General features: G+C 48.5%; 1 protein-coding gene and 1 pseudogene across 1 annotated transcript; one reads left to right on the top strand and one right to left on the bottom strand.

Moving 5' to 3' along the window:
* Positions 1–26,776: 26,776 nt before the first annotated feature.
* LOC134965696 (tumor necrosis factor receptor superfamily member 8-like) lies at positions 26,777–54,948 on the top strand. The gene is made up of 9 exons (XM_063942008.1): positions 26,777–26,856; positions 29,144–29,275; positions 35,713–35,868; positions 36,479–36,572; positions 37,375–37,649; positions 39,512–39,634; positions 46,909–46,934; positions 53,542–53,725; positions 54,006–54,948. Exons 1-9 carry the CDS (start codon positions 26,826–26,828, stop codon positions 54,230–54,232), a joined length of 1,248 nt encoding a protein of 415 aa, XP_063798078.1. The 5' UTR covers positions 26,777–26,825; the 3' UTR covers positions 54,233–54,948.
* LOC134967985 (U8 small nucleolar RNA) lies at positions 44,961–45,087 on the bottom strand (annotated as a pseudogene).
* Positions 54,949–72,089: the final 17,141 nt, after the last annotated feature.

Here is a 72,089-nt window from a genome sequence, read left to right as displayed (position 1 = left end):
CAGGCCTGCCACCTCAGTGTGTTCCCTGCACTGTACAGGCCTGCCATCTCAGTGTGTTCCCTGTGCACTGTACAGGCCTGCCATCTCAGTGTGTTCCCTGTGCACTGTACAGGCCTGCCATCTCAGTGTGTTCCCTGTGCACTGTACAGGCCTGCCATCTCAGTGTGTTCCCTGTGCACTGTACAGGCCTGCCATCTCAGTGTGTTCCCTGCACTGTACAGGCCTGCCATCTCAGTGTGTTCCCTGTGCACTGTACAGGCCTGCCATCTCAGTGTGTTCCCTGCACTGTACAGGCCTGCCATCTCAGTGTGTTCCCTGCACTGTACAGGCCTGCCATCTCAGTGTGTTCCCTGCACTGTACAGGCCTGCCATCTCAGTGTGTTCCCTGCACTGTACAGGCCTCCCTGCACTGCACAGGCCTGCCATCTCAGTGTGTTCCCTGCACTGTACAGGCCTGCCATCTCAGTGTGTTCCCTGTGCACTGTACAGGCCTGCCATCTCAGTGTGTTCCCTGCACTGTACAGGCCTGCCATCTCCGTGTGTTCCCTGCACTGTACAGGCCTGCCATCTCCAGGTGTTCCCTGCACTGTACAGGCCTGCCATCTCCAGGTGTTCCCTGCACTGTACAGGCCTGCCATCTCAGTGTGTTCCCTGTGCACTGTACAGGCCTGCCATCTCAGTGTGTTCCCTGTGCACTGTACAGGCCTGCCATCTCAGTGTGTTCCCTGCACTGTACAGGCCTGCCATCTCAGTGTGTTCCCTCCACTGTACAGACCTGCCACCTCAGTGTGTTCCCTGCACTGTACAGGCCTGCCATCTCAGTGTGTTCCCTGCACTGTACAGGCCTGCCATCTCAGTGTGTTCCCTGCACTGTACAGGCCTGCCATCTCAGTGTGTTCCCTGCACTGTACAGGCCTGCCATCTCAGTGTGTTCCCTGTGCACTGTACAGGCCTGCCATCTCAGTGTGTTCCCTGTGCACTGTACAGGCCTGCCATCTCAGTGTGTTCCCTGTGCACTGTACAGGCCTGCCATCTCAGTGTGTTCCCTGTGCACTGTACAGGCCTGCCATCTCAGTGTGTTCCCTGTGCACTGTACAGGCCTGCCATCTCAGTGTGTTCCCTGCACTGTACAGGCCTGCCATCTCAGTGTGTTCCCTGTGCACTGTACAGGCCTGCCATCTCAGTGTGTTCCCTGCACTGTACAGGCCTGCCATCTCAGTGTGTTCCCTGCACTGTACAGGCCTCCCTGCACTGCACAGGCCTGCCATCTCAGTGTGTTCCCTGCACTGTACAGGCCTGCCATCTCAGTGTGTTCCCTGAGCACTGTACAGGCCTGCCATCTCAGTGTGTTCCCTGCACTGTACAGGCCTGCCATCTCAGTGTGTTCCCTGAGCACTGTACAGGCCTGCCATCTCAGTGTGTTCCCTGCACTGTACAGGCCTGCCATCTCAGTGTGTTCCCTGCACTGTACAGGCCTGCCATCTCAGTGTGTTCCCTGAGCACTGTACAGGCCTGCCATCTCAGTGTGTTCCCTGCACTGTACAGGCCTGCCATCTCAGTGTGTTCCCTGAGCACTGTACAGGCCTGCCATCTCAGTGTGTTCCCTGCACTGTACAGGCCTGCCATCTCAGTGTGTTCCCTGCACTGTACAGGCCTGCCATCTCAGTGTGTTCCCTGCACTGTACAGGCCTCCCTGCACTGCACAGGCCTGCCATCTCAGTGTGTTCCCTGCACTGTACAGGCCTGCCATCTCAGTGTGTTCCCTGTGCACTGTACAGGCCTGCCATCTCAGTGTGTTCCCTGCACTGTACAGGCCTGCCATCTCCGTGTGTTCCCTGCACTGTACAGGCCTGCCATCTCCAGGTGTTCCCTGCACTGTACAGGCCTGCCATCTCCAGGTGTTCCCTGCACTGTACAGGCCTGCCATCTCAGTGTGTTCCCTGTGCACTGTACAGGCCTGCCATCTCAGTGTGTTCCCTGTGCACTGTACAGGCCTGCCATCTCCGTGTGTTCCCTGCACTGTACAGGCCTGCCACCTCCGTGTATTCCCTGCACTGTACAGTCCTGCCATCTCAGTGTGTTCCCTGCACTGTACAGGCCTGCCATCTCAGTGTGTTCCCTGCACTGTACAGGCCTGCCATCTCCGTGTGTTCCCTGCACTGTACAGGCCTGCCATCTCCGTGTGTTCCCTGCACTGTACAGGCCTGTCATCTCAGTGTGTTCCCTGCACTGTACAGGCCTGCCATCTCAGTGTGTTCCCTGCACTGTACAGGCCTGCCATCTCAGTGTGTTCCCTGCACTGTACAGGCCTGCCATCTCCGTGTGTTCCCTGCACTGTACAGGCCTGCCATCTCGGTGTGTTCCCTGCACTGTACAGGCCTGCCATCTCCGTGTGTTCCCTGCACTGTACAGGCCTGCCATCTCCGTGTGTTCCCTGCACTGTACAGGCCTGCCATCTCAGTGTGTTCCCTGCACTGTACAGGCCTGCCATCTCCGTGTGTTCCCTGCACTGTACAGGCCTTACATCTCAGTGTGTTCCCTGCACGGTACAGGCCTGCCATCTCCGTGTGTTCCCTGCACTGTACAGGCCTGCCATCTCCGTGTGTTCCCTGCACTGTACAGACCTGTCACCTCAGTGTGTTCCCTGCACTGTACAGGCCTGCCATCTCAGTGTGTTCCCTGCACTGTACAGGCCTGCCATCTCAGTGTGTTCCCTGCACTGTACAGACCTGTCACCTCAGTGTGTTCCCTGCACTGTACAGGCCTGCCATCTCAGTGTGTTCCCTGCACTGTACAGACCTGCCATCTCCGTGTGTTCCCTGCACTGTACAGGCCTGAGTAGTGCAGACAGGTCTGCGCTGGTGAGGTTCAGCATGAAAGCCCTGTCACTGGCTGCAAGCTGGTTAATGTGGTTTCTGGGTTTAGACGAGCGCTCTGAGGGAAAAATGATGACTGAATTCAGAAGTTACACAGAAGTTGAATGAATTGTGATGAGTGTGACATTTCAGTGGCTGTGTGATATTACAGCTGCCGACTGTGTCATTTCCCCTTCACATTATCGCACAAGAATTCTGCCTTTATGAGATGACTTTTTATAATTGTTTATATCTTTCTCAATAAGAGCAAATGTCACTCACGCTCTAATTGTCTTCTAACTCAGCAGATACTTGTTAATACATAATACATACATCATACGTACGTACATAATACATACATAATAAATACACCTTACATATATAGTATACATAATACATACATAATACATACATAATAAATACACCTTACATATATAGTATACATAATACATACATACTGCATAAATACATAATACATACATATATCATAAATACATACATAGTAAGTATGTACGTACAGACATACATAAATACATAATACATACATCATACACATAATACATTGATACATCATACAGACACCATACATGCATCATACATACATAAATGCATAGTAACATACATACATACATACATACATACATACATACATCAAGTACACACATAATAAATAAATAACTACATACATAATTCATACATACATAGTATTACATACATCATACATACATAATTCATATGTAGTATCACATATATACATACATACTGTACATACATAATTCATACATATAGTATTGCATACATCATAAATACATACATAATTTATACATACATAGTATTACATACATAATTCATACATAGTATTACATACATACATAATTCATACATATAGTATTGCATACATCATAAATACATACATAATTTATACATACATAGTATTACATACATAATTCATACATAGTATTACATACATACATAATTCATACATATAGTATTGCATACATACTTCATACATACATACATACATAATTCATACATACCATACATACATAATTCATACATACCATACATACATACATACATACATAGTATTACATACATACATAATTCATACATACATACATACATACATACATAGTATTACATACATAATTCATACATAGTATTACTTACATATATAGTACATACATACACACATACATATATAATTCATACATATATAGTAATACACACACACACATATATATATATATATATATATATATATCTATCAGTAAGACAGCTGCGCATTAGACACACTTTCCTTTTTCTCATATCCAATAGATAGTTTGAAAGTCCCGTGTCCCGTTTTCTAAATGACGTATGCTGCCGCTTCCTCCGTTTAGGAATTAGAGCCACTAATTCCAATGCACATATAACGAAAGAAGAGTGGAGGGCGCAGGTATGAATAAAAGGTTTACAATTCCATTTATTAAAAACAAATGCTCACATACATCTCAGTTTAAAATGGTGCGTTCCGTCCTTCACATGGTAATCAAGCCACGGAGCCGCTCTCTCATACAGCCGATCCTCCGTCTCTTTACCGGGAATCACTGGCAGTTGATCTTTCTTTCACCGGGACCGAGAACAGGTTGTGACCGTCTATCACCAGCTCCACAGGCCACGCCCAACGCGTTTCGTCTATGGACTTCGTCTATGGACTGCGCCCTCCACTCTTCTTTCGATATATATATATATACATAATACTACATACATACATCATTCATATATACATAGTATTACATACATACATACATACATACATACATATTATTACATACATAGTAATACAAATTTATTAAAAATAAACAAAGAATTCACATGTACAGATGTGTCCACATACATTTTTGCTATATCCCGCCATGTATGGCACGGTTTTGCATGCCATAGACTCAGAGATTTAGCCGTGCCTTGTGATTTTTCTTAATTTGCTTTGAACCGTCACCCCAGTCTGAGGTCAAGAGCGCTCTGGAGCAGGTTTTCATCCAGGATGTCTCTGTACTTTGCTGCATTCATCTTTCCCTCTATCCTGACTAGTCTCCCAGTTCCAGCCACTGAAAAACATACCCACAGCATGATATTGCCACCACCATGCTTCACTGTAGGGATGGTATTGGCCTGGTGATGAGCGGTGCCTGGTTTCCTCCAAACGTGACGCCTGGCATTCACGCCAAAGAGTTAAATCTTTGTCTCATGAGACCAGAAAAGTTTGTTTCTCATGGTCTGAGAGTCCTTCAGGTGAATTTTGGCAAACTCCAGGCGGGTTGACATTTTTTTTTTTTTTACTAAGGAGTGGCTTCTGGCCTGATTGGTGGATTGCTGCAGAGATGGTTGTCCTTCTGGAAGGTTCTCCTCTCTCCACAGAGGAATGCTGTAGCTCTGACAGAGTTACCATTGGGTTCTTGGTCACCTCCCTGACTTGGGCCCTTCTCCCCCGATTGCTCAGTTTAGACGGCTGGCCAGCTCTAGGAAGAGTCCTGGTGGTTTCCGAACTTCTTCCATGTACGGATGATGGAGGCCACTGTGCTCATTGGAACCTTCAAAGCAGTAGATATTTTTCTGTACCCTTCCCCAGATATGTGCATCGAGACAATCCTGTCTCGGAGGTCTACAGCCAATTCCTTTGACTTCATGCTTGGTTTGTGCTCAGATATGCACTGTCAAGTGTGGGAGCTTATATAGACAGGTGTGTGCCTTTCCAAATTCTGTCCAATCAACTGAATTTACCACAGGTGGACTCCAATTAAGGTGTAGGAACATCTCAAGGATGATCAGTGGAAACAGGATGCACCTGAGCTCAATTTTGAGCTTCATGGCAAAGGCTGTGAATACTTATATACATGTGACTTCTTAGTTTTTTATTTTTAATAAATTTGCAAAAATTTCAAAAAAACTTTTTTCACGTTGTCATTATGGGTATTGTGTGTAGAATTTTGAGGGTGATTTTTATTTATTTATTCTATTTTGGAATAAGGCTGTAACATAACAAAATGTGGAAAAAGTGAAGCGCTGTGAATACTTTCCGGATGCACTGTACGTACGTACGTACATACATAGTAATACATACATACATATTATTACATACATACATACATACATACATAGTAATACCTACATACATAAATAGTATTACATACATAGTAATACATACATATATACATATTATTACATACATACATAGTAATACATACATGTTATTACATACATGCGTAGTACTACATACATACACAGTAATACAGTGGTTTCCAAACTTTTTTGAATCACAGCGCCCTAGAATATCAGATTTTTTTTCACAGCACCCCTAGGCCAAAAACTTCTTATTGAGAAATTTAGAAATAAATATTAAATTAAGTTGATTGTGTTTATATGTCATCCTTAGGCTCAATTGTGTGGTGAGGGACAAGATTTGCTTCTGTTTGTCCTCATATTTTATGACTGACAGCTACTAGCACTAGTTTTGCCTATTATATTGACCATAAATAATTTGAACTGGTCCTGGACCACCAATCCAAGGCACCCCTGCAAGTGTCCCGAGGCACCCCAGGGAGCCACGTCACTCAGTTTGGGAACCACTGCAGTAATATATTCATACATAGTATTACATACATACATACATACATACATACATACATAGTAAGACATACAAGTACTACATACATACATACATACATAGTAATACATACATACATACATACATACATACATACATAGTATTACATACATACATAGTACTACATACATACATACATACATACATACATACATAGTATTACACACATACATAGTAATACATACATACATACATAGTCATACATACATAGTAATACATACATACATAGTAATATATACATACATACATACATACATAGTAATACATACATAGTATTACATACATACATACATACGTAGTACTACATACATACATACATACATACATACATAGTACTACATACATACATACATAGTATTACATACATACATAATATTACATACATAGTAGTACATACATAGTAATACATACATACATACATACATAGTAATACATACATAGTATTGCATACATACATACATACATACATACATACATAGTAATACATAGTCATACATACATAGTAATATATAAATAAATACATACATACATACATAGTATTACATACATACATAGTAATACATATATACATAGTATTACATACATACGTAGCACTACATACATACATACATACATAGTAATACATACATACATACATACATACACAGTAATACATTCATACATAGTATTTCTCTGACGTCCTAAGTGGATGCTGGGACTCCGTAAGGACCATGGGGAATAGCGGCTCCGCAGGAGACTGGGCACAACTAAAAGAAAGCTTTAGACTACTGGTGTGCACTGGCTCCTCCCACTATGACCCTCCTCCAGACTTCAGTTAGAATCTTGTGCCCGGCTGAGCTGGATGCACACTAGGGGCTCTCCTGAGCTCCTAGAAAGAAAGTATATTTTAGGTTTTTTATTTTACAGTGAGATCTGCTGGCAACAGACTCACTGCAGCGAGGGACTAAGGGGAGAAGAAGCGAACCTACCTAACTGGTGGTAGCTTGGGCTTCTTAGGCTACTGGACACCATTAGCTCCAGAGGGATCGACCACAGGACCCGACCTCGCTGTTCGGTCCCGGAGCCGCGCCGCCGGCCCCCTTACAGAGCCAGAAGCAAGAAGTGTTCCTGAAAATCGGCGGCAGAAGACTTCTGTCTTCAACAAGGTAGCGCACAGCACTGCAGCTGTGCGCCATTGCTCCTCATGCACACCTCACACTCCGGTCACTGATGGGTGCAGGGCGCTGGGGGGGGGGGCGCCCTGAGGGCAATATAAGACACCTTGGCTGGCAAATCTACACCATATATAGTCAGGAAGGCTATATAGGTGTTAAAATACCCCTGCCAGAATTCCAGAAAAAGCGGGAGAAGTCCGCTGGAAAAGGGGCGGGGCCATCTCCCTCAGCACACTGGCGCCATTTTTCCCTCACAGCTCAGCTGGAAGGACACTCCCTGGCTCTCCCCTGCAGTGTCAAGCTACATAAGGGTAAAAAAGAGAGGGGGGGCACTAAATTTAGGCGCAGTATATATAATATAAGCAGCTATAAGGGAAAAACACTCATTTATAGTGGGATCCCTGTGTTATATAGCGCTCTGGTGTGCGCTGGCATACTCTCTCTCTGTCTCCCCAAAGGGCTTTGTGGGGTCCTGTCCTCTGTCAGAGCATTCCCTGTGTGTATGCGGTGTGTCGGTACGGCTGTGTCGACATGTTTGATGAGGAGGCTTATCTGGAGGCGGAACAGATGCCGATAAATGTGATGTCACCCCCTGCGGGGTCGACACCTGAGTGGATGGTTCTGTGGAAGGAATTACGCGACAGTGTCGACTCCTTGCATAAAAGGTTTGACGACATACCAAATGTGGGACAGCCGGCTTCTCAGCCTGTGCCTGCCCAGGCGTCTCAAAAGCCATCAGGGGCTCTAAAACGCCCGCTACCTTAGATGGCAGACACAGATGTCGACACGGATACTGACTCCAGTGTCGACGACGATGAGACTAATGTAACTTCCAATAGGGCCTTACGTTACATGATTGAGGCAATGAAAAATGTGTTACACATTTCTGATGTTACCCCGGGTACCACAAAAAAGGGTATTATGTTTGGAGAGAATAAACTACCAGTGGTTTTTCCTCCATCTGAGGAATTAAATGAAGTGTGTGAAGAAGCGTGGGCTTCCCCCGATTAGAAACTGGTAATTTCTAAGAGGTTACTAATGGCGTACCCTTTCCCGCCAGAGGATAGGTCACGTTGGGTAACATCCCCTAGGGTGGATAAAGCGCTCACACGCTTGTCAAAGAAGGTGGCACTACCGTCTCTGGATACGGCCGCCCTGAAGGAATCTGCTGATAGAAAGCAGGAGGCTATCCTGAAGTCTATATATACACACACAGGTGTTATACTGAGACCTGCTATTGCTTCAGCATGGATGTGCAGTGCTGCAGCTGCGTGGTCAGATTCCCTGTCGGAAAATATTGATACCCTAGACAGGGACACTATATTGCTAACCGTAGAGCATATTAAAGACGCACTCTTCTACATGAGGGATGCACAGAGGGATATTTGCCGGCTGGCATCTAAAATAAGTGCAATGTCCATTTCTGCCAGGAGAGGGTTATGGACTCGGCAGTGGACAGGAGATGCAGATTCTAAAAGGCACATGGAAGTTCTGCCTTATAAGGGTGAGGAGTTGTTCGGGGATGGTCTCTCGGACCTCCTTTCCACAGCAACGGCTGGGAAGTCTACATTTTTACCCCATGTTCCCTCACAGCCAAAGAAAGCACCGTATTATCAGGTACAGTCCTTTCGCCCCAATAAGGGCAAGCGGGTAAGGGGCGCGTCCTTTCTGCCCAGAGGCAGAGGTAGAGGGAAAAAGCTGCAGCATACAGCCAGTTCCCAGGAGCAAAAGTCCTCCCCCGCTTCCTAAGTCCACAGCATGACGCTGGGGCTCCACAGGCGGAGCCAGGTACAGTGGGGGCCCGTCTCAAAAATTTCAGCAATCAGTGGGCTCGCTCACGGGTGGATCCCTGGATCTTTCAAGTAGTATCTCAGGGGTACAAGCTGGAATTCGAGACGTCTCCCCCCCGCCGTTTCCTCAAATCTGCCTTACCAACAACTCCCTCAGACAGGGAGGCAGTGTTACAGGCAATTCACAAGCTATATTCACAACAGGTGATAATAAAGGTGCCCCTACTTCAACAAGGACGGGGTTACTATTCCACAATGTTTGTGGTACCGAAACCGGACGGTTCGGTGAGACCCATTTTACATTTGAAATCCTTGAACACGTATATAAAAAAATTCTAGTTCAAGATGGAATCGCTCAGGGCGGTTATTGCAAGCCTGGACGAGGGGTATTACATGGTATCACCGGACATCAAGGATGCTTACCTGCATGTCCCCATTTACCATCCTCACCAGGAGTACCTCAGATTTGTGGTACAGGATTGTCATTACCAATTCCAGACGTTGCCGTTCGGTCTATCCACGGCTCCGAGGGTCTTTACCAAGGTAATGGCCGAAATGATGATACTCCTTCAAAAGAAGGGAGTTTTAATTATCCCGTACTTGGACGATCTCCTGATAAAGGCGAGGTCCAGGGAGCAGTTGTTGGTCGGGGTAGCACTATCTCGGGAGGTGCTACAACAGCACGGCTGGATTCTAAATATTCCAAAGTCACAGCTGATCCCTACGACACGTCTACTGTTCCTGGGGATGGTTCTGGACACAGAACAGAAAAAAGTGTTTCTCCCGGAGGAGAAGGCCAAGGAGCTGTCATCTCTAGTCAGAGGCCTCCTAAAACCAAAACAGGTGTCGGTGCATCACTGCACGCGGATCCTGGGAAAGATGGTAGCTTCCTACGAAGCAATTCCATTCAGCAGGTTTCATGCAAGAACCTTTCAGTGGGACCTGTTGGACAAGTGGTCCGGATCGCATCTTCAGATGCATCGGCTGATAACCCTGTCTCCAAGGACCAGGGTGTCTCTGCTGTGGTGGCTGCAGAGTGCTCATCTTCAAGAGGGCCGCAGATTCGGCATACAGGACTGGGTCCTCGTGACCACGGATGCCAGCCTTCGAGGCTGGGGGGCAATCACACAGGGAAGAAACTTCCAAGGACTATGGTCAAGTCAGGAGACTTCCCTGCACATAAATATTCTGGAACTGAGGGCCATTTACAATGCCCTAAGTCAGGCAAAACCCCTGCTTCAAAACCAGCCGGTACTGATCCAGTCAGACAACATCACGGCGGTCGCCCATGTAAACCGACAGGGCGGCACAGAAGCAGGACGGCGATGGCAGAAGCCACAAGGATTCTCCGATGGGCGGAAAATCACGTGTTAGCACTGTCAGCAGTGTTCATTCCGGGAGTGGACAACTGGGAAGCAGACTTCCTCAGCAGGCACGACCTCCACCCGGGAGAGTGGGGACTTCATCCGGAAGTCTTCCAACTGATTGTAAACCGTTGGGAAAGGCCACAGGTGGACATGATGGCGTCCCGCCTAAACAAAAAGCTAGAAAAGTATTGCGTCAGGTCAAGAGACCCGCAGGCGATAGCTGTGGACGCTCTAGTGACACCGTGGGTGTACCGGTCGGTTTATGTGTTCCCTCCTCTTCCTCTCATACCAAAGGTACTGAGGATAATAAGGAGAAGAGGAGTAAGAACTATACTCATTGTTCCGGATTGGCCAAGAAGAGCTTGGTACCCGGAACTTCAAGAAATGATCTCAGAGGAACCATGGCCTCTGCCGCTCAGACAGGACCTGCTGCAGCAGGGGCCCTGTCTGTTCCAAGACTTACCGCGGCTGCGTTTGACGGCATGGCGGTTGAACACCGGATCCTGAAGGAAAAGGGCATTCCGGAGGAAGTCATTCCTACGCTGATTAAAGCTAGGAAAGAAGTAACTGCAAACCATTATCACCGCATATGGCGAAAATATGTTGCATGGTGTGAGGCCAGGAAGGCCCCAACGGAAGAATTTCAGCTGGGCCGTTTCCTGCACTTTCTACAGTCAGGGGTGACTATGGGTCTAAAATTGGGTTCCATTAAGGTCCAGATTTCGGCTCTATCGATTTTCTTCCAGAGAGAACTGGTTTCACTACATGAAGTTCAAACTTTTGTTAAGGGAGTGCTGCATATTCAGCCCCCTTTTGTGCCTCCAGTGGCACCTTGGGATCTCAACGTGGTGTTGTATTTCCTAAAGTCACATTGGTTTGAGCCACTTAAAACCGTGGAATTGAAATATCTCACGTGGAAAGTGGTCATGTTGTTGGCCTTGGCTTCGGCCAGGCGTATATCAGAATTGGCGGCTTTGTCATGTAAAAGCCCTTATCTGATTTTCCATATGGATAGGGCAGAATTGAGGACTCGTCCCCAATTTCTCCCTAAGGTGGTGTCAGCCTTTCATCTGAACCAACCTATCGTGGTGCCTGCGGCTACTAAAGACTTGGAGGCTTCCAAGTCGTTGGATGTAGTCAGGGCCCTGAAAATTTATGTTTCCAGGACAGCTGGAGTCAGAAAGACTGACTCGCTATTTATCCTGTATGCGCCCAACAAGTTGGGTGCACCTGCTTCAAAGCAGACTATTGCTCGCTGGACCTGTAGTACGATTCAGCTTGCACATTCTGCGGCTGGACTGCCGCAGCCTAAATCAGTAAAAGCCCATTCCACGAGGAAGGTGGGCTCTTCTTGGGCGGCTGCCCGAGGGGTCTCGGCTCTACAACTTTGCCGAGCAGCTACTTGGTCGGGGTCAAACACATTTGCTAAATTCTACAAGTTTGACACCCTGGCTGAGGAGGACCTAGAGTTTGCCCATTCGGTGCTGCAGAGTCATCCGCGCTCTCCCGCCCGTTTGGGAGCTTTGGTATAATCCCCATGGTCCTTACGGAGTCCCAGCATCCACTAAGACGTCAGAGAAAATAAGAATTTACTCACCGGTAATTCTATTTCTCGTAGTCCGTAGTGGATACTGGGCGCTCATCCCAAGTGCGGATTGTCTGCAATACTTGTATATAGTTATTGTTTAACTAAAGGGTTATTGTTGAGCCATCTGTTGAGAGGCTCAGTTGTTATCATACTGTTAACTGGGTATTGTATCACGAGTTATACGGTGTGATTGGTGTGGCTGGTATGAGTCTTACCCGGGATTCAAAATCCTTCCTTATTGTGTCAGCTCTTCTGGGCACAGTATCCTAACTGAAGTCTGGAGGAGGGTCATAGTGGGAGGAGCCAGTGCACACCAGTAGTCTAAAGCTTTCTTTTAGTTGTGCCCAGTCTCCTGCGGAGCCGCTATTCCCCATGGTCCTTACGGAGTCCTAGCATCCACTACGGACTACGAGAAATAGAATTACCGGTGAGTAAATTCTTATTTACATACTTACATATTAATACATACATAGTATTACATACATAGTAAGACATACATACAGACATACATACATACATACATATATACATAGTACTACATACATACATAGTCATACACACATAGTATTACACACATACATAGTTCTACATACATACATACATACATACATACATACATAGTACTACATACATATATACATAGTATTACAAACATACATAGTATTACATACATACATACATAGTATTACATACATAGTAATACATACATAGACATATATACATAAATAGTATTGCATACATACATAGTAATAAATACATACATACATACATAGTAATACATACATACATACATACATACATAGTACACACACAGTAATACATTCATACATAGTATTACATACTTACATATTAATACATACATAGTATTACATACATAGTAAGACATACATACATACATATATACATAGTCATACACACATAGTATTACACACATACATAGTTCTACATACATACATTCATAGTACTACATACATATATATAGTATTACAAACATACATAGTATTACATACATACATACATACATACATACATACATAGTATTACATACATACATACATACATAGTAATACATACATAGACATATATACATAAATAGTAGTGCATACATACATAGTAATAAATACATACATACATACATACATACATAGTATTACATACATACATAATATTGCATACATAGTAATACATACATAGTAATACATACATAGTAGTAATACATACATACATACATAGTATTGCATGCATACATACATACATACATACATACATACATAGTAATACATACATACATAGTAATACATATATACATAGTATTACATACATACATATCACTACATACATACATACATAGTACTACACACACACACACACACACACACACACACACACACACACACTAATACATTCATACATATTAATACATACATAGTATTACATACATATACGTACATACATAGTACTACATACATACAATCATACATAGTCATACATACATAGTACTACATACATACATACATAGTCATACATATATAGTACTACATACATACATATGTATGTAGTACTATGTATGTATGTATTTATTACAAACATACATAGTATTACACACATACATAGTAATACATACATACATAGATAGTATTACATACATACATACATACATACATAGTAATGCATACATAGTACATACATACATACATACATACATACATACATAGTAATACATACATTCATAGCCATACATACATAGACATATACATACATAGTATTGCATACATACATACATACATACATAGTATTACATACATACTTAGTAACACATACATACATACATACATACATACATAGTATTGCATACATACGTAATAAATACATACATACATAGTATAACATACATACATACATATTACATACATAATATTACATACATAGTATTACATACATACATAGTAATAAATACATAGTCATACATACATACATACATACATACATACATAGTATAACATACATACATACATATTACATACATAATATTACATGCATAGTATTACATACATACATAGTAATAAATACATACATACATACATACATAGTATTGCATACATACATACATACATACATAGTATTACATACATACATACATACATACATAGTATGACATGCATACATACATAGTATTACATACATACATACATAGTAATACATACATAGTAATACATACATACATAGTCATACATACATAATATTACATACATAGTATTACATACATACATACATACATAGCATTGCATGCATACGTACATACATAGTAATACATACATACATAGTATTACATACATAGTACTACATACAAACATACATACATACATACATAGTATTACACACATACGTAGTATATCACACACACACACACACACACACACACACACACACACACACACACACACATAGTAATACATACATACATAGTAATGCATACATACATAGTATTGCATACATAGTAATACATACATACATACATACATACATAGTATTACATACATACATAATATTACATACATAGTATTATATACATACATACATACATACATAGTAATACATACATACATACATAGTATTACATACATACATACATACATAATGGGGGTCATTCCGAGTTGTTCGCTCGCAAGCTGCTTTTAGCAGCTTTGCACACGCTAAGCCGCCGCCTACTGGGAGTGAATCTTAGCTTATCAAAATTGCGAACGAAAGATTAGCAGGATTGCGAATAGACACTTCTTAGCAGTTTCTGAGTAGCTCCAGACTTACTCGGCATCTGCGATCAGTTCAGTCAGTGTCGTTCCTGGTTTGACGTCACAAACACACCCAGCGTTCGCCCAGACACTCCTCCGTTTCTCCAGCCACTCCCGCGTTTTTCCCAGAAACGGTAGCGTTTTTTCGCACACACCCATAAAACGTCCAGTTTCCGCCCAGAAACACCCACTTACTGTCAATCACATTACGATCACCAGAACGAAGAAAAAACCTCGTAATGCCGTGAGTAAAATACCTAACTGCATAGCAAATTTACTTGGCGCAGTCGCACTGCGGACATTGCGCATGCGCATTAGCGACTAATCGCTCCGTTGCGATAAAAAAGTAACGAGCGACCAACTCGGAATGACCCCCAATATTACATACATAGTATTACATACATACATACATAGTAATACATACATACATACATAGTATTACATACATAGTAATACATACATACATACATAGTATTACATACATACATAATATTACATACATAGTATTACATACATACATACATACATAGTAATACATACATACATACATACATAGTAATACATACATACATAGTATTACACACATACATAGTATTACCAGGGACGTGCGGTGAGTTAAATAGCTCAGGAGGTACTGCCTAGCACCAGAGCCAGATTTACATGCAATATATGACCCAAAGCGTACATCTGGGCATTATACACAGGTGCAGCAGTATAAACTCCTGGAAATTTGGTGATTTTTGATCAGAGATGTGCGGAAAAGTTAGCCAGTTGAGGCACTGCCTCACCTGACATAGACTTTTTACTCCAGAGTTTTGGCTATAAAATTGATTAGAATAATGCAGAGAAGATATTTCAAACATATCCTTTGTATTTTAAATATACTTTATACGGTAAAAACTCTGGCACAAACGTTAGTATGACAGGAAAGGCTCTGCCTCACCTGCCTCACCCCACCGCACGTCACTGAGTATTACACACACACACACACACACACACACACACACACACACACACACACACACACACACACACACACACATAGTATTACATACATAGTATGACATACATACATACATAGTAATACATACATACATACATACATAGTATTACATACATACATACATACATACATACATAGTATGACATACATAATATTACATACATAGTATTACATACATACATACATAGTAATACATACATACATACATACATAGTATTGCATGCATACATACATACATACATACATACATAGTATTACATACATACATAATATTACATACATACATACATTGTACTACAAACATACATACATACATACATACATTGTACTACATACATACATACATACATACATACATTGTACTACATACATACATAGTATTACATACATAAATACATAGTATTAAATACATACATACATTGTACTACATACATACATACATACATACATACGTACGTACGCTCAACTCAAGGAAAGTACAGATCATACGACACCAAACTAGAAAAAAAATCTTCCGGTGGATATATGTATATGTCAACAGACATACACACAGGGATGCCATCAGAAATTTTGGGGCCCGGGACTGACAAAATAGGCAGACCTTACCCCCCCATACACTGTCCCCATTGCCATACACACACATACATATTGACTGCCCTATAGACACACACACACACACACACACACACACACACACACACACACACGCACACACACACACACACACACACTGCCCCATAGCCTCGCTGACGACATTTCAAACACAGCAGCCTCATAGTGGAACATGTGCTGCACCCTCACCTCAGCACCCTTCCTGCGCACCCCTCCAGAGCCGGTTCCAGAGCACGATCCACACAGCCTGCCCGCCAGCCTACCGACCCCACATCGCTGGTCCCCAGAACCCGATCCACACAGCCTACCCGCCAGCCTACGACCCCACATCGCCGGTCCCCAGAACCCGATCCACACAGCCTACCCGCCAGCCTACTGACCCCACATCGCCGGTCCCCAGAACCCGATCCACACAGCCTACCCGCCAGCCTACGACCCCACATTGCTGGTCCCCGGAACCCGATCCACACAGCCTACCCGCCAGCCTACGACCCCACATTGCCGGTCCCCGGAACCCGATCCACACAGCCTGCCCACCAGCCTACCCCTCACTCCAGCATTCTTCTCACCTGCCTCCTCCTGTTCCGGTCCCCCACCCCGAGATATCACGCTGCTCCTCCCCACTGCCAGAAGGATGCTGGCGAATGAGTTCCTGCTCATACCTGGGGAATCCAGGTACTGTCTGTAGAAGCCAGTACCTGGAGGCCGGGACTGGGACACCAGTACCGGTAGTCCTCCCTGATGGTGGCCCTGGAAGTACAAGTCACCATGAAATGTTCTCCTCTGAGGGCGTCTCCTAATGCTGCTTACACATTATTATTATTATGAATGATTGGGTAGAGAAGCAGACATTGGTCTGATTCAGACGTGGTTGGAGGGAGGATCGCTGCTTCCTTGGATGCACAGACATTGTAATGCAGCAGGGGGCCTTTGGTATAAGTACACGCCTCCTGCACGCAATAGTGATCTGTGCTGAGTCCTAGGACGCGTTATCGGATCACCTGCGACGCCATCAGCTGGCTGAGTAACCCAAGCTGGCCGCTGTTTAGGGAAACAGAGGCCATCGCCGCGCCCTCTCCAACCCAAAATAGCTGCAGGCTGTCAATCAATCTATCACTGGGCAACACAGTAGCACAGTGATTAGCATTGCTGAATCACAGTACTGAGTACAGCGCTGTGTGCTCCAGTTTCCTCCCCCACTTTCAGAAACATACTGGTAGTATAAGAAATCTCCCGAGTGTGTACATGCGACTGGGAATATAGAGTGTAAGCTCTGGGGCAGGGGCTGGAGTCTGAGTAATCTCTGTACAGCGCTGTGTAATATGTGTGCGCTATATAAGTAACTGGTAACAGAGCTCTGTATAACATCTGCCTATCTCATATCTATCTATTTATGTTGGTGACTGTGACATTTGTTCCCCTTGCTGTGACGGCTCATTTCCAGGCAGACAGCTCATCTCTAGATCTGCGAGTCGGGTTTATCTCAGAAGACCACTTTCAGGATGAGAGGGCGAAGCAGCCGCACCCCTCTTGAGCACGCCCCGGCTCTGTACTCAGGGTCTACAATAACACGAATACTCTGTAATATAATAACTTACTAGTGAGCTAACATCCATTCTCCTTACTACAGCCATCCGTGGCCCTCATTCCGAGTTGTTCGCTGCGCAGCGATCAGGCAAAAAAATCAGCACTTTCGCGATTGCGTATGCGGCGCAATGCGCACGCGATAAGTAATATTACAACGAACGATGTAGTTTCACACAAGGTCTAGCGAAGCTTTTTAGTCGCACTGGTGACCGCAGAGTGATTGACATGAAGTGGGCATTTCTGGGTGTCAACTGACCGTTTTCAGGGAGTGATCAGAAAAAACGCAGGCGTGCCAGAAAAAACGCAGGCGTGGATGGGCGAACGCAGGGCGTGTTCGTGACGTCAAAACAGGAACTGAATGGTCTGAAGTCATCGCAAGCGCTGAGTAGGTCTGAAGCTACTCTGAAACTGCACAAAATTATTTTGTAGCCGCTCTGCGATACATTTGTTCGCACTTCTGCTAAGCTAAAATACACACCCAGTGGGAGGCGGCATAGCGTTTGCACGGCTGCTAAAAACTGCTAGCGAGCGAACAACTCGGAATGATCACCAATATCACAAGTGTGACTGTGGTTGTTGCAGAGGACCTCACAATGATGTACAAATAAACCAGCAGAGCCATGCAGTCAGGATTCCCTACAGTAGGCATCCGTACAGTAGGGAGTTAGGTGGTGCAGGGTCCAGGTGCTGGAATTGTAGACCAGCAGGTGCGAGCAGGGGCACGGGGATTAGCAACCTCTGATGAAGTAGCTGTATTGCGCATCTAGGAGCCTGTCCACAGGGGCTACCTGAGCAGGCCTGTAATTATCGCAGCCTGAAGCGGGCAGGGGACGCGCCGCTGAACGAACTCCCGTCTATTCTGGACACCAAGCATCTGGGATGAGCAAGCCTCCGGACTCTGGTGGCCATTCTGAGTTGATCGCTAGCTGCATTTGTTCGCAGCGCAGCGATCAGGCTAAAAAACGGCAGTTCTGCGCATGCGTATGCGGTGCAATGCACGCACGACGTACGGGCACAATGAACGATGCAGTTTTGCACAGGGTCTAGCGATGCATTTCAGTCGCACTGCTGGCCGCAGAGTGATTGACATGAAGTGGGCGTTTCTGGGTGTCAACTGACCGTTTTCAGGGAGTGTTCGGAAAAACGCAGGCGTGTCAGGGAAAACGCAGGCGTGGCTGGACGAACGCTGGGCGGGTGTGTGACGTCAAATCCGGAACTGAATAATCTGGAGTGATCGCAAGCGCTGAGTAGGTTTTGAGCTACTCTGAAACTACACAAAATTTTTTCGCAGGCGCTCTGCGATAAAAACGTCTGCACTTCTGCTAAGCTAAAATACACTCCCAGTGGGAGGCGGCATAGCGTTTGCGCGGCTGCTAAAAACTGCTAGCGAGCGATCAACTCGGAATGACCCCCTCTGGACAGAGTCTTGTCATTTCCGGACTGTCCAGAGGAATCCCGGACAGGTGGTTACCCTATCCCAGTGAAATTCACCAGTCTCCTGCATGTTCCAGGAGTAGAGACTAGGCAAGTATGGAGCAATGCAGGGCAAATCCGACATACTGCTGGATACACATACTGACCTATTTCTTCTCTGCATTTCAGGGGTGGGCTAGAAAGCCCTGCAATAAAGCTCTGTCAGGTTCTACATTTTACACAGACCCCGCTGTCCTATCCATGCTACCTCCCCCCCAACACCCCACCCCAGGCAGCACAAATCTGAGGGGGCGATTCAGATCCGATCGCTGCTGTGCGTTTTCACACAGCGGGCGATCAGCAATAGACTGCACATGTGTATGCACCGCAATACGCGCGCGAGTCGGCAAGCAACAACAGGCATCGCTGGCCAGCGACAGGCTGGTGCGAAAATTTCAATCGCATGCTGATTGACAGGAAGAGGACGTTTGTGGGTGGTAACTGGACATTTTCTGGGAGGGTCAGGGAAAACGCAGGCGTTCCCAGGGCGGGTGTGTGACGTCAGCTCCAGCCCGGATCAGCCTGTTCTCATCACGCTGTAGGAGTAAGTCCTGGGCTGCGCACACACTGCACACACTGGTAAAGTCATTCACTGGTGAGTGAGGTGCGAACGGATTTGCTGCTGACCGCTGACTGAGGGATTTTTAGCAGCACGGCATACACATGCGATCGCACATTTGCACGGCGTATATACACTCCCCTCGAGCGGTGACTATCTGATCGCAGAGCAACAATTCTAGCAGCCCAGCACTCAGATCTGAATCACCCCTTACTCCCCACACATGATAGATGCTGTTTACTATGGGATCAGTTGCAGCACATTTGTGGTATTTCCTAGACATGACATAAGCCACGATATGGGAACCGTGCAGGTTTATTAATGTTTACTGTAACCAGCTGCTGTTCCTGACACCTAATTCATCTCTGACAGTAGTGAAATGATGCTTATTGTGAAATGATAACGCTGAGCATAGAAGGACGGTACTACAATGAATGTGCACAGACCTGCGTCACATCCAGTGTAAGTAGCATGTACTGTCCACGCCTCTACTGCACCTTCATTCAGTACAAAGGATTTAGGGGGTCATTCCGAGTTGATCGCACGCTGCAACTTTTTGCAGCCGTGCGATCAGATAGTCGCCGCCTACAGGGGGTGTATTTTCGCTTTGCAAGTGTGCGATGGCATGTGCAGCCGAGCGGTACAAAAACATTTTGTGCAGTTTCTGAGTAGCTCTAAACTTACTCAGCCGCTGCGATCACTTCAGCCTGTCAGGTCCCGGATTTGACGTCAGACACCCGCCCTGCAAACGCCTGGACACGCCTGCGTTTTCCTCTCCACTCCCAGAAAACGGTCAGTTGACACCCCGGCACGCCTTCCAGCTGTCAGTCACCTTGTGATCGCCGCTGCGATCGAAATCTTCATTAGAACATTCGCTGCCTGGCAATCCCCGTCACCTGGCAGGGACGCGCCTGCGCATTGCTGCCGCAGCGCATGCCGGACCCGATCGCACGGATGCGAAAAACTGCAGCGTGCGATCAGGTCGTAATGACCCCCTTAATAAAAGAATAAGGCATTTTAAATGTGATATTGATCTGCTACCCGGCAATCTGAGATGACGAATACAGGTGTAATGGCGCTGGAATGACCGCCACAATAATAAATAGGGTTCCTAATTTGAAAATCCCCCTGTAGGAATTCTGCGTTTGCCACTGTATTTACTCGTCAAATGACACATTGACTATTGCGTAAAACACAGTGCACATCTCCACTGGTATACAATGCTCATCAGTCACTCGGTGAGGTGTGATCCAAAATGACAAGCTGTTACGCAATGTTCCAGTGCGATCTGACACACTGCATTGTGTTATCTGAGATCTGACACACTAACCTAGTTCACCATGCATCGTGCTTATCTTAAGTAGGACCTGTCAAGTTTGGGCCCTGGGAATTAATCACGCTAGTGGAGCCCCATCTATGCAAAACGCAATGTGGAACAGTAAATGTAACAGTATCCAGAAAAAATATAAGGAGTCCAGTATAAGAGGCTACAAGCAGCGCTGCCTCGTGTCACTGTAGCTAGAGCTGCAGACAGCGGTGAGATGAAGTGGGGATGGGCAGGGCGACTCTGTAGCTAGAGCTGCAGGCAGCGGTGAGATGAAGTGGGGAAGGGCAGGGCAACTGTAGCTAGAGCTGCAGGCAGCGTTGGGATGAAGTGGGGAAGGGCAGGGGAACTGTAGCTAGAGCTGCAGACAGCGGTGAGATGAAGTGGGGAAGGGCAGGGCGACTCTCTGTAGCAAGAGCTGCAGACAGCGGTGAGATGAAGGGGAAGGGCAGGGCGACTCTCTGTAGCTAGAGCTGCAGACAGCGGTGAGATGAAGTGGGGAAGGGCAGGGTGACTCTGTAGCAGGAGCTGCAGGCAGCGGTGAGATGAAGTGGGGAAGGGCAGGGCGACTCTGTAGCTAGAGCTGCAGGCAGCGGTGAGATGAAGTGGGGAAGGGCAGGGCAACTGTAGCCAGAGCTGCAGACAGCGGTGAGATGAAGTGGGGAAGGGCAGGGCGACTCTGTAGCTAAAGCTGCAGGCAGCGGTGAGATGAAGTGGGGAAGGGCAGGGTGACTCTGTATCAGGAGCTGCAGGCAGCGGTGAGATGAAGTGGGGAAGGGCAGGGCAACTGTAGCTAGAGCTGCAGGCAGCGTTGGGATGAAGTGGGGAAGGGCAGGGGAACTGTAGCTAGAGCTGCAGACAGCGGTGAGATGAAGTGGGGAAGGGCAGGGCGACTCTCTGTAGCAAGAGCTGCAGACAGCGGTGAGATGAAGGGGAAGGGCAGGGCGACTCTCTGTAGCTAGAGCTGCAGACAGCGGTGAGATGAAGTGGGGAAGGGCAGGGTGACTCTGTAGCAGGAGCTGCAGGCAGCAGTGAGATGAAGGGGAAGGGCAGGGCGACTCTCTATAGCTAGAGCTGCAGACAGCGGTGAGATGAAGTGGGGAAGGGCAGGGTGACTCTGTAGCAGGAGCTGCAGGCAGCGGTGAGATGAAGTGGGGAAGGGCAGGGCGACTCTGTAGCTAGAGCTGCAGGCAGCGGTGAGATGAAGTGGGGAAGGGCAGGGGAACTGTAGCTAGAGCTGCAGACAGCGGTGAGATGAAGTGGGGAAGGGCAGGGCGACTCTCTGTAGCAAGAGCTGCAGACAGCGGTGAGATGAAGGGGAAGGGCAGGGCGACTCTCTGTAGCTAGAGCTGCAGACAGCGGTGAGATGAAGTGGGGAAGGGCAGGGTGACTCTGTAGCAGGAGCTGCAGGCAGCGGTGAGATGAAGTGGGGAAGGGCAGGGCAACTGTAGCTAGAGCTGCAGGCAGCAGTGGGATGAAGTGGGGAAGGGCAGGACAACTGTAGCCAGAGCTGCAGGCAGCGGTGAGATGAAATGGGGAAGGGCAGGGCGACTCTATGTAGCTAGAGCTGCAGACAGCAGTGAGATGAAGTGGGGAAGGGCAGGGCAACTGTAGCTAGAGCTACAGACAGTGGTGAGATGAAGGGGAAGGGCAGGGCGACTCTCTGTAGCTAGAGCTGCAGACAGCGGTGAGATGAAGTGGGGAAGGGCAGGGCAACTGTAGCCAGAGCTGCAGGCAGCGGTGGGATGAAGTGGGGAAGGGCAGGGCAACTGTAGCTAGAGCTGCAGACAGCGGTGAGATGAAGTGGGGAAGGGCAGGGCGACTCTCTGTAGCTAGAGCTGCAGACAGCGGTGAGATGAAGTGGGGAAGGGCAGGGTGACTCTGTATCAGGAGCTGCAGGCAGCGGTGAGATGAAGTGGGGAAGGGCAGGGCAACTGTAGCTAGAGCTGCAGGCAGCGGTGGGATGAAGTGGGGAAGGGCAGGGCAACTGTAGCCAGAGCTGCAGACAGCGGTGAGATGAAGTGGGGAAGGGCAGGGCGACTCTCTGTAGCAAGAGCTGCAGACAGCGGTGAGATGAAGTGGGGAAGGGCAGGGTGACTCTGTATCAGGAGCTGCAGGCAGCGGTGAGATGAAGTGGGGAAGGGCAGGGCAACTGTAGCTAGAGCTGCAGGCAGCGGTGGGATGAAGTGGGGAAGGGCAGGGCAACTGTAGCTAGATCTGCAGGCAGCGGTGAGATGAAGTGGGGAAGGGCAGGGCGACTCTCCGTAGCTAGAGCTGCAGACAGCAGTGAGATGAAGTGGGAAAGGGCAGGGCAACTGTAGCTAGAGCTACAGACAGCGGTGAGATGAAGGGGAAGGGCAGGGCGACTCTCTGTAGCTAGAGCTGCAGGCAGCGGTGAGATGAAGTGTGGAAGGGCAGGGCAACTGTAGCTAGAGCTACAGACAGCGGTGAGATGAAGTGGGGAAGGGCAGGGCAACTCTCTGTAGCTAGAGCTGCAGGCAGCGGTGAGATGAAGTGGAAATGGGCAGGGTGACTCTCATCAGAAAGGCTTTTAATTACTTTTAAATTACCTGCTCGTTGCCAGGGGTTTCATGCTAAGGGTGTCATGCTCATTGCCAGGGATGTTTAATGCTCATTGCCAGGGGTTTCATACTCTGGCTCTGGGTGTCATGCTTGTTGCAAGGGGTGTTTAATGCTTGTTGCCAGGGGTTTTCATGCTCTGGGTGTCATGCTCTTTGCCAAGGGTGTTTAATGCTCATTGCCAGGGGTTTCATACTCTGGCTCTGGGTGTCATGCTCTTTGCTAAGGGTGTTTAATGCTCATTGCCAGGGGTTTCATACTCTGGCTCTGGGTATCATGCTCTTTGCCAAGGGTGTTTAATGCTCATTGCCAGGGGTTTCATACTCTGGCTCTTGGTGTCATGCTCTTTGCCAAGGGTGTTTAATGCTCATTGCCAGGGGTTTAATGCTCTGGCTCTGGGTGTCATGTTCATGCTTGTTGCCAGGGGTGTTTAATGCTTGTTGCCAGGGGTTTCATGCTCTGGGTGTCATGCTCTTTGTTCATGCTCATTGCCAGGGGTGTGAAATGCTTGTTGCTCGGGGTGATGCTCGCTGGTGCCGAAGGCTAGCAACTCCCTGCTACCACCGGCCTCCCCTCCTCCCAGCCATAGTACTCTGCCGGCTGGGCAGAGATACGAGACATGATGCAGTTGCGTCGTTATGTCACGATGCAACCGCTTCGTTTCATGAAACTCCACCCAGTGACTGGAGTAGTATGGCTGGGAGGAGGGGGGAGCCGATTATAGCAGCATTCAAGTGCCGTGGCGGGCGCCCCATGCAATCTCACGGCGTGCCTGTTGCTAGAAACCGCACTTCATATGGAATTTTCTCCACCATTCAGGAGAATAATCTGATTTGCAAGTGAGTAGCTGTCATTGCAGATTCACCCCAGTAATTGTACGTGATAGCAATGCACCTGACTATTTCAGTCAGGGTTCTGTTCTTCATTTCAGCTGTCCCATTTTGCTCTGGTGTACAGGGAATGGTCTCCGGATGCTCTGTGCTGTTTTTAGATATTATCTATTTTATATCCTATAACATACTTCATATGATATGTCTATGTAGTCGTAACGCCCGCAATGCAAATCTTAAGGTTAGCGTTAGGTATCAACATTTAAAATGTCAACTTTATGGCAGTGTATATACCTCCAATACATATCACACACTGGGGCATATGTAATAGGGTCCAAGTTTGCGGGATGCCGAACCCATCTCTGAGTTTTTTTAAAGCAGCAATCATTTACAAGGAAAACCATGCCTTGTAAACGATTGTCGCTTTAAAAAAAAACCTCCAAAATCGTCCGACACCCCGCATGTCCGGCAAACTCGGACACCTAATACATATGGCCCTGAATGTTTGTATCTAATAAAACATACATTTTATTATAAAAAGTTATGTTTTCTTTTGCCCGAACATTAAATTCCAAGCCAGGAGAAGCATTTAAATTAGCATAGAGGATTTTACCAGATTCTATCACTGTACCTTTAGTCTACTGTATTGTGCAATATACCCCCACTCTTGTTTTTGTTTGTTCTTATCTTATCCCAACTTTTGGTCTCTGAGTTGTAATCACCTCCCACAAGTCATCTCTGTATAGCAGCATTTTAACCTTACATTTCCACGGCTGATAATTATTGTTATTCAGTTTAGCCACTGTTGAGCTGCTGGACATTTTCCTCTTTCTTTACTCCCTTTGAAATTACAGTGTTGAGCTACTTACATACACTGAAAGAAAACTCATATACTTCTGTTGTGTGTCTGGTCCCAGACACTGTTGCAGAATATGCTCTTCTGTTTAATCACCAACAGGCAGAGAAGATTGTAGCACAAACCTTATTGGATTCATTACACGTTAAATGCAAACATAGGGGGTAATTCTGAGTTGATCGCAGCAGGATTTTTTTTAGCAGTTGGGCAAAACCATGTGCACTGCAGGGGAGGCAAATATAACATGTGCAGAGAGAGTTAGATTTGGGTGGGTTATTTTGTTTCTGTGCAGGGTAAATACTGGCTGCTTTATTTTTACACTGCAATTTAGATTGCAGATTGAACACACCACACCCAAATCTAACTCTCTCTGCACATGTTATATCTGCCTCCCCTGCAGTGCACATGGTTTTGCCCAACTGCTAAAAAAAATCCTACTGCGATCAACTTGGAATTACCACCAATATGTAGGGTTACCAGAAAGAAGAGAGTCACTTGCACAATAACGGAAGACTCTGCAGTGATATGTTAGGAGACAGTGCCACCTACTGTCCCTCCAGTATAGTCATTAAAGTAATATCCAGCCTGCATCTGTTCATATACTTGAACACAGGTTAGAAAATGAAAACAAACATCTGATTTGGTAGCTGTAGGTAACCCATCTTTTTCTATACCCCAGTTGTCTTTAATGTCCCCCATTCGAGATCACATTGTTTGTATATTGCTCATCCTGGCAGCAATCTTTTGCTTTGTATTTGTAGAAGGCCTATGGGAAATTGCAATGCCGAGAAAATGAACACTACAATAAAGCTATGAAACAATGCTGTGCCAGCTGTATGGAAGGTAAGTCATAGCCGGTCTGACCTGGTGTCTTTATCATTACGTCAGGCCTCCCTATCTGTGCGTTTTACATACGCATCAAATCGATACATTTTGTGGAAAATCAGGCGCAAACATCGGTTTTCGGGGATACCCTCAAATTGTAAGCATTACCTGGATGTATGATTGCAAAGGTTTATATGGGGACTGCTATATTGTGAAATCTACCAAGCTCATTCCATCGGAGCCCCTGCATTTCCTAATACATTTGTGCGGAACATCATTTCTTATTGTTGTGAATAGCGTTGATGAGACAGCATTCTGGAGCTCAGCCCCAGCAAATAACCATGGGCTGCTCCAACGCAGATTTCTTCAGAGAAGGATCTGTAAGACCCCTCTCCATCTGCCCATTCTGACACATGCGTAGGGCTGTGCCCAGGCATGCACAGTACGCCAGCTGGATCAATACCCTCCAACTGTTCGCCGGGACGGGCTCTTATCGGGTATTAGATCTGATAATTATGAATTCTTATCAATGCTATTCACTGCAAAAGGAATTATGTTCTGCCTGAATGTATTAAGGAATGCAGGGGTAATGTATGTCTATCTATCTATAAATACACACACACACATATATATATGTGTATATATATATATATATATGTGTGTAGCAGAAAATGATACAGCGCCACTTGTGGGGTACAATCTCAGTAAGTGAAGTGGAATTAAAAATCACTTAAATATTTAAAAAACTAAAAACACACACGTAACCTAACTGTAGGTGTCTGCCAACCCTTAAGAGTGCAGTACTGGTACAGTACTGCTAAAAAAGTATAGAGTGGGGGGATATGGGTACCGGCGACTAGTGTTGTTTAAAACATGATCATTAAAAGTTAGAATTTATGAGCCAAAAAATATATAAGATTAACAAACAAGTTTTTTAATAATATATAAAAGTGGAATAAAACATAAAAAATTCACAAGCACTGGTAAAAGCGTAAAAGTCTTTGTTAAAGGTAAGGAATTCTGACTTAACTTTTAAGATAGGCAAGGGGGGTCACTGCAGGGAATCCAACGCGTTTCGTCACACCAGACTACAGTTCACAACAGCGGCACTCAGCGACGACTTCTTCACAAATTTAAAACACCATCACTCTGGATTATTTCAAAGTTTCAGGATCATTTATTTAGACCCTTTCATCAGGATACTGACGAAAAGGTCTAAATAAATGATCCTGAAACGTGGAACATGGAAGACGTCGTCGCTGAGTGCCGCTGTTGCGAACTGTGTATGACTTATCCCTTATGGGATTAGATGGCACGTGGACACAATTGCTAATTTAACAGAGGAGTGCCGGACCTTTAAATTATATATATATATATATATAGTTCCATTGTGGGAAATGTAATGGCTGATCGGTGCGACCACTTTCAGGCCAGTTGCTATATGGTCTGTTAGGAGGCCATATTGATTCCCCATCTTACCACTGTCTTTGTAGATTGGTGCTCGTGGAAGGTTGGGTGCAAATCTGATAGTGTATCATACACTGTTACTAAGTAACAGCTACACTGACAGTTGGTCTGAACTCTGACTCCTCCCACCAGTGTCAGTGATGTCACTTCCAAAGAGTCTGACATCCAGGGGCGCTGAGAGAGGGAGAGGTGGGGCAGGTTTAGACTATCAGGGACTCTGTAGGGGTTCCGGGAATGCAATGGAGGTGTAACCATGCCCCCTGATGCAGTGGCGGCACGCAACATAGTAATATGTACGAGGGGGTGTAGCCATGCCCATCTTTAGAAGCCACAACCTCTAACCCAGTTCCTTGGCAGCCCATAGTATCAACGCCCTTACTGACATCTACTGGGTACGTCATAGATGATCAGGCTTATGCACCTTCTACTATACACACAGAGGGGACATTCACAGTGACACCAGCCACCTGTGCTGCAATTGTACACCGGGGGTCGAGCAATACTTGTGTTAAAGCTTGTTTGTAAATGTTCAACGTGCAGGGTTGCGCTGAGCAGCAGATTTTCATGACTGCTGTTGATGATGAGATTAAGGGGTAAATTCAGTTAACGTGAAGTCGGCAAATTGTCGGCGCCAGGTCTGTTTTCTCAGCAACTTGCAGTCACACATCATCACAGATATCCATAGAGGTGCGATGTATCGCTACGGTAGCCGTCAGCAATGTGTGCATGCAAATATCACCAAATACTGAATTGGCCGCTAAGAATGACATTCTTTCATTTCCAGGGAACAATGCCTGTATGTGTTACACGTGTAATTCTGTCACTTTCTGTCTGCCAGGCCAAGTGACGCGCTCGCCTTGTGTCACGGATGTTGAAAGAGATTGCGCTAAACCATGTGAGAGTGACGAGTCTTTCATTAACTGGAGCCTGGTTCCTCCGCAGTGTGAGACGTGCAAGCAGTGCGCAGCAGGTAAAGGCGACAAATTATTTTTACTTTCCTCAGTAGTCACAGCATGTATGTCCACATACCCCCCTGTTCTCTCTGCCACATCCACTACCTCCCCCTCCCCCCCTGGTTCTCTCTGCCACATCCACTACCTCCCCCTTCCCCCTGGTTCTCTCTGCCACATCCACTACCTCCCCCTTCCCCCCTGGTTCTCTCTGCCACATCCACTACCTCCCCCTTCCCCCCTGGTTCTCTCTGCCACATCCACTACCTCCCCCTTCCCCCCTGGTTCTCTCTGCCACATCCACTACCTCCCCCTTCCCCCTGGTTCTCTCTGCCACATCCACTACTTCTCCCTTCCCCCCTGTTCTCTCTGCCACATCCACTACCTCCCCCTCCCCCCCTGGTTCTCTCTGCCACATCCACTACCTCCCCCTTCCCCCTGGTTCTCTCTGCCACATCCACTACCTCTCCCTTCCCCCCTGGTTCTCTCTGCCACATCCACTACCTCCCCCTTCCCCCTGGTTCTCTCTGCCACATCCACTACCTCCCCCTTCCCCCCTGGTTCTCTCTGCCACATCCACTATCTCCCCATTCCCTCCTGGTTCTCTCTGCCACATCCACTATCTCCCCCTTCCTCTCTGGTTATCTCCCCCTTCCTCTCTGGTTCTCTCTGCCACATCCACTACCTTTCCCTCTAGTTCTCTCTGCCACATCCACTATCTCCCCCTTCCCCTCTGGTTCTCTCTGCCACATCCACTACCTCCCCCTTCCCCCTGGTTCTCTCTGCCACATCCACTACCTCCCCCTTCCCCCTGGTTCTCTCTGCCACATCCACTACCTCCCCCCTCCCCCCTGGTTCTCTCTGCCACATCCACTATCTCCCCCATCCCCCTGTTCTCTCTGCCACATCCACTACCTTCCCCTCTACCCCTCTAGTTCTCCCTGCCACATCCACTATCTCCCCGTTCCCCCCTGGTTCTCTCTGCCACATCCACTATCTCCCCCTTCCCCACTGGTTCTCTCTGCCACATCCACTACCTCTCCCTTCCCCTCTGGTTCTCTGCCACATCCACTACCTCTCCCTTCCCCCCTGGTTCTCTCTGCCACATCCACTACCTCCCTCTTCCCCTCTGGTTATCTCTGCCACATCCACTATCTCCCTCTTCCTCTCGGGTTATCTCTGCCACATCCACTATCTCCCCCTTCCTCTCTGGTTCTCTCTGCCACATCCACTATCTCTCCCTTCCCCTCTGGTTCTCTCTGCCACATCCACTATCTCCCCCTTCCCCTCTGGTTCTCTCTGCCACATCCACTATCCCCGGTTCACTCTGCCACATCCACTATCCCCCCCCCCTACCCCCCGGTTCTCTCTGCCACATCCACTATCTCCCCCTTCACCCCTGGTTCTCTCTGCCACATCCATTATCTCCCCCCTCCCCACTGGTTCTCTCTGCCACATCCACTATCTCCCCCTTCCTCTCTGGTTCTCTCTGCCACATCCACTATCTCTCCCTTCCTCTCTGGTTCTCTCTGCCACATCCACTATCTCTCCCTTCCCCTCTGGTTCTCTCTGACACATCCACTATCTCCCCCTTCCCCTCTGGTTCTCTCTGCCACATCCACTATCCCCGGTTCTCTCTGCCACATCCACTATCTCCCCCTTCACCCCTGGTTCTCTCTGCCACATCCATTATCTCCCCCCTCCCCACTGGTTCTCTCTGCCACATCCACTATCTCCCTCTTCCCCCTGGTTCTCTCTGCCACATCCACTATCTCCCCCTTCGCCACTGGTTCTCTTTGCCACATCCACTATCCCCCGGTTCTCTCTGCCACATCCACTATCCCCCCCCCCCCCCCGGTTCTCTCTGCCACATCCACTATCTCCCCCTTCACCCCTGGTTCTCTCTGCCACATCCACTATCTCCCCCTCTAGTTCTCCCTGCCACATCCACTATCTCCCCGTTCCCCTCTGGTTCTCTCTGCCACATCTACTATCTCCCCGTTCCCCCCTGGTTCTCTCTGCCACATCCACTATCTCCCCCTTCCCCACTGGTTCTCTCTGCCACATCCACTATCTCCCCCTTACTCTCTGGTTATCTCTGCCACATCCACTATCTCCCCCTTCCTTTCTGGTTCTCTCTGCCACATCCACTACCTTCCCTTCTAGTTCTCTCTGCCACATCCACTATCTCCCCCTTCCCCCTGGTTCTCTCTGCCACATCCACTACCTCCCCCTTCCCCCTGGTTCTCTCTGCCACATCCACTACCTCCCCCTTCACACCTGGTTCTCCCTGCCACATCCACTATCTCCCCCTTCCCCTCTGGTTATCTCTGCCACATCCACTATCTCCCCTTTCCTCTCTAGTTCTCTCTGCCACATCCACTATATCCCCCTTCCTCTCTGGTTATCTCCCCCGTCCCCTCTGGTTCTCTCTGCCACATCCACTATCCCCCCCCCCTACCCCCCGGTTCTCTCTGCCACATCCACTATCTCCCCCTTCACCCCTGGTTCTCTCTGCCACATCCATTATCTCCCCCCTCCCCACTGGTTCTCTCTGCCACATCCACTATCTCCCTCTTCCCCCTGGTTCTCTCTGCCACATCCACTATCTCCCCCTTCGCCACTGGTTCTCTTTGCCACATCCACTATCCCCCGGTTCTCTCTGCCACATCCACTATCCCCCCCCCCCCCGGTTCTCTCTGCCACATCCACTATCTCCCCCTTCACCCCTGGTTCTCTCTGCCACATCCACTATCTCCCCCTCTAGTTCTCCCTGCCACATCCACTATCTCCCCCCTCCCCACTGGTTCTCTCTGCCACATCCACTATCTCCCTCTTCCCCCTGGTTCTCTCTGCCACATCCACTATCTCCCCCTTCGCCACTGGTTCTCTTTGCCACATCCACTATCCCCCGGTTCTCTCTGCCACATCCACTATCCCCCCCCCCCCCCCCGGTTCTCTCTGCCACATCCACTATCTCCCCCTTCACACCTGGTTCTCCCTGCCACATCCACTATCTCCCCCTTCCCCTCTGGTTATCTCTGCCACATCCACTATCTCCCCTTTCCTCTCTAGTTCTCTCTGCCACATCCACTATATCCCCCTTCCTCTCTGGTTATCTCCCCCGTCCCCTCTGGTTCTCTCTGCCACATCCACTATCCCCCCCCCCCCCCCCGGTTCTCTCTGCCACATCCACTATCTCCCCCTTCACCCCTGGTTCTCTCTGCCACATCCATCATCTCCCCCCCCCCCCCCTGGTTCTCTCTGCCACATCCACTATATCCCCCTTCTTCCCCTGGTTCTCTCTGCCACATCCACTAACTCCCCTTTCTCCCCCTGGTTCTCTCTGCCACATCCACTACCTCCCCCTTCCCACCTGTTCTCTCTGCCACATCCCACTATTCCCCCCCCCCCCAGTTCTCTCTGCCACATCCACTATCTCCCCCTTCACCCCTGGTTCTCTCTGCCACATCCACTATCCCCCCTCCCCCGTTCTCCCTGCCACATCCACTACCTCCCCCTTTCTTCCTGTTCTCTCTGCCACATCCACTATCTCCCCCTCCCGGTTCTCTCTGCCACATCCACTATCCTCCCCTTCCCCCCTGGTTCTCTCTGCCACATCCACTACCACCCCCTACACCCCTGGTTCTCTCTGCCACATCCACTAACTCCCCCTTCACTCCTGTTCTCTCTGCCACATCCACTAACTCCCCCTTCACTCCTGTTCTCCCCCCCCCCCGATTCTCTCTGCCACATCCACTACCTCCCCCTTCCCACCTGTTCTCTCTGCCACATCCACTAACTCCCCCTTCACTCCTGTTCTCTCTGCCACATCCACTATCTCCCCCTCCCCCGGTTCTCTCTGCCACATCCACTATCTCCCCCTTCCCCCCCGGTTCTCTCTGCCACATCCACAACATCCCCCTTCACCTCTGGTTCTCTCTGCCACATCCACTACCACCCCCTTCACCCCTGGTTCTCTCTGCCACATCCACTACCACCCCCTTCACCCCTGGTTCTCTCTGCCACATCCACTACCTCCTCCTTCCCCCCTGGTTCTCTCTGCCACATCCACTATCTCCCCCTTTCCCCCTGGTTCTCTCCCCCTTCCTCTCTAGTTCTCTCTGCCACATCCACTATCCCCCGGTTCTCTCTGCCACATCCACTATCCCCCCCCCCCCCCCCCCCCGGTTCTCTCTGCCACATCCACTATCTCCCCCTTCACCCCTGGTTCTCTCTGCCACATCCACTACCTCCCCCTTCCCCCCTGGTTCTCTCTGCCACATCCACTACCTCCCCCTTCCCCCTTGGTTCTCTCTGCCACATCCACTACCTCCCCTTTCACCCCTGGTTCTCTCTGCCACATCCATTATCTTCCCCTTCCCCACTGGTTCTCTCTGCCACATCCACTATCTCCCCCCTCCCCCGTTCTCTCTGCCACCTCCCCCTTCCCTCCTGTTCTCCCTGCCACATCCGCTACCCCCCCCCCCCCCCCCCCGGTTCTCTCTGCCACATCCACTATCTCCCCCTCCCCCGGTTCTCTCTGCCACATCCACTATCTCCCCCTTCCCCCCGGTTCTCTCTGCCACATCCACTATCTCCCCCTTTCCCCCTGGTTCTCTCTGCCACATCCACTACATCCCCCTTCACTTCTGGTTCTCTCTGCCACATCCACTACAACCCCCTTCCCCCCTGGTTCTCTCTGCCACATCCACTACCTCCCCCTCCCCCCCTGGTTCTCTCTGCCACATCCACTACCTCCCCCTCCCCCGTTCTCCCTGCCACATCCACTACCTCCCCCTTTCTTCCTGTTCTCTCTGCCACATCCACTATCTCCCCCTCCCCCCCTGTTCTCTCTGCCACATCCACTACCTCCCCCTTCCCCCCTGGTTCTCTCTGCCACATCCACTAACTTCCCTTCCCCCCCTGGTTCTCTCTGCCACATCCACTACCTCCCCCCCCCCCCCCCCCCCTGGTTCTCTCTGCCACATCCACTACCTCCCCCTCCCACCCTGGTTCTCTCTGCCACATCCACTATCTTCCCCTTTCCCCCTGGTTCTGTCTGCCACATCTACTGCCGCCCTCTTCCCTCCTCTGCCACACTCACTACCTTCTCCTTCCCCCGTTTCTATCTGCCACATCCACTACCACCCTCTTCCCCCCTGGTTCTCTCTGCCACATCCACTACTACCTCCCTCCCCACCTGCCACATCCACTGCCGCCCCCTTCTCCCCCTGTTCTCTCTACAACATGCACTTCCAGAACCTTCCCCCTTTCCCCCTGGCTGTCTCTTCCATCTCCAGCAGCCCCCCACTACCTATTAGCATAGTGGACAGATGAGATGGGGTGCCACGGAATGAAGCTGGTATATATTTATCCACCCTACAGATTACCAAACCGGGAAGAGATACACGTGCCAGAGTATATGTGATGTTCTGTTTGGTGTTGGTGGTACAGCTTAACCACTTCTTACGTTTACTGAACCAGGTAGAACAACAGGTAACGTCAGACACAGGGATCAAACGGTAGTATATATAGATGGATGCAGCCTGGAGCTTAAGGAGGATTGCTGGGCTTTGTAGTGCCCCGGGCATCTGATATGCAGCTCATGGTTTTAGCTACAGTGGTCAGGGATGGGCAGCCGTGCCGCCCCCTTGTCTTTGTGCCCTGGGTGGCAGCACTGGACAATTCCACCAGTAACAACGTGAGTCCATTACGTGTTTCCCGGGTAGCAGGCGACAAATCTATATCTATTACTGTCACTTTATAGCTGACAGAGCAACAGCACCACCTGCAGGTATGAAATGACATTGCATATATAATACAGGATTTCTGTGTTAACGTCAAGGAGGCTGCACAGAATTATGTTGCCGTAATTATCGTACTCGCACATCAAGAAGCATATTAATTAATTATTGACTCTTATACCCGATAATGATAATTTTTTTTATTTGTCAATAAGAAATGACATATTGCAGGGAAGTACCATTAAACACACACATACAGGGACAGGAGCATCCCGTCCCTGCGATGTGTAAAGTAGAGTGATTGCTGATGCGATCACTGTACTTTCTGCTGCGGGAGGAGGGTGCGCTACTGCGCATGTGCAGTCATCAGACATTACCGGGAAGGGATCGGACTAAGTAGCGGATTGGTCTGGATGTGTCTACAGCGCCACGTCAGATTCTGCCCTGTGTGATATATCACAGCCGGAGGTATAAAGTATATCTGTCACCTACAGCGGAGTCCGCCGTGTTCTGGGATGGGCCAGTAGTTGTGAGAATGAATGCGTTCGCCAGGAAGCCACTCCCACAGAATGGCACTGTCCTCTGTCCCATTAACGACATGCCCTGAAGTCCAGTTACTCATTGTTTTTTTCCCCTTTCATTATGAATTGTGTTCCATGTTCTCGGTTATATAATTTACTATTTACCATGCTTTCATCTCCCCCCCGCAGCCGACTTCCTTGTACCTGTTCAGCACTGTTCCTCCAGCTCCGAGGCAATCTGCGAATGTCAGCCCGGCTACTATTGTCAGACTCCTGTATATAACACGTGTGCCCGCTGCGTGCCTCACACAGAGTGTCCGCCTGGGTATGGCGCAAGGCGCAGAGGTAATAACAAAGCATAGGATATATGGTAGGTGCCTTAGGGTACATGCGGGTGAATATGACTGCAGCCTCGGGGGAGAAGGAAGTCCCAGAATAAGTCCTGAGGGAATAACTACATAACAAGTCACCCCCGCCACTGGCTAAACCCCCAGTAAAGGCAACTCTCCAACCAACCCCGGAACATAGCTTTACTCGCACATGAGATAAGGAGATATAGAAGGAAAAATGAATCTTTACTATTGCGAGAAAGGATGAAAATGCTCTTTAATAATTAATGTTTTCTCCTGAAATGTTAATACTCCAATACAATGACAATGGACAGACAGTATCAGTAACTAAAAATTATACATGTGGTGTTTAAAAGCGACGCGTTTCGCATCTGGCAGTCCACTTCCTCAGGCAATAGAATGAGAAGAGGCTTCACCCCATGTCACGGACTATCTGAATGTGGACATTCCGGGAGCGCATTCAGTAGAGACGCACTTTCCTATAACAGGGCACTCATGCACACGCATTTATTATACATTCTCATTTCCGTCATTCGTGTAACTAGTGGTTCTTTATGTCCCTCTCTGTGAGAAGACTGGAATACTGACGTTGTGTATATTTGCAGGCACAGCTAAGGAGGACACAGAATGTGAGGTGTGCCCTGGTGGTACCTACTCCAGTGTGACATCTGCTACAGGAGGATGTACATCACACACCAAGTGAGTGCGCACTGGCCAGCCATGTGATGATAAAGTGCCCTTGTTCCCCCTCCGCAGTTTTTCCTTATCTGTCTAGTCCACCTCTTAGCTTTTTGAGGACGCCATGCAATTAGCCATTCTAGCTCATAGGCTACATTTGCGCACTAATATTGCGGCCCATACTGACCCTATGAGCACAGCCTGACAGCTATGTGACTCTCCGCACCCTTCAGGTCGCTGCCGCGTTACCCCCTTAGTGTAGGCCAACTGCCACTAGTCTGTAAATGAACGTCTTTGGTAGATTCTGTGCATCGTGGGTAGAAGTTAATGGAGACTTCTGAGACAGCAGGAGCTATCTCAGAAGTAACGCAGAATACCCCAGTCCTCATTAGTCACAATGGGTACTGCGGTCTGGGACAATTAATCAAGCTCCTGAAAAGGTGGGCATTGGAGATGGGCGTATCGTCTATGGGAAGAGCTTGTGTTCCCTCCTCCGCTCCATTCTCTCACCAGCGGCTGCGCAGTGGAAGTGATGGGTCAGAACACTGGCACAGATTACGTGCCTCTGTGATGTCACTACTTTCTAGTGAAATGATTGGTCACTTTCCTGTGTATATTGGTTCTACAACATGGCCGCCCTCATTAATTGTAGATGATGGTCGCATTGTGAGAGATTGTGTAGTGGTGAGTAGCAGCTATCATGTAACACTAGACTCTGATCCATCCATCTACACACCGTAGACAGTTGGACCAACTATGATAACCATATTCTCATGCCTTTGCCAATATATACTTATTTATTTCCCCCCCCCCCCCCCCCCAGCTGTTCCAAGTTAGATCAGCGTACCGCTAAGAAGGGAAATGCCACAGCAGATGCCATGTGTCTAGGTCGTGGACTTTCTGTTTCCATATCAACGGACAGGAATAATCCTCGGGAGAGCACAAGGGTGGAAGACCCTGCAGGGCGAGTCGTCGCTGTGGAGCGAAACGCAAGATATACAACGCCTGGGGTGCGCACACTCCATGTGCTCAGCCAAACCAAATCTCTGACTTCTTCCATGCCTGTTACTCCAACCAAAGCTGGTAGTGATGATACAGGTACGTTATTTTTTCAATATATGAAGAGTTCTCTTAAATTCCCTGAGGAAGGGACACATTAGTTTCAGTTAGACTGGTGTGGGTGATTGCCAAACAACTGCAGAGTGGTATATTCATGCTCAGATCTGTGCAAGTACCACCAAGGTCTACACCTAGAGCAGAAGGCCAAGCATATGCGCTAGTGTAGACATAAGGATTATTGCTTGCTTGTCCACTCTCCCGGAATTTCTGGGAGGCTCTTAGAAATTGGGGGAAGTCTTAGGGTTCCTATAGCCAACTCTCCCGACATCCCGCTGCTTCTTAGGCAAAGTGGCTGAGGCAGGGGACATGACGCGTTTCGCTATGAGTTTTGTTGTGGCCTCTCCCCAGCAATGTAACACCTGAAATTTTGACAAAACATATAATTAGTGTAATATCATTGCTGTACTATGGGGGCCATTTTGACTCGCTCACTGCTTTTTGTCGCAGACGAGCGAACGGGTCCCTACTGCGCATGTGCTGGTGCCGTAGTGCGCCGGAGCATTCCAGACTACCGAAGGCCGTTGCAGGGATGCGATTGCCTCTGCCTGATTGACAGGCAGAGGTGGTCGCTGGGTGGGAGGGGGCGGAATGGTGGCGTTTGGCCGCTGTTTCGTGGGAGCGGTCCGGCCAACGCAGGCGTAGCCGGACCAAACGTGGGGCAGGCCGCAGCGGCTGCGTGACGTCACACGCAGCCGCTGCGGGCCGGTGAGCGATGAATAGCTCCCGGCCAGCTCGTTAAAGCTGCGCTGGCCGGGAGCTACTCTTGAAGTGCAAAGGCATCGCCGCTGTGTGATGCCTTTGCACTTCTGCGCGGGGGGGGGGGGGGGTGTTCGGCACTGACATACGGGGCGGACTAGCCCTGTGCTGGGCGTCCCCCCGCATGTTGGTGTGAATGATCGTAGCTGTGCTAAATTTAGCACAGCTACGATCAACTCGGAATGACCCCCAATGTCCCTGTCATACCCACCTGTATCTTCCTCTCCTTGGTCCTCCCAGAGAGGACGTTGGCCAAGCATGGGTGTTTGATCCCAGTGCCTGTATGCTACTGCTGGTCAGAAGTGTAAACCAGAAGTCAGACCAAAATCCTGGAAAATACTTCATGCACAATTTAGTTCAGTAACAGAAACTATACAAGTATGGGGGGTAATTCAGACCTGATCACTACCAAACGATTTTTGCACTGCTGCGATCGCATAGTCACCACCTACAGGGGGAGTGTATTTTAGCTGTGCAAGTGTGCGATCACATGTGTAGCAGAGCGGTACAAACAGATCTTGTGCAGTCTCTGCGCAGCCCAGGACTTACTCAGCCGCGGCGATCACATCAGCCTGTCCTGGACCGGAATAGATGTCAAACACCCACCCTGCAAACGCTTGGACACGCCTGCGTTTTTTCCAGACAATCCCTGAAAACGGTCAGTTGCCACCCACAAACGCCTTCTTCCTGCCAATCTCCTTGCGATCGCCCGTGCGAACGGATCCATCGCACAAACCCATCGCTGAGCGGCGATCCGCTTTGTACCCGTGCGATGCGCTTGTCTGATTAAGTCCTTAGTGACAACTCTGTAACTTTCATTTCTGCTTAATTGATGAATTGATTGAATATTACAATATTGCAGTGTTTAGAGCAAAGTGTTATTTAGTGTATTGTAGATTTGTTACCTATCCCTAGATTGTAAGCTCTTGTACACTATCATTATGTATTTCTGTAAAATCCTGACATTTTTGCACCAGTCTGTATTGTTGTAATTGGCTGTAGTTCTCTCCCCCTGGTCTGGCGTTACGGAACCCTTGTAGTGCCTTATAAATAAAGATGATGATGATGATGATGATGTTTTCTAGGCAACCTGAACAACGTGTATATGGCAGTTGGAATTACCTGCGTAATAACCCTACTCATAGTATTACTGCTGATCTGGAAGCAGAAGATATGCAGCTTCAAGTTATGGCTAATAATGCGGAAGAGTAAGTGGCAGCTGCCTCATGGTGGGATATTGTATTTGTGTGTCTTTCCCATACTGAACCCTCATTGATGCTTCCAGATAGCCAGAGAAAGTGCAAATGCAGCCACTGATGGACAGGAACGTATGTATCAGTCTTACGTATTAATAAGCATACGTTCCATAGCTGAGAGCAGACATCTTTACATATGTGTAGCAGTAGCAACAGACTTGCGGTTTCCTAGGTAACATAAATATGTAACACACACAGGAGGGTCCATGTATACAAACCAAATATTAGTGATTTATTGGCATTAGTCCTGACGCCGAGCTGGACAGAAATCAGGATTTTGGTACTTACCGATAAATCCCTTTCTCCGATTCCACAGGGGCCACTGGAGCGTAGTTACAATGAGGGAAATAGTAGGCAGTAATTGGGAGCTGGCACTTTAAAAATTCTCACACTGTGGCTAGCTCCTCCCCTACTATCTCCCCTCCAAGCCAGTCTACGTAAAACTGTGCCCGAGGAGAGCTGTAATAAACAAACCGTAAGGTAGAGGAGGTTAATGAAGCCCTGTAAACCAGGATAACACAGACCAAACCTGGAACAGAACCTAACAAACAACCGGCTAGCCCGAACTCAACAAGCAGTCATATGGTGATCTGCAAACCGTTAAGCAAAAAACAAGGAGGAACAGCGCTGGGCGGGCGTCCAGTGGCCCCTGTGGAATCGGAGAAAGGGATTTATCGGTAAGTACCAAAATCCTGATTTCTCCTTCATCCACTAGGGGCCACTGGAGCGTAGTTACAATGGGGACGTCCCAGAGCTCCCAAAACGGGTGGGAGAGCGCTGAGAGTCCTGTAAAACCGCTCGGCCAACTGTGATGCAGAGGCCGCAAAAGTGTCAAACTTGTAGAATTTGACAAAACGAATGGCGGTCCGCCCGACAAAGTATTCATGGAGACCCCATGGGCAGCTGCCCACGAAGGTCCCACAACGCGCGTAAAGTGCGCTGAAATGGAAAACGGAGGCTCCTGAGCAACCGCCAAGAAGACTGTCAGATGTATCCAACAGCCCAGCATATGCTGGGCCCCCGGCTATTTAGTACGGGAGCATCGTACAGAACAAAGAAGAAAAGCCCTTCGTCGAATAGCCTAAGACCGCTGTAGAGAGAGTCGGCGAGCCCTGACAACAGTCAAAGAGGACCGAAAAACACTAATGTCAGATTTATATGAAAAACGGACATCCCCTTTGGAAGAAACGACCGCTGAGGCCGAAGCTCAGCCGGGGGAGTTGCCAATAGAGAACTCCCTGAAAGAGAGCCCGAACTTACGGCCGCCAGGCTAATCTCTTTTGGAAGAAAACCGAAAAAGGCAGAGACCTAAAATTCAGGTCACTGTGGTTTGAAGCGCAGCGGAGCAAAAACTCCCAGAGAAACCAAAGATGATGGCTGAATGTCAACTGAAAGAAGGGGAAAACCCCTTTTACCCTTAGTATGTCCCATACAGTTTTCCAAAAGTGGAAAAAGCGAGAAGAGGTAACAGACTTCTGAAATCGGGGCCCAGTAGGCCTAACCGAACTAGGGAACTCCTCCCTTCTGAGGTCTCGTGAACAGTCACACGGTTAAATGAAAACAGTGTAAGATTGAATAAAGGAAAGGGCCCTGTTGAAGTAGACAGTCCAGTCGAGGTAGGAGCCAAGGCTCCTCTACTGACAACAGGTGTAGCTGTATCTTCAAGTCATGCGTGGCCCAACCAGAGCCACCGAGAGGACTAGCACGCATATTTTCCTCCTGTGTTACCGAAAGAGAGGTAGAAATAGAAAAGGAGGCAGGATAGAATAACCAGAAAACTCCCAGGAGCCCTGGGGGCATACTCGGCTACTGCCGCCAGAGCTCACGTTCGAGAGTCGGAAAGGGTTAAAGAGTCAGTCAGAACGCCCTGAGGTCGATCCGAAATCTCCGCCAACAGCGGACCAGTTGACAAAACTCCGGGAAATGTCCCCTCACCCGGGAGTCTGATCTGGCGGCTTGACCTGGAAAGAAGATTGTTGTCCCCCGCTCAGAGGGGAATGCAGGCGACCAGTCATTGCGTTGCAGCTTGACTGAAGAAATAGAGTACCTGGTGCCGAGGAAGGAAAAATCCTCCGACGGACCGTGTTGAGAAATGTCTACGAGGAGCATAATTTTGGATCCGTGTCGAACCAGAAGCTCCTGGATCCTCCGGATATTCAGAAGCCACCTAATGTACAAAGTGGGATAGTAGTAGTAGATTGTCCCATTAGGGAACCAACGTACTTTCTGCCCTTGGGAAAGATTTATTCTGTGATCTTTCTGAACCCTGTGTGAGTGGAAGAGAGACCGAATGGAAGTGGACTGACAGTGAAAATGAGTATCCTGTAATGCGAATCTGAGAAAAGCCCGTTGAGGAAACCCAACGGAAATCAGTAAACAGGCCTCCCTGCAGACAAGGGACACGTAAAACTCCCTATCTTGTCCAAAACTAGCAATCACAGACTGAAAGGATTCTAAGGCCAGAATAGGCCTGGCCGAGCCCACAGGCTTCAGAACGTGAAAAGAAAACAAAGGCCTGAGAACTGTCCCGATTCAAATGATATCTGAAAAACAGGGATCAACACCCTTTGCGGTTAGAAGCATATGGAGCGCCGACTGCAGTATGACTCTCTTGACTCCTGAGACGGTTGTACTCCAAAATTTAGTCTGTAACCGCCCAAGCCTTCTCAGTACTCTCCGTAGGACCCCGACATGCGCCTACCCTGGGACCCTCCAGGTGGTAGGAAGGTTTGACCTGTAGTAGGTGTATAGGATGACTTAAAGTCAGACTGGACCGAGGATGCTGAACCTCTGCTTCAGCTTTTTGCCCTGAGATCCCCTGGCGACGGAGATATCGCCCGTGTGGAGTCGAAAGCTTGAAAGGGCACGGAAAAATCTAAAGGAAAGACCGGTAAAGGTCTGTCTTGGAGCTGGGGCAGTATTAGGAGAAAGCAAAGTGGACTTACCTCCAATGGTTCAAGAAATCCTGCAGAAAGTTCCTTCCCCTGAACCATCTGCCCCGTAGGATTACATGTTCACCTGTCACAGTCGCAGCCCCAGAGGTCGTCGGGTTAAGACAGCCCAAGCGAAAATGCAGGTTCCGAGTCTGCAGACGTGGAGACCTCCAAAGAACATAAAGCAGAATCGGGATTCTGACCCGTACCAAAGTATCAATTGATCCTGATGCGAAACATCCTGTAACCTATAAGACAATTGTTCCACAACCTACCTGCTCCGGACAAGGTAGAACCCTGCTGCCGTATATGTGCGTTCGATGGATCCCTGAGCAAGGTTGCCTCAGGAAAACGGCAGCTTGTTGGACCGGCGATACATCGAGGGGTATACCCTGGAGAGGTACTGATACCATTTCCTGCCGTCTGCGGGGAAAGGATAGGAAAACAAACATTGTTTGATACCTGAAATTGTGTATTCGGGTGTCTACCGGAGCCTGCCCAGCTCATCCGATACTGGATCAGTCGCTGTCATTTCGTCATCGGCGTTGTACCCTGATGGACCTGACGTGTCCGCCTCCTTTACCTGCAGTATCAGACGAACTGCTGTATAATGCACCTGGATATTCTGAGACACTGGTTCAGACTCCACAGAAAACAGACATCATCAGTATTGTAACATGGAAGGTTAGCAAGGTTCCTTTAGAAACCTGGAGAGGTGAAATGACGTATAAGGTCTCTGGTTAAGAGTGACATTACCTGTATAATCTGAGCTGTTCAAACAGGAGTGTTCTGCAGGTGCGTGGAGGGCTCTGCAGATGGCTCCACCGCATACTTCACACCTAAGAGGGAATTCTTTGACTATCCCAGGTGAGACAAACGAAAGGAGAAAAAGGTGGGTTAAATAAACACAGCCCTATGTAAGGTCTGCACTATAATGTGTGACCGACACGATTCAAATAAACTTTCTGGAGCAGCGGAGACCTGAACCAGTAGCGCTGCGCTGTGGGACAGGAGTCTTAGCCCTAGGCTATAGGAGCTCACCTTAAAGTTGTTGTTTTTTTTTTTGTTTTTTTTGGATTCAAACCTCTGTTCAGATACCCGCTACTAGCGTACTGAGCTACAGCGCTATTTGTCTGATGCCTTACACACATTCCCAAATTACAAATAGCATTAGTAACTAGTGACACCAAGGAATAATAAAGGGAAGGCAACACCCCGCCCTGCGTTGAGGGCTGAAGAGATGGCTGCCCCGCACAATCCCCACCTAACAGGTATTTCTCTGACTGTCCAGGTGATATGAACGAAAGGAGAAAAGGTGGGTTAAAGATGCGTAGCCCTATGTAATGTCTGCAGTATAACCTGCAGTGACAGAGTAGGAGCTTTAAAGTAGGTTTTTGTTGGGATCACAACCCTGGTCCCTGTGTTCAGATGTCCCCGCTACTATCTGATGCCACACACATTCCCCAAATTACAAGTGACATAAAGGAATAATAAAGGGAAGGAGAACCCGGATGGTCACCCAAATGGCGGTTAGCCAGTGATAAAAGCTGGGGAGAAATGTTATGTGGCAAGGCGGTGTTAACTCTTATAACTGAACATCCAATATACATGGGACCTTATCTATTTGTCTCTGAGTATGCAAGATTAGCCCACTAGGCTATAGGAGACACTGCAAATATGAAGCCAGGTCTGTACCTGGATGTGGCAGAGGTTTCCCCTGCAGGGAGGAAATGGCCGCCAGAGTGAAACTCCTCTGGGCTATGAGATAAAATCAATATAATGGATAACTGGATTAGTGCTGAGCCACTCTGACTGCATAGTGTATATTACACTCTCACCAGCACCACCTGTCTGAGCTGTGCATTAAACTCAGATAAATGGCCACTACACTATAACAGTGGCCGGGGAGCGGAGAGCGCTGAGCCCGCTGTACAGAGCGGGAGTTAGCTCCGCCCCCCGGTTATGGCGCCTTATTGAAAACCTATATCTAACGAAGCGGGAAGCGCCCTGTACCCTCCGCTGGACCTGCGAGTCACCGCCGGGGAGCGGGGAGCCCGCTATACAGAGCTAGTAGAGCCCTGTATCTGCGAGCCGCCGCCGGGGAGTGTTGCGCTGTACAGAGCGCGAGTCGCCGCCGGGGAGCAGGGAGCGCTGAGCCCGCTCTACAGAGCGGGACTTAGCTCCGCCCCCTCCGTACAAGGCGCCAAATTTAAAAATTGCTTTGCGCTCCAGCGGGATCCCTGTGCCGGCTCTGAGTCGCGCTGAGCGGGGATCCGTGCGGGTGGTGTGGGGAGCGGAGGGGGGGCCGCACCAATTTATAGACAATGCCCCATTATGATCATGGTATCAGAATGACACACACCCCGTTGTCAGTCAGGGTTGTGCAGGGGATCTGTATATCACATACTCAGCCTCCCCCATTCATCATGTCTGTTTCTCCATAAGGAGGAACAGGTAAGGATACAATGAAGCACTCAGTACATTACAGCCCCAGAGAGCCCTTCTGGAGTGGGTTGTACAACAATAAACAGTGCATTGCTCTAAAAACATAAATCCACCACAAATAAAGTACAGCTCACTCACCACTGCTGCTGTTCTTGGTGGATCGGCCCCGACACGCGCCGCACGCAGCGGTGTCCGGCCGCATATACTTACTGCTGCCCAGCTGCCGGAATCTTCTGCTGGATGGAGTGGCCCAGACACGCGCCGCACGCAGCGGTGTCCGGCCAACTCAGGAGAGCTCAGCGTCTCCCTCAGCCGGGGCCCATCCCGAGCCGCACGCAGCTGCGATGGGACCCCGCCGGCAGCTCCCGCGGTGCAGACTGGCAGTGGCAGAGCTGCCAGTCCGTGCGTGTGTGTGAAGAAAAATAAAATAATAAAGAAAAAAGGAAAAATTTCTTCAGCTAAACCCAAGTGAACCAGCTCACCTCGGGCACTAACTAAGACTGGCTGGGAGGGGAGATAGTAGGGGAGGAGCTAGCCACAGTGTGAGAATTTTTAAAGTGCCAGCTCCCAATTACTGCCTACTATTTCCCCATTGTAACTACGCTCCAGTGGCCCCTAGTGGATGAAGGAGAAATGGGGCAAGCAGTATGCGCTAGTGTAAACGTTTGCAGGGTTGTACGCATCTTGCGGTTCACCCACCGTCTAGCCATATGCTTGGATTTGGCGCTGGTCACCACCATCATTGCACACTTGCAGCAGCCTGTTCTTGCTGCAGAAGATAAACCTGGAGAGAGGGTATTTCCGCTAATTCTGCGGAGGCTGACGCTGCGTGGACGCCCTCACTGAACTCTGCCTACGTGAGAACGCCCAGCTACGCATCTTTAGTCACAAATGGAGGCGTGACTGCATCATCTGCACTTGTGTAACATCAGCTCAGGAGCATGCAAGGCGCAATAACCACGCAAGCTGCACATACAGGCATACATTCTACTCTGTATAATATACCACAGTCACATACAGCCAGAGGCGGATTGGCTATAGGGTTCACAGGGAAGATTCCCAGTGGGCCGACGCACCCGCTGGGCCTGTTTTGTTTGAGGACATGTGGTCCTATTTATAGACATGATGAATAAGATGCCAGACAATTTGCATATATGAAAATGACTTTGCCACTTAGCCTGTGATTGCAGATGATCTAGTGTACGCTCTGTCTGCCTGCTTGGCTGACATATAAGATTGAGTGAATAGTGATTGGGATACGGTTGGTGTAATAAGCAAGAAAATATATCTTTCTAAAGAATTATATAGTTTCCTAAATTCTGAAGATGTATCATATAATGTGCTCATAATATTTAATTTTATTTCTTTTTAACTTCCCCCTTGGTGCTGGACATCCCCTCTATCTGGAAAGTCTTGGGGGGAGGGTGCTGCTGCCACGGCCCATGGCTAGACCTTACACTTCTGGTGCTGCCCATGTGGGGCCACCAGTACAAATTTTTCCAGAGCCGCTTTTTGTTCCCAATCCACCCCTGTGTACAGCTCAGACAGACAGTACGTGCCCCCCATAAGAAGATGACCCTATTATCCTCTGCTGCTACATAGCTAGCTATTGCAGGTACAGCGCTGAAGGGACCGGTCTTAGTAAGGATTGCAGCTCAGGTGACTGCAGGAAGTAATGGAGTGGTGTGTCCGGTAGCGACACATTTTGTGCAGGGTAGAAGGGTATGTTTTTGTGCAGGGTAGAAGGGTATATGTTTTTGTGCAGGGCAGAGGGGTATATGTTGCAGGGTGTGCATAACATAAGCTGCTATGCCTGCAATAACCCCGTCTGTCTGTTTCTTCCTCTAGACTTCTTCCCGTTGAAGTTTTCTGCAGTGAGTATTTCCCAGTTTTGCACAATCCATAGTATACTGTATGCTAAGACATTCAGCATAATATTATTTATCAGTTATTTATATAGCGCACACATATTCCGCAGCGCTGTACAGAGAATATTTGCCCATTCACATCAGTCCCTGCCCCAGTGGAGCTTACAATCTATATTTTACCTATCACATGTGCATGCATACTAGGGTTCATTTTTGTTGGGAGCCAATTTACCAGTATATTTTTGGATTGTGGGAGGAAACCGGAGCACCCGAAGGAAACCCACGCAAGTACGGGGAGAATATACAAACTCCACACAGTTAGGGTCATGGTGGGAATGGAACCCATGACCTCAGTGCTGTGAGGCAGTAATGCTAACCACTACACCATCCATACTGCTGTAATATCACCACTACAGACTTTACTGGTTCCCCCGTCTCCCCCAGTACTTATAGGAGCACACAGGGGCAGATTTATTAACCTGGAGAAGGCATAAGGGAGTGATAAACCAGTGATAAGTGCAAGGTGATAAACGCATCAGCCAATCAGCTCCAATGTGTATATTAACAGTTTGGATCTGATTGGCTGGTGCGTTTATCACCTTGCACTTATCACTGGTTTATCACTTCCTTATGCCTTCTCCAGGTTAATAAATCTGCCCCACTGTACCATAACCAGGGGACGCAGACAATGGACGATACACTGAGATGCAAACAGTAACAATGTATATCAAGAGAAAAATAAAACGTGCGCTATAGGAATAAATGTGAATAGATAATTCTGTACATTGCTCAGTAATATGTGGGTGCCATATAAAATAAGAATTTACTTACCGATAATTCTATTTCTCGGAGTCCGTAGTGGATGCTGGGGTTCCTGAAAGGACCATGGGGAATAGCGGCTCCGCAGGAGACAGGGCACAAAAAAGTAAAGCTTTACTAGGTCAGGTGGTGTGCACTGGCTCCTCCCCCTATGACCCTCCTCCAGACTCCAGTTAGGTACTGTGCCCGGACGAGCATACACAATAAGGGAGGCATTTTGAATCCCGGGTAAGACTCATACCAGCCACACCAATCACACCGTACAACTTGTGATCTAAACCCAGTTAACAGTATGACAACAGAAAGGGCCTCTTAAAGATGGCTCCTTAACAATAACCCGAATTAGTTAACAATAACTATGTACAAGTATTGCAGATAATCCGCACTTGGGATGGGCGCCCAGCATCCACTACGGACTCCGAGAAATAGAATTATCGGTAAGTAAATTCTTATTTTCTCTATCGTCCTAAGTGGATGCTGGGGTTCCTGAAAGGACCATGGGGATTATACCAAAGCTCCCAAACGGGCGGGAGAGTGCGGATGACTCTGCAGCACCGAATGAGAGAACTCCAGGTCCTCCTTTGCCAGGGTATCAAATTTGTAAAATTTTACAAACGTGTTCTCCCCCGACCACGTAGCTGCTCGGCAGAGTTGTAATGCCGAGACCCCTCGGGCAGCCGCCCAAGATGAGCCCACCTTCCTTGTGGAGTGGGCTTTTACAGTTTTAGGCTGTGGCAGGCCTGCCACAGAATGTGCAAGTTGAATTGTGTTACAAATCCAACGAGCAATCGACTGCTTAGAAGCAGGTGCGCCCAACTTGTTGGGTGCATACAATATAAACAGCGAGTCAGATTTTCTGACTCCAGCCGTCCTTGCAATGTATATTTTTAAGGCTCTGACAACGTCCAACAACTTGGAGTCCTCCAAGTCGCTAGTGGCCGCAGGCACCACAATAGGTTGGTTCAGATGAAATGCTGATACCACTTTAGGGAGAAAATGCGGACGAGTCCGCAGTTCTGCCCTATCCGAATGGAAGATTAGATAAGGACTTTTATAAGATAAAGCCGCCAATTCAGATACTCTCCTGGCAGAGGCCAGGGCTAGTAACATAGTCACTTTCAATGTGAGATATTTCAAATCCACCTTTTTCAATGGTTCAAACCAATGGGATTTGAGGAAATCTAAAACTACATTTAGATCCCACGGTGCCACCGGAGGCACCACAGGAGGCTGTATATGCAGTACTCCCTTGACAAAAGTCTGGACCTCAGGGACAGAGGCCAATTCTTTTTGGAAGAATATTGACAGGGCCGAAATTTGAACCTTAATGGATCCCAATTTGAGACCCATAGATAATCCTGATTGCAGGAAATGTTGGAATTCCTCCGTCGGAACCCTCCGATCCTCGCACCACGCTACATATTTTCGCCAAATGCGGTGATAATGTTTCACGGTGACTTCCTTCCGTGCCTTAATCAAGGTAGGAATGACTTCTTCTGGAATGCCTTTCCCTTTTAGGATCTGGCGTTCAACCGCCATGCCGTCAAACGCAGCCGCGGTAAGTCTTGAAAAAGACAGGGACCCTGCTGTAGCAGGTCCCTTCTCAGAGGTAGAGGCCACGGTTCGTCCGTGAGCATCTCTTGAAGTTCCGGATACCAAGTCCTTCTCGGCCAATCCGGAACCACTAGTATTGTTCTTACTCTTCTTTGCCGTATGATCTTCAATACCTTTGGTATGAGCGGCAGAGGAGGAAACACATACACTGACTGGTACACCCAAGGAGTTACCAGTGCGTCCACAGCTATTGCCTGTGGATCTCTTGACCTGGCGCAATATTTGTCCAGTTTTTTGTTGAGGCGAGACGCCATCATGTCTACAATTGGTCTTTCCCAACGGTCTATTAACATGTTGAAGACTTCTGGATGTAGACCCCACTCTCCCGGATGAAGATCGTGTCTGCTGAGGAAGTCTGCTTCCCAGTTGTCCACGCCCGGGATGAACACTGCTGACAGTGCTATCACGTGATTCTCCGCCCAGCGAAGAATCTTGGCAGCTTCTGCCATTGCACTCCTGCTTCTTGTGCCGCCCTGCCTGTTTACATGGGCGACCGCCGTGATGTTGTCCGACTGAATCAACACCGGCTTTCCTTGCAGGAGAAGTTCCGCCTGGCTTAGAGCATTGTAGATTGCTCTTAGTTCCAGAATGTTTATGTGAAGAGACTTTTCCAGACTCGTCCATACTCCCTGGAAGTTTCTTCCTTGTGTGACTGCTCCCCAGCCTCTCAGGCTGGCGTCCGTGGTCACCAGGATCCAATCCTGAATGCCGAATCTGCGGCCTTCTAATAGGTGAGCCTTCTGCAACCACCACAGAAGTGACACCCTTGTCTTTGGTGACAGGGTTATTCGCAGGTGCATCTGCAGATGCGACCCTGACCATTTGTCCAACAGATCCCTTTGGAATATTCTTGCATGGAATCTGCCGAATGGAATTGCTTCGTAAGAAGCCACCATTTTTCCCAGGACTCTTGTGCATTGATGTACTGACACTTTTCCTGGTTTTAGGAGGTTCCTGACCAGATCGGATAACTCCTTGGCTTTTTCCTCTGGAAGGAAAACCTTTTTCTGAACCGTGTCCAGAATCATTCCTAGGAACAGCAGACGAGTTGTCGGGATTAAATGGGATTTTGGAATATTCAGAATCCACCCGTGTTGTCTTAGCACCTCTTGAGATAGTGCTAAAGCTGTCTCCAGCTGTTCTCTGGACCTTGCCCTTATTAGGAGATCGTCCAAGTATGGGATAACTAATACGCCTTTTCTTCGAAGAAGAATCATCATCTCGGCCATTACCTTGGTAAAGACCCGAGGCGCCGTGGACAATCCGAACGGCAGCGTCTGAAACTGATAGTGACAGTTTTGAACAATGAACCTGAGGTACCCCTGGTGTGCGGGGTAAATCGGAACGTGTAGATACGCATCCTTGATGTCCAAGGATACCATAAAGTCCCCTTCTTCCAGGTTCGCTATCACTGCTCTGAGTGACTCCATCTTGAACTTGAACTTTTTTATGTAGAGGTTCAAGGACTTCAGATTTAGAATAGGCCTTACCGAGCCATCCGGCTTCGGTACCACAAATAGAGTGGAATAATACCCCTTTCCTTGTTGTAATAGGGGTACTTTGACTATCACCTGCTGAGCGTACAGCTTGTGAATGGCTTCCAACACCCTCTCCCTTTCGGAAGAGACGGTTGGTAAGGCAGACTTCAGGAAACGATGAGGAGGATCCGTCTCTAATTCCAACCTGTACCCCTGAGATATTATCTGCAGGATCCAGGGGTCTACCTGCGAGTGAGCCCACTGCGCGCTGTAATTTTTGAGACGGCCCCCCACTGTCCCCGAGTCCGCTTGAGAGGCCCCAGCGTCATGCTGAGGTTTTTGCAGGAGCCGGGGAGGGCTTCTGTTCCTGGGAAGGAGCTGCCTGTTGGTGTCTCTTCCCTCTTCCTCTGCCTCGTGGCAGGTACGACAAGCCCTTTGCTCTCTTATTTTTGTAGGAGCGAAAAGGCTGCGGTTGAAAGGTCGGTGCCTTTCTCTGTTGGGGAGTGACTTGAGGTAAAAAAGTGGATTTCCCGGCAGTAGCCGTGGCCACCAAGTCTGATAGACCAACTCCAAATAACTCCTCCCCTTTATACGGCAAAACCTCCATGTGACGTTTTGAATCCGCATCGCCTGTCCACTGTCGTGTCCATAAGGCTCTTCTGGCTGAAATGGACATAGCACTCACCCGAGATGCCAGTGTGCAAATATCCCTCTGTGCATCACGCATATAGATAAATGCATCCTTTATTTGTTCTAACGACAGTAAAACATTGTCCCTATCTAGGGTATCAATATTTTCAATCAGGGATTCTGACCAAACTACTCCAGCACTGCACATCCAGGCAGTTGCTATAGCTGGTCGTAGTATAACACCTGCATGTGTGTATATATTCTTTTGAATAACTTCCATCTTTCTATCTGATGGATCCTTAAGTGCGGCCGTCTCAGGAGAGGGTAACGCCACTTGTTTGGATAAGCGTGTGAGCGCCTTGTCCACCTTAGGGGGTGTTTCCCAGCGCGCCCTAACCTCTGGCGGGAAAGGGTATAATGCCAATAACTTTTTTAAAATTATCAACTTTTTATCAGGAGCAACCCACGCTTCATCACACACGTCATTTAATTCTTCTGATTCAGGAAAAACTGTTTGTAGTTTTTTCACACCATACATAATACCCTGTTTTACGGTATCTGTAGTATCAGCTAAATGTAACGTCTCCTTCATTGCCAAAATCATATAACGTGTGGCCCTACTGGAAAATACGTTTGAATTTCTACCGTCGTCACTGGAATCAGTGCCCGTGTCTGGGTCTGTGTCGACCGACTGAGGCAAAGGGCGTTTTACAGCCCCTGACGGTGTTTGAGGCGCCTGGACAGGCATTAATTGATTGTCCGGCCGCCTCATGTCCTCAACTGACTGTTTAAGGGAAGATAAACCATCACGTAATTCCACAAATAAAGGCATCCATTCTGGTGTCGACCCCCTGGGGGGTGACATCTGCATATTTGGCAATTGCTCCGCCTCCACACCAATATCGTCCTCATACATGTCGACACCACGTACCGACACACACCGCAAACTCACAGGGAATGCTCTAATGAAGACAGGACCCACTAGCCCTTTTGGGGAGACAGAGGGAGAGTCTGCCAGCACACACCACAAAGCGCTATATATACAAGGGATATCCTTATATTAAGTGCTCCCTTATAGCTGCTTTAATATATATATATATAGCCATTAATGTGCCCCCCCTCTCTGTTTTACCCTGTTTCTGTAGTGCAGTGCAGGGGAGAGACCTGGGAGCCGTTCTGACCAGCGGAGCTGTGACAGAAAATGGCGCCGTGTGCTGAGGAGATAGGCCCCGCCCCTTTTTCGGCGGGTTCTTCTCCCGCTATTTTTCCAGTCAGGCAGGGGTTAAATATCTCCATATAGCCCCTATGGGCTATATGTGAGGTATTTTTAGCCTTGTATAAGGTTTATATTTGCCTCTCAGAGCGCCCCCCCCCAGCGCTCTGCACCCTCAGTGACTGCCCAGTGAAGTGTGCTGAGAGGAAAATGGCGCACAGCTGCAGTGCTGTGCGCTACCTTATGAAGACTGAGGAGTCTTCAGCCGCCGGTTTCCGGACCTCTTCACGCTTCAGCATCTGCAAGGGGGTCGGCGGCGCGGCTCCGGGACCGGACTCCACGGCTGGGCCTGTGTTCGATCCCTCTGGAGCTAATGGTGTCCAGTAGCCAAGCAGCAAATCCACTCTGCATGCAGGTGAGTTTACTACTTTCCCCCTAAGTCCCACGTTGCAGTGATCCTGTTGCCAGCAGGACTCACTGTAAAGAAAAAAACCTAAACTAAACTTTCTCTAAGCAGCTCTTTAGGAGAGCCACCTAGATTGCACCCTTCTCGTTCGGGCACAAAATCTAACTGGAGTCTGGAGGAGGGTCATAGGGGGAGGAGCCAGTGCACACCACCTGACCTAGTAAAGCTTTACTTTTTTGTGCCCTGTCTCCTGCGGAGCCGCTATTCCCCATGGTCCTTTCAGGAACCCCAGCATCCACTTAGGACGATAGAGAAATAGTAATAATGATGATATAACTGTGGGGAAGCCATTCTTACACATTATGGAGGTAATGCAATGTCCACATACCTGAGACACGCGTGTTAGAGCAATACTTACTAATTTGTTTCTCCCTTCTTTGTGTATCAAAGCAGAATACGCTGGTGACACACCGGGAAGACGGTAACATGGAGACTTTACTGCAGAGACAAAACTCTACACGCTCCCAGAATATTATTCCCGAGTCCCATCAAAGGTCAGAGATCGCGCACAGCGACTGGCTGACGGACGACAAGCCGGATGGCCAGCCTGGCCGAGACCACCTCAATAACCGAATCGGTGAGAAATTACATTTTACTCTAATATCTAAATAGAATATTTTCTTTAGTTGTCCCTTTAATTTTCTGTACCCATCTGCTAATTGCTGATATTGGGGCACCTGGGTTCGCCTTTAAGCCATTATGACCCAGCTGATTTCAGACGCATTATGGCGGCTATTTTCAGGACACGCACCTGCGATATCGGGCTACCTGCCATACTGCGTGCGCCCAGGTGCATGTGTGTCTTCTAACAGTGTGACCACCTACAGACGCCCAATAATCACATTTTCTGTCCCCAGAAAAGATTTACATCATGAATGCCGACACCGTTCTCGTGGGGTCCATCTCGGAGGTTCCTAACCGGCGGAGATCAGCAACGTTGGAGAGTGACAGTAAAGAGAGTCCTGTGTCCGCCTCACATTACCCCCAACAGGAGTCCAGCAAAGTGCCAGTAGATGAACTCATGCTTTCTGTAGAAGAGGAAGAGAGCGAGACGCACACAGCTGAACTGGTACTGCCGGTCTAAGGCCTGTGCACCGAGGACTGCCCCCCTGAGCGGACTCTGCCAGGCTCAGTGCAGATATAGACATCTGGGATCATCCTATAGCCTAAGGCCTGTACACCGAGGACTGCCACCCTGAGCGGACTCTGCCAGGCTCAGTGCATATAGAGAGACATTGGGGAGTCTGGAATCACATCTGGGATCATCCTAAGGCCTGTGCACTGACCCTGACAGATATAGAGACATTGGGGGGCTGCAGAGGAATCATGTCTGGGATCATCCTATAGCCTGAGATAGACAAATACATTCGGGCACTGACGAGGATGAGTTGGCTGTGGGTTATTGCTCATAGACCGGGGCGTTCCATCTGACACTAGCAAACATGGCCTAGGAGGAGTGTTCCAAGGATGGAACTGTCCAGATAGCGTACACTGAGCAGATTGCGCTAATCTGGTCCAGTCACAGCAGTATCCTCTGGCATGGCTAAGCACTGATGCACTGGCTTGCTCAGAGGTTTTGAGATAAACTTTCAGGTACTCTTAGAAGAGAAACTGCACCGGCCCCTATCACGCTGCTGGTTATAGTGGGAATGCACATTACACTGCAGAGAGCGGGGACCCCCGGAACACAAGACGGAAGGCGCAGAGACCTATCACCCTGTACTGTGTAACACGGGCTGATGCTTTGTATGTACAGCTGCTGTCACCAAAGTGTAAATATATTATATATATACTGTAGTACTGTAGGGAATTACAAGAACAGCTGCTCTTGCACTGAAGAAGCGTGTCTGTTATTCCTTAGTGTGTTACTGTCTGTGGTTCTTCATCTGTAAAAGCAGCAAGCGTTGTCAAATACATACGGTTCCACTGGAAAGACAGCGAGGAGGAAGCAGAACCCAAAGCTAGGCCTGGTCACCCCCCAGCACCTTACATCTGCCCAGCGGTTACACAGCACGCAAGGACACAGGGCCTAATGCAGAGTTGATCGCAACAGCAAATTTGTTAGCAGTTGGGCAAAACCATGTGTACTGCAGGTGGGGCAGGTGTAACATGTGCAGAGAGAGTTAGATTTGGGTGGGGTGTGTTCAAACTGAAATCTAAATTGCAGTGTAAAAATAAGATTTTAAACCTACCAGCAAATCTTTTTCTCCTAGTCCGTAGAGGATGCTGGGGACTCCGTAAGGACCATGGGGTATAGACTGGCTCCGCAGGAGACATGGGCACTCTAAGACTTTAGATGGGTGTGAACTGGCTCCTCCCTCTATGCCCCTCCTCCAGACCTCAGTTAAAGAACTGTGCCCAGAGGAGACGGACAGTACGAGGAAAGGATTTTTGTTAATCTAAGGGCGAGATTCATACCAGCCCACACCATACACACCGTATAACATGGTATATACTAAACCAGTTAACAGCATGAACAAAACAGCATCAGCCAAAGACTGATCAAACTGTAACATAACCCTTATGTAAGCAATAACTATCTACAAGCCTTGCAGAATTTAGTCCGCACTGGGACGGGCGCCCAGCATCCTCTACGGACTAGGAGAAAAAGATTTACCGGTAGGTTTAAAATCTTATTTTCTCTTACGTCCTAGGAGGATGCTGGGGACTCAGTAAGGACCATGGGGATTATACCAAAGCTCCAGACCGGGCGGGAAAGTGCGGATGACTCTGCAGCACCAATTGAGCAAACATGAGGTTGCAGGATTGGAGTTGTAGTTAATGGAGTGCAATCTATGGAGGGAAATGTTACCAGTGGAGTAGCCCAGGGATCTGTACTTGGTCCAGTTCTCTTTAATATCTTTGTTGGTGACATTGCAGATGGTATTGAAGGGAAGAGATGCCTTTTTGCAGATGATACAAAGATATGCAACAGGGTAGACACACCGAGAGGGGTAAAACAAATGATTGATGACCTAGGTAGGCTTGAGAAATGGTCAAGAACGTGGCAACTACAGTTTAATGCTAAAAAATGCAAAATCATGCACTTGGGTCTCAAAAACCCAAAGGCTAAATATAGTATCAAGGGTACTATAATGGAAACTACTGAGGAGGAAAGGGATTTAGAAGTCACTATTTCAAGTGACTTGAAGGCAGGAAAGCAATGCAACAAAGCAATGAGAAAGGCAAGTCAGATGCTTGGTTGCATAGGGAGAGGAATCAGTAGCAGGAAAAAAGAAGTGATAATGCCACTGTACAGGTCATTGGTGCGTCCCCATCTGGAATACTGTGTCCAGTTCTGGAGACCATATCTCCAGAAGGATATAAATACATTAGAGCACAGGTTCTCAAACTCGGTCCTCAGGACCCCACACAGTGCATGTTTTGCAGGTCTCCTCACAGAATCACAAGTGAAATAATTATCTCCACCTGTGGACCTTTTAAAATGTGTCAGTGAGTAATTAATGCACCTGTGCACCTGCTGGGTTACCTGCAAAACATGCACTGTGTGGGGTCCTGAGGACCGAGTTTGAGAACCACTGCATTAGAGTGTACAAAGAAGGGCAACTAAAATGGTGCATGGCCTACATCACAAAACGTACCCAGAAAGGCTAAAAGATCTTAACATGTATAGTTTGGAGGAGAGAAGAGAAAGGGGGTACATGATAGAAACTTTCAAATATATCAAGGGTCTTAAAGTTCAGGAGGGAAACATTCTTCAAAGGAAGATAAATATTAGAACTCGAGGACATGCACTGAGACTGGAGGGGGGGGGGAGGTTCAGGGGAAATTTAAAGAAAAATTACTTCACGGAAAGGGTAGTGGATAAGTGGAATAACCTCCCATCAGAGGTGGTAGAGGCTAAGACTGTAGAGCAATTTAAACATGCTTGGGATAGGTATATGAATATCCTTACAAAGAATTAAGGTTCAAAAAGGGTTGAGATTACCTAAAGGATAAAAAAAAAAAAAAAAAAAGAGGCAGACTAGATGGCCCAAGTGGTTCTTATCTGCCGTCAAATTCTATGTTTCTATGAGGTCCTCATCAGCCAGGGTATCAAACTTGTAGAATTTTGCAAAAGTGTTTGAACCCGAACAAGTAGCTGCTCGGCAAAGCTGTAATGCAGAGACGCCTCGGGCAGCCGCCCAAGAAGAGACCACCTTCCTAGTGGAATGGGCCTTAACCGAATTGGGTAACGGCAATCCAGCCGTAGAATGAGCCTGCTGAATCGTGTTACAGATCCAGCGAGCAATAGTCTGTTTAGATGCAGGAGCGCCAACCTTGTTGGCTGCATACAGGACAAACAGTGCCTCTGTTTTCCTAACCCGAGCCGTCCTGGCTACATAAATTTTTAAGGCCCTGACTACATCCAGGGACTTGGAATCCTCCAAGTCACCCGTAGCCACAGGCACCACAATAGGTTGGTTCATATGAAACGACGAAACCACCTTAGGTAGAAAATTGAGGATGAGTTCTCAACTCTGCTCGATCCACATGGAAAATCAGATAGGGGCTCTTGTGAGACAAAGCCGCCAATTCGGACACCCGCCTCGCAGATGCCAAGGCCAACAACATGACCACTTTCCAAGTGAGAAATTTTAATCCAACTGTTTGAAGCGGTTCAAACCAGTGAGATTTAAGGAACTGTAACACCACGTTAAGGTCCCACGGTGCCACAAAAGGAGGCTGGATGTGCAGCACTCCCTTTACAAAAGTCTGGACTTCTGGGAGAGAAGCCAGTTCCTTCGGAAAGAATATAGACAAGGCCGAAATCTGCACCTTAATGGAGCCTAACTTTAGGCCCATATCCACTCCTGTCTGTAGAAAGTGGAGGAAATGACCCAGCTGAAAATCTTCCGTAGGAGCATTCTTGGCTTCACACCAAGACACATATTTCCTCCAGATACGGTGATAATGCTTCGCCGTCACCTCCTTCCTAGCTTTGATTAGAGTAGGGATGACTTCCCCCGGGATACCTTTCCTAGCTAGGATTTGGTGTTCAACCGCCATGCCGTCAAACGTAACCGCGGTAAGTCTTGGAACACACAGGGCCCCTGTTGCAACAGGTCCTCTGAGAGGAAGAGGCCACGGATCTTCTGTGAGCCTTTCCTGAAGATCTGAATACCAGGCCCTTCGAGGCCAATCTGGAACAATGAGTATTGTCTGCACTCTTGTTCGTCTTATGATTCTCAATATTTTTGAGATGAGTGGAAGTGGAGGGAACACATAGACCGACTGAAACATCCACGGTGTCACTAGGGCGTCCACCGCCACTGCCTGAGGGTCCCGCGACCTGGAACAATATGTTTAAAGCTTTTTTTGTTGAGGCGTGACGCCATCATGTCTATTTGAGTTAGTCCCCTACGACTTGTTACCTCTGCAAAGACTTCTTGATGAAGTCCCCACTCTCCTGGATGGAGACCGTGTCTGCTGAGGAAGTCTGCTTCCCAGTTGTCTACTCCCGGAATGAAGACTGCTGACAGAGCGCTTACATGATTTTCCGCACAGCGAAGAATCCTGGAGGCTTCTGCCATTGCTGCTCTGCTCCTTGTACCGCCTTGGCGGTTTACATGCGCCACGGCTGTGATGTTGTCTGACTGAATCAGAACGGGTAGATTGCGAAGAAGATTCTCCGCTTGTCGTAGGCCGTTGTATATGGCCCTTAATTCCAGCACATTGATGTGCAGACAGGACTCCTGGCTTGACCATATTCCCTGAAAATTTCTTCCTTGTGTGACTGCTCCCCATCCTCGGAGGCTCGCGTCCGTGGTCACAAGAACCCAATCTTGAATGCCGAACCTGCGACCATCTAGAACAGGGGTGGGGAACCTCAGGCCCGCGGGCCATATAAGGCCCGCAGAGCCACTTGATCCGACCCGGCCAGGCTCACCTAACCGTGGAGATGCCATGCGCCCGCTGAGATTTCGCAGTGTGCAGTGCTATGGGAGAGATGTCATAACGTCTCTCCCATAGTTCTGAGGAGCGGGTGGCCAGGCGGAGGGCAACGGTCCGGAAGCAGGAACGTGGATGGTGAGTATTGTGGGATTTTTTTTCTTTTAATGTGTGTGTAAGTGGTGCTACTAGAGGGCATATTTAAGGGGGCATAAAAACTGGCTGGGGGCATATCTAATGGGGCATAATAAGTGACCAGGGGCATATGTACTGGGGGCATATGTACTGACTGGGGGCAGGCTAATTTTTAAGTTGATAATATTTGTATGGCCCCCGAAGGATTTTATAAATATCAAAATGGCCCTTGGTAGAAAAAAAGGTTCCCCACCCCTGCTCTAGAAGGTGAGCACTCTGAAGCCACCACAGGAGAGATACCCTGGCCCTGGGGGACAGGCTTATTCTCTGATGCATTTGTAGATGGGACCCAGACCACTTGTCCAGAAGGTCCCACTGAAAAGTTCTCGCATGGAACCTGCCGAACGGAATGGCCTCGTAGGCCGCCACAATCTTTCCCAATACTCGAGTGCATTGATGAACTGACACTCTTTTTGGTTTTAGCAGGTCCTTGACCATGTTCTGGAGTTCCTGGGCTTTTTCCGTTGGGAGAAAAAATAAGATTTTACTTACCGGTAAATCTATTTCTCGTAGTCCGTAGTGGATGCTGGGGACTCCGTAAGGACCATGGGGATAGACGGGCTCCGCAGGAGACATGGGCACTTTAAGAAAGAATTTAGGTTCTGGTGTGCACTGGCTCCTCCCTCTATGCCCCTCCTCCAGACCTCAGTTAGAGAAACTGTTCCCAGAAGAGCTGACAGTACAAGGAAAGGATTTTGGTAATCCAGGGCAAGATTCATACCAGCCACACCAATCACACCTTATAACATGTGATAACAACAAGTTAACAGTATGACAAAGAACAGAGCATCAGGTCAAACACTGATGCAACAATAACTTAACCCTTATTGAAGCAATAACTATATACAAGTATTGCAGAAGAAGTCCGCACTTGGGACGGGCGCCCAGCATCCACTACGGACTACGAGAAATAGATTTACCGGTAAGTAAAATCTTATTTTCTCTAACGTCCTAGTGGATGCTGGGGACTCCGTAAGGACCATGGGGATTATACCAAAGCTCCCAAAACGGGCGGGAGAGTGCGGATGACTCTGCAGCACCGATTGAGCAAACAAGAGGTCCTCCTCAGCCAGGGTATCAAACTTGTAGAACTTAGCAAAAGTGTTTGAACCTGACCAAGTAGCCGCTCGGCAAAGTTGTAATGCCGAGACCCCTCGGGAAGCCGCCCAAGAAGAGCCCACCTTCCTAGTGGAATGGGCCTAAAGAGATTTTGGCAGCGGCAATCCAGCCGCAGAATGAGCCTGCTGAATCGTGTTACAGATCCAGCGAGCAATAGATTGCTTTGAACAGGAGCACCAAGCTTGTTGGATGCATACAGGATAAACAACGACTCTGTTTTCCTGACCCTACATAAACCTTCAAAGCCCTGACCACATCAAGCAACTTGGAATCCTCCAAGTCACGAGTAGCCACAGGCACCACAATAGTTTGGTTCATATGAAAAGATGAAACCACTTTCGGCAGAAATTGTGGACGGGTCCTCAATTCTGCTCTATCCATATGGAAAACCAGATAGGGGCTTTTATGTGACAAAGCCGCCAACTCTGACACACGCCTAGCCGAAGCTAAGGCTAACAGCATGACCACCTTAACACCACGTTAAGATCCCAAGGTGCCACTGGAGGCACAAAAGGAGGCTGAATATGCAGCACTCCCTTTACAAACGTCTGAACTTCTGGTAGAGAAGCCAACTCCTTTTGAAAGAAAATGGATAGGGCCGAAATCTGGACCTTAATGGAGCCCAATTTTAGGCCCAAATTCACCACGGACAGTAGGAAGTGAAGGAAACGGCCCAGCTGGAATTCCTCCGTAGGAACATTCCTGGCCTCACACCAAGAAACATATTTTCGCCATATACGGTGATAATGTTTAGCCGTCACGTCCTTCCTAGCCTTTATCAGCGTAGGAATGACCTCATCCGGAATGCCCTTCTCTGCTAGGATCCGGCGTTCAACCGCCATGCCGTCAAACGCAGCCACGGTAAGTCTTGGAACAGACAGGGCCCCTGTTGCAACAGGTCCTGTCTTAGAGAAAGAGGCCACGGGTCCTCTGTGAGCATTTCTTGCAGATCTGGATACCAAGTCCTTCGTGGCCAATCTGGAACAATGAGGATTGTTCTCACTCCTCTTTTTCTTATTATCCTCAGCACCTTGGGTATGAGAGGAAGAGGAAGAAATACATAGACCGACTGGAACACCCGCGATGTCACCAGGGCGTCTACAGCTACTGCCTGCGGGTCTCTTGACCTGGCGCAATACCTCTGTAGCTTTTTGTTGAGGCGGGATGCCATCCTGTCCACCTGTGGCAGTCCCCGCCGACTTGTAACCTGTGCGAAGACTTCCTGATGAAGTCCCCACTCTCCCGGGTGGAGGTCGTGTCTGCTGAGGAAGTCTGCTTCCCAGTTGTCCACTCCCGGGATGAACACTGCTGACCGTGCGCTTACGTGATTCTCCGCCCAGCGAAGAATTCTGGTGTCTTCCGCCATCGCCACTCTGCTCCTTGTGCCGCCTTGGCGGTTTACATGAGCCACTGCGGTGATGTTGTCTGACTGAATCAGAACCGGTTGGTCGCGAAGCAAGGTCTCCGCTTGACGCAGGGCGTTGTATATGGCCCTTAGTTCCAGGATGTACTGTGGAGGCAAGCCTCTTGACTTGACCACAGACCTTGGAAATTTCTTCCCTGTGTGACTGCTCCCCAACCTCGGAGGCTTGCGTCCGTGGTCACCAGGACCCAGTCCTGATTGCCGAATCTGCGGCCCTCGAGAAGGTGAGCACTCTGCAGCCACCACAGGAGTGACACCCTGGCCCTGGGGTATAGGGTGATTAACCGATGCATCTGAAGATGTGATCCGGACCACTTGTCCAGTAAGTCCCGTTGAAAGGTCCTCGCATGGAACCTGCCGAAGGGAATGGCCTCGTATGATGCCACCATCTTTCCCAGGACTCGAGTGCAGTGATGCACTGACACCTGTTTTGGTTTTAATAGGTTCCTGACCAGGGTCATGAGTTCCTGAGCTTTCTCTATCGGGAGATTAACCCTTTTCTGGTCTGTGTCCAGAATCATGCCCAGGAAAGGCAGACGAGTCGTCGGAACCAACTGCGACTTTGGAATATTTAGAATCCAGCCGTGTTGCCGTAACACTTCCAGAGAACGTGCTACGCTGATCAGCAACTGCTCTCTTGATCTCGCTTTTATGAGATCGTCCGAGTACGGGATAATTGTGACCCCCTGCTTCCGCAGGAGTACCATCATTTCTGCCATTACCTTGGTAAATATTCTCGGTGCCGTGGATAGACCAAACGGCAACGTCTGAAATTGGTAATGACAATCCTGTACCACAAATCTGAGGTACGCCTGATGAGGTGGATAAATGGGGACATGAAGATATGCATCCTTTATGTCCAGAGACACCATAAAATCCCCCCCTTCCAGGCTTGCGATGACCGCTCTTAGCGATTCCATCTTGAACTTGAACCTTTTCAGGAACATGTTCAGGGATTTTAAATTCAATATGGGTCTGACCGAACCGTCCGGTTTCGGGACTACAAACATGGTCGAATAATAACCCCTTCCCTGTTAAAGGAGGGGAACCTTGACCACCACCTGTTGAAGATACAATTTGTGAATTGCCGTTAACACTATTTCCCCTCGTGTGGGGAAGCTGGTAGGGCCGATTTGAGGTATCGGTGAGGGGGCATCTCTTCGAATTCCAGCTTGTATCCCTGAGACACAATTTCTATTGCCCAGGGATCCACCTGGGAGTGAACCCACTTGTGGCTGAAATTTTGAAGACGTACCCCCACCGGGCCTAGCTCCGCCTGTGGAGCCCCAGCGTCATGCGGTGGATTTTGTAGAGGCCGGGGAGGACTTCTGTTCCTGGGAACTAGCTGTGTTGTGCACCTTCTTTCCTCTGCCCCTGCCTCTGGCAAGAAAGGACGCACCTCGGACTTTCTTGTTTCTTTGTGATCGAAAGGACTGCATTTGATAATACGGTGCTCTCTTAGGCTGTGAGGGAATATAAGGCAAAAAAAATTGACTTTCCAGCTGTAGCTGTGGAGACCAGGTCCGAGAGACCCTCCCCAAACAATTCCTCACCCTTGTAAGGTAAAACCTCCATATGCCTTTTTGAGTCGGCATCACCTGTCCATTGCCGAGTCCACAGGACCCTTCTGGCAGAAAATCGACATTGCATTTATTCTAGAACCCAGTAGACTAATGTCTCTTTGAGCATCTCTCATATATAGGACAGAGTCTTTAATATGCCCCAGGGTCAACAATATAGTATCCTTGTCTAAGGTATCAATTTCCTCAGATAAGGTATCCGTCCTTGCTGCTACAGCACTACACACCCAGGCCGACGCGATTGCCGGCCTCAGTAAGATACCTGAATGTGTATAAATGGACTTCAGGGTAACCTCCTGTTTGCGATCCGCAGCATCCTTGAGGGTAGCCGTATCCTGTGACGGCAGGGCTACCTTCTTGGATAAGCGTGTTAAAGCTTTGTCCACCCTAGGGGAGGATTCCCAGCGTAACCTGTCCGTTGGCGGGAAAGGATACGCCATAAGAATCCGTTTGGAAATCTGCAGTTTTTTATCTGGAGATTCCCAAGCCTTTTCACATAACTCATTCAGCTCGTGAGAGGGGGGAAAAGTTACCTCCGGCTTCTTTCCCTTATACATATGCACCCTCTTGTCAGGGACTGGGGTTTCCTCTGTGATGTGCAACACATCCTTAATTGCTATAATCATATAACGGATGGAATTAGCCAATTTTGGCTGTAACTTTGCATCATCGTAATCGACACTGGAGTCAGAATCCATGTCGGTATCTGTGTCAACAATTTGGGATAGTGGGCACTTCTGAGACCCTGACGGCCCCTGCGACATAGGATCAGGCACGGGTTGAGGCCCCGACTGTCCCGAGGCTTCAGCTTTGTCTAACCTTTTATGCAAGGAATTAACATTATCATTTAAAACCTTCCACATACCCATCCAATCAGGTGTCGGCGCCGTCGGCGGAGACACATCCATTTGCTCCCGCTGCTTCCATATAGCCTTCCACATCAGACATGTCGACACAAGCGTACCGACACACCATACACACAGGGAATGCCCCTTTCTGAAGAGAATTCCCCCATAAGGCCCTTTGGAGAGACAGAGAGTATGCCAGCACACACCCCAGCGCTATAACCCAGGAATAACACAGTAACTTAATGTTAACCCAGTAGCTGCTGTTTATATTGATTTTTGCGCCTACTTATGTGCCCCCCCTCTCTTTTTACCCTCTTCTACCGTGTATCTGCAGGGGAGAGCCTGGGGAGCTTCCTCTCAGCGGTGCTGTGGAGAGAAAATGGCGCTGGTGAGTGCTGAGGAAGAAGCCCCGTCCCCTCGGCGGCAGGCTTCTGTCCCGCTTAAATATACAATTCTTGGCGGGGGCTCATACATATATACAGTGCCCAGCTGTATATATGCTTAACTTTGCCAAAAGAGGTCCCCAATGCTGCCCAGGGCGCCCCCCCCCTGCGCCCTGCACCCTTACAGTGACCGGAGTATGTGGGTGTAGTGTGGAAGCAATGGCGCACAGCTGCAGTGCTGTGCGTTACCTCAGTGAAGATCACGGAGTCTTCTGCCGCCTGTGAAGTCTTCTTTGCTTCTCATACTCACCCGGCTTCTGTCTTCCGGCTCTGCGAGGGGGACGGCGGCGCGGCTCTGGGAGCGGACGGCGAGGGTGAGATCCTGTGTACGATCCCTCTGGAGCTAATGGTGTCCAGTAGCCTAAGAAGCAGGACCTTTCTCTCCCCTCAGTCCCACGATGCAGGGAGTCTGTTGCCAGCAGAGCTCTCTGAAAATAAAAAAACCTAACAAAATACTTTCTCTCAGCAAACTCAGGAGAGCTCACTGAAAAGCACCCAGCTCGCTCTGGGCACTGTATCAAACTGAGGTCTGGAGGAGGGGCATAGAGGGAGGAGCCAGAGCACACCAGAACCTAAATTCTTTCTTAAAGTGCCCATGTCTCCTGCGGAGCCCGTCTATCCCCATGGTCCTTACGGAGTCCCCAGCATCCACTAGGACGTTCGAGAAACCCTCTTTTTTTTCAGTATCCAGAACCATGCCCAAAAATGACAGCCGAGTTGTCGGAACCAACTGTGACTTTGGTAGATTTAGAATCCAGCCGTGTTGTTGTAGTACTCTCAGGGAGACACGCTTTTCAGTAACTGATCTTTTGATCTCGCCTTTATCAGGAGATTGTCCAAGTATGGGATAATTGTGACTCCTTGCTTGCGCAGGAGCACCATCATTTCCGCCATTACCTTGGTGAAAATTCTCGGGGCCGCGGAAAGCCCAAACGGCAACGTCTGAAACCGGTAATGACAATCCTGTACAGCGAATCTCAGGTACACCTGATGAGGGGGATAAATGGGGACATGAAGGTATGCATCCTTTATGTCTAGGGACACCATAAAATCCCCCCCTTCCAGGCTGGAGATCACTGCCCGGAGAGATTCCATCTTGAATTTGAACCTTTTCAAATACAGGTTCAGGGATTTTAGATTCAGAATGGGTCTGACTGAGCCATCCAGCTTCGGGACCACAAATAGGGTTGAATAATACCCCTTCCCCTGTTGCATTAGGGGAACCTTTATAATCACTTGCTGTTGACACAGCTTTTGTATGGCAGCTGAAACTATCTCCCTCTCTGGGGGAGAAGTTGGCAAGGCCGATTTGAAGAATTGGCGAGGAGGCACTTCTTCGAACTCCAGTTTGTAGCCTTGGGATACAATTTCGACCGCCCAAGGATCCAAATCCGACTGAACCCAGACCTGGCTGAAGAGTCGAAGACGTGCCCCCACCGGTGCGGACTCCCTCAGTGGAGCCCCAGCGTCATGCGGTGGATTTTGTAGAGGCTGGGGAGGACTTTTGTTCCTGGGAACTAGTCGTAGCAGGCGTTCTTTTCCCTCTACCTCTGGCGAGGAAGGAAGAGCCCCGACCCTTTCTGAACTTATACGACCGAAAGGACTGCATCTGATATTGAGGCGTTTTCTTTTGTAGTGGTGGAACGTAAGGCAAAAAAGAAGACTTACCCGCGGTAGCTGTGGAAACCAGGTCCGCGAGGCCCTGCCCAAATAAAACCTCACCTTTTGTAAGGCAAAGTCTCCATATGTCTCTGAATCAGCATCACCTGTCCATTGACGGTTCCACAGGGACCTTCTAGCCGACACTGCCATGGCATTGGCTCTTGAACCCAACAGCCCAATGTCTCTCGCAGCCTCTCTCATATATAACGTTGCATCCTTAATGTGACCCAAGGTCAACAAAATGCTATCTTTGTCTAGGGTGTCAATGTCCAATGACAAGTTATCTGCCCACGCTGCAATTGCGCTACCCACCCATGCCGACGCTTCTGCCGGTCTGAGCAAGGCACCCGTATGTGTGTGTATAAATTGATTTTAAGGTAGTTTCCTGTCTGCGATCAGCAGGATCCTTGAGGGCCGCCGTGTCTGGAGACGGTAGCGCCACCTTTTTGGACAATCGCATCAAAGCCTTGTCCACCGTGGGCGAGGATTCCCACCGTAACCTGTCCTGTGAGGGGAAAGGGTACGCCATAATAATTCTCTTGGGAATCTGCAGTTTCTTGTCTGGAGTTTCCCAAGCCTTTTCAAATAAAGCGTTCAGCTCATGAGATGGGGGAAATGTTACCTCAGGTTTCTTTTCCTTAAACATGCAGACCCTCGCGTCAGGGACAGAGGGGTCCTCAGTGACAAGAAAGAACTAAATTGAAAGCGCTGTCCACAATAAAGGATAGATAAAATTGTATTTATTTTGTATTGATAACTGTTAATATAAAACACTTAAAAAGCTAAAAATAAGAATTTACTTACCGATAATTCTATTTCTCGTAGTCCGTAGTGGATGCTGGGGACTCCGTCAGGACCATGGGGAATAGCGGCTCCGCAGGAGACAGGGCACAAAAATAAAGCTTTAGGATTAGGTGGTGTGTACTGGCTCCTCCCCCTATGACCCTCCTCCAAGCCTCAGTTAGGATACTGTGCCCGGACGAGCGTACACAATAAGGAAGGATATTGAATCCCGGGTAAGACTCATACCAGCCACACCAATCACACCGTATAACTTGTGATCTGAACCCAGTTAACAGTATGACAAACGTAGGAGCCTCTGAACAGACGGCTCACAACAATAACAACCCGAATTTGTTTGTAACAATAACTATGTACAAGTATTGCAGACAATCCGCACTTGGGATGGGCGCCCAGCATCCACTACGGACTACGAGAAATAGAATTATCGGTAAGTAAATTCTTATTTTCTCTAACGTCCTAAGTGGATGCTGGGGACTCCGTCAGGACCATGGGGATTATACCAAAGCTCCCAAACGGGCGGGAGAGTGCGGATGACTCTGCAGCACCGAATGAGAGAACTCAAGGTCCTCCTCAGCCAGGGTATCAAATTTGTAGAATTTTGCAAACGTGTTTGCCCCTGACCAAGTAGCAGCTCGGCAGAGTTGTAATGCCGAGACCCCCCGGGCAGCCGCCCAGGATGAGCCCACTTTCCTTGTGGAATGGGCCTTGACAGATTTAGGTTGTGGCAAGCCTGCCACAGAATGTGCAAGTTGAATTGTGCTACAAATCCAACGAGCAATCGTCTGCTTAGAAGCAGGAGCACCCATCTTGTTGGGTGCATACAATATAAACAGTGAGTCAGACTTTCTGACTCCCGCCGTTCTTGAAATATATATTTTCAATGCCCGGACCACGTCCAACAACTTGGAATCCTCCAAATCGTTAGTAGCCGCAGGCACCACAATAGGCTGGTTCAGGTGAAACGCTGACACCACCTTAGGCAGAAAATGAGGACGCGTCCGCAGTTCTGCCCTGTCCGTATGGAAAATCAGATATGGGCTCTTATATGATAAAGCCGCCAATTCTGATACTCTCCTGGCTGAAGCCAGGGCCAGTAGCATGGTTACTTTCCATGTAAGATACTTCAACTCCACCGATTTGAGCGGCTCAAACCAATGGGATTTGAGAAAATCCAAGACTACATTAAGATCCCACGGTGCCACTGGGGGCACAACCGGGGGCTGTATATGTAGTACTCCTTTTACAAAAGTCTGGACTTCAGGAACTGAAGCCAATTCTTTCTGGAAGAAAATCGACAGGGCCGAAATTTGAACCTTAATGGACCCCAATTTGAGGCCCATAGACAATCCTGTTTGCAGGAAATGTAGGAATCGACCCAGTTGAAATTCCTCCGTGGGGGCCTTCCTGGCCTCACACCACGCAACATATTTTCTCCAAATGCGGTGATAATGTTGTGCAGTCACCTCCTTCCTGGCTTTTACCAGTGTAGGAATGACCTCTTCCGGAATGCCTTTTTCCCTTAGAATTCGGCGTTCAACCGCCATGCCATCAAACGCAGCCGCGGTAAGTCTTGGAATAGACACGGTCCCTGCTGAAGCAGGTCCCGTCTTAGAGGTAGAGGCCACGGATCCTCCGTGAGCATCTCTTGAAGTTCCGGGTACCAAGTTCTTCTTGGCCAATCCGGAGCCACTAGTATCGTTCTTACTCCCTTTTGCCGTATAATTCTCAGTACTTTTGGTATGAGAGGCAGAGGAGGGAACACATACACTGACTGGAACACCCACGGTGTTACCAGAGCGTCCACAGCTATTGCCTGAGGGTCTCTTGACCTGGCGCAATACCTGTCCAGTTTTTTGTTGAGGCGGGACGCCATCATATCCACCATTGGTTTTTCCCAACGGTTCACAATCATGTGGAAGACTTCTGGATGAAGTCCCCACTCTCCCGGGTGTAGATCGTGTCTGCTGAGGAAGTCTGCTTCCCAGTTGTCCACTCCCGGAATGAATACTGCTGACAGTGCTATCACATGATCTTCCGCCTAGCGAAGAATCCTTGCAGCTTCTGCCATTGCTGTCCTGCTTCTTGTGCCGCCCTGTCTGTTTACGTGGGCGACTGCCGTGATGTTGTCCGACTGGATCAACACCGGCTGACCCTGAAGCAGGGGTTTTGCCAGACTTAGAGCATTGTAAATCGCTCTTAGCTCCAGTATATTTATGTGAAGAGACATCTCCAGGCTTGACCATACTCCCTGGAAGTTTCTTCCCTGTGTGACCGCTCCCCAGCCTCTCAGACTGGCATCCGTGGTCACCAGGACCCAGTCCTGTATGCCGAATCTGCGGCCCTCTAACAGATGAGCACTCTGCAACCACCACAGAAGAGACACCCTTGTCCGTGGCGATAAGGTTATCCGCTGATGCATCTGCAGATGTGATCCGGACCATTTGTCCAGCAGATCCCACTGAAAAGTTCGTGCGTGGAATCTGCCGAATGGAATCGCTTCGTAAGAAGCCACCATCTTTCCCAGGACTCTTGTGCATTGATGCAGACACTTTCCCTGGTTTTAGGAGGTTCCTGACAAGTTCGGATAACTCCCTGGCTTTCTCCTCCGGAAGAAACACCTTTTTCTGAACCGTGTCCAGAATCATTCCCAGGAACAGCAGACGTGTCGTCGGGGTCAACTGAGATTTTGGAAAATTCAGAATCCACCCGTGTTGTTGCAGCACTAGTCGGGTTAGTGCTACTCCGTCCTCCAGCTATTCTCTGGACCTTGCCCTTATCAGGAGATCGTCCAAGTAAGGGATAATTAATACGCCTCTTCTTCGCAGAAGAATCATCATTTCGGCCATTACCTTGGTAAAGACCCGAGGTGCCGTGGACAATCCAAACGGCAGCGTCTGAAACTGATAATGACAGTTTTGCACCACGAACCTGAGGTACCCTTGATGTGAAGGGCAAATTGGGACATGCAGGTAAGCATCCTTTATGTCCAGGGACACCATAAAGTCCCCTTCTTCCAGATTCGCTATCACTGCTCTGAGTGACTCCATCTTGAACTTGAATTTTTGTATGTACAGGTTCAAAGATTTCAGATTTAGAATAGGTCTTACCGAGCCGTCCGGCTTCGGTACCACAAATAGCGTGGAGTAATACCCCTTTCCCTGTTGTAGGAGGGGTACCTTGACTATCACCTGCTGAGAAAACAGCTTGTGAATGGCTTCCAATACCGTCGCCCTGTCTGAGGGAGACGTTGGCAAAGCAGACTTTAGGAACCTGCGAGGGGGAGACTTCTCGAATTCCAACCTGTAACCCTGAGATACTACCTGCAGGATCCAGGGGTCCACCTGTGAGCAAGCCCACTGTGCGCTGAAATTCTTGAGTCGACCCCCCACCGCTCCTGAGTCCGCTTGTAAGGCCCCAGCGTCATGCTGAGGGCTTTGCAGAACCCTGAGAGGGCTTCTGTTCCTGGGCAGGGGCTGCTTGCTGCCCTCTCTTACCCCTTCCTCTGCCCCGAGGCAGATATGACTGTCCTTTTGTCCGCTTGTTCTTATAGGACCGAAAGGACTGCGGCTGAAAAGACGGTGTCTTTTTCTGTTGGGAGGGGGTCTGAGGTAAAAAGGTGGATTTTCCGGCAGTTGCCGTGGCCACCAGATCCGATAGACCGACGCCAAATAATTCCTCCCCTTTATACGGCAATACTTCCATATGTCGTTTGGAATCCGCATCACCTGACCACTGTCGCGTCCATAAACTCCTTCTGGCAGATATGGACATCGCATTTACTCTCGATGCCAGAGTGCAAATATCTCTCTGAGCATCTCGCATATAAAGGAAAGCATCCTTTAATTGCTCTATAGTCAATAAAATACTGTCCCTATCCAGGGTATCAATATTTTCAATCAGGGAATCCAACCAGACGACCCCAGCACTGCACATCCAGGCTGAGGCGATGGCTGGTCGCAGTATAACACCAGTATGTGTGTATATACTTTTTAGGGTAGTTTCCAGTCTCCTATCAGCTGGATCCCTGAGGGCGGCCGTATCAGGAGACGGTAACGCCACTTGTTTTGATAAGCGTGTGAGCGCCTTATCCACCCTAGGGGGTGTTTCCCAGCGCGCCCTAACCTCTGGCGGGAAAGGGTATAATGCTAATAACTTTTTTGAAATTAGCACTTTTCTATCTGGGTTAACCCACGCTTCATCACATACATCATTTAATTCCTCTGATTCAGGAAAAACTACAGGTAGTTTTTTCACCCCCCACATAATACCCCTTTTTGTGGTACTTGCAGTATCAGAGATATGCAAAGCCTCCTTCATTGCCGTGATCATATAACGTGTGGCCCTACTTGAAAATACGTTTGTTTCATCACCGTCGACACTAGATTCAGTGTCTGTGTCTGGGTCTGTGTCGACCGACTGAGGTAAAGGGCGCTTTACAGCCCCTGACGGTGTCTGAGACGCCTGGGCAGGTACTAACTGGTTTGCCTGCCGTCTCATGTCGTCAACTGATTTTTGTAATGTGCTGACATTATCACGTAATTCCATAAACAAAGCCATCCATTCCGGTGTCGACTCCCTGGGGGGTGACATCACCATTATCGGCAATTGCTCTGCCTCCACACCAACATCGTCCTCATACATGTCGACACACGTACCGACACAGCAGACACACAGGGAATGCTCTTATCGAAGACAGGACCCCACTAGCCCTTTGGGGAGACAGAGGGAGAGTTTGCCAGCACACACCCAAGCGCTATAATATATATGGGAACAACCTTATATGAGTGTTGTTCCTTATAGCAGCTTAAATATATCAAAATATCGCCAAAAAATGCCCCCCCTCTCTGTTTTACCCTGTTTCTGTAGTGCAGTGCAGGGGAGAGTCCTGGGAGCCTTCCTCACAGCGGAGCTGAGCAGGAAAATGGCGCTGTGTGCTGAGGAGAATAAGCCCCGCCCCCTATTTCGGCGGGCTTTT

This window comes from Pseudophryne corroboree, chromosome 10 (assembly GCF_028390025.1).
Source record: "Pseudophryne corroboree isolate aPseCor3 chromosome 10, aPseCor3.hap2, whole genome shotgun sequence".
Lineage (NCBI taxonomy): Eukaryota > Metazoa > Chordata > Amphibia > Anura > Myobatrachidae > Pseudophryne > Pseudophryne corroboree.
This window is presented reverse-complemented; position numbering and strand designations above follow the sequence as displayed.

What these genes read in the sequence shown, in the direction of transcription:
- LOC134965696 (XM_063942008.1), top strand. Translation starts at nt 26,826, where the DNA reads ATGAAACAATGCTGTGCCAGCTGTATGGAAG. An exon ending in GGATGTACATCACACACCAA is followed by an intron (nt 36,573 to 37,374) that starts GTGAGTGCGCAC and finishes CCCCCCCCCCAG; the next exon opens with CTGTTCCAAGTTAGATCAGC. An exon ending in ATGGCTAATAATGCGGAAGA is followed by an intron (nt 39,635 to 46,908) that starts GTAAGTGGCAGC and finishes TTCTTCCTCTAG; the next exon opens with ACTTCTTCCCGTTGAAGTTT.